A 72,089-nucleotide genomic window follows, 5' to 3' on the forward strand; every position below is an offset into this window, starting at 1 on the left:
CGAACTTGATAAGAATACTTGCATTAAGTGCTATAGCAACCGGGTTTTAAGTGCTCGATAGATTGTGCGTGCTTTTTGTGATATTTGCATATTGTATAAATTTAGAGAGTTATGTTTGGTATATCCACGCCTCGTCAACAATCATAATTATAAAAGAACTATCATACTCCACCGTAAGAGTATAACCACTTAGAAGATCCTATTCTAAGAATTTCACCTCGGCACATGTTGAATAACCAGTTGAACATTTACGGTGCAACTTCCCCGTTTGGCTTTCCTACACCAATGCCAAACTAGTGCCCATGTGCAATTGTGGAACCACTAATGAACATCCCTTTCTATGGTGGCGCGGACACACCATGAGGATGACGTGACTTCAAAGGAATTCGTCACTCTCCGTAACAACGGAGACAATGTTAGCGTCTTTGGAGCCATTTGCCGGATTAGCTCCACCTAGACAATTAACCCTTACATGTCTAGTCTTCCCGCACTTCCAGCATACCAAATTCTTCCTTCAGCCTATCCGAACATAAGAGTACCGTATTTTATGATGACGAGACCCCGTTACCTTTCGGTCTTTTCTCCTCGGATAGGAGCTTGCTAGTAACGTCTTCAAACTTTAAAGTTTCCTTCCCGTACATCAAAATAGGGTTCATGTGCTCATAGGACGATGACAAAGATAATATCAACCTCAAAGCTTTATCTTCATCTTCCACTTTAACTCCAATAGCTTCAAGTTATGAAACAATACCATTCAGAATACTCATATGATCTGAAATCTTTGAACCCCCATCCATACGCAAAGTATGAAACTATTCCTTAAGACACAACTCGTTTGAGATGCCCTTGCCCTCGTACAACTACTCCAACTTATCCCAAAGTTCCTTAGCCTTTGATAACCCGTGAACATTTGCAAGCACATTCTTTACAAGACACAAACGAATCGCACTTGCCGCCCTCAAATCCATATCATCCCATTCTTCTTCATCGACTTATTGTTAGAATCACTACCGGAAACAAATGTGGGTTTTATCTATCAATGCCTCGTGTAAACCGGATTGAATCAACACATCCTTGACTTGAACTTGCCACAAGCCAAAATTGATCCTCCCATCAAATTTCTCTACATCAAACCTCATTGGACAGAACTTCGACATCGTATCCGTATCCTATAAACAACACTTTCTCTCATTTTGCCCACATTTTGACTAGCCGATAGATGTAGTGGAGTGGCGCACATGATCCGTTAAATTGGAAAATCCAACACCCGGTCCACTACAAATTCTTGACACCACTTACTCCGAATCAAAAAAAATATTATATAACGAGATACCCTATACGATCAATAGAACTAGTTTCTCATGTGGACGATCCACTCCCGTGGCAACCACGAAGAGTATACTCCGACTCTTATAACCGAGACCCCCCGTCAAACCTGACGCTCTCATACTAGTTGTAGGGAAATTATGGTCTCACTAATTCCCAACAAACGCCCAATGAAAAACACTAAAGAAATTAGAACAATCCACAATACAAGAATTTAACGTGGAAACTCCAAAAGAGAAGAAAAAATCACGGGCCTCCAAAGAGAGAAATACACTATATCACAAATTGTTACAATGACATAGAAAACTCTCTTAAGCTAACTACACTATCCAAAGTATTTAACTAATACAACTCTCAAACAAGGGTAAGAAAGAAAGAAATAATTAAATACTTAAAGTGTATTGATTGGTGCAAGTTGGAATGAATCCCATGAGCTCCTTTTATAGCCAAGTTACCCACCTCCAACTTCTTCCTCCCACAAATGTGGGATAACATCCTTCACAAAGTAAACATATCAATTTTTCTATCAAAAAAACAAAACCAATACAGAGCACTAAGGTTCAATCCGACACTCAAAAGAATGAATCAAATGGTACATTCTTTATCAAAATGTCTATAGATGCATACCATAATCATTTGAATCCATAAATTATGATATAGAAAAATGATTTAATGTAAATAAATTTAGAGTTCCCATTTGAATTTTGGGCTCTTGTATATGCAGTTTTCTAGATACACGCGCAAGAGAACTAGAAACCGACGCTTACCCTACTTCACATCAGGGGCGGATCTAGTGTGTGCCGAGTGGTTGCACGGGACACCACTGAAATACGCGATGTAGTGGAATTTTTTTTGGGTTTTTAACTATTGACACCTGTGGATAGTGTAAATTTTTTTGAGTGACACCACTAAAATAAGCCATCTAGTAGAATTTTTTTTAAAGTTTTAACCGGTGACACCAGTGACTACCAATCCTAGATCCGCCACTGCTTCACATCACATGAACTCACCTCCATGGTGAGTTTTTGATCTATCCAAATAATTTTATGCTCTCAAATACAACTTTTTTACTTATTTATTTATTTATTTATACTATGGTTCATGACTAGCTTATGGGACTTTATGGATGTGGATTTGAACTAATATCATGAATATCTAGTTTTGTATGTTTGGGTGGGTAAAACTAACCAATTTTAACGTTTGGGACTCATGTCTATGCGTAAGAATGATTAATTTTTATTTCTATAATAATCATTTGATAATAGGTGGTTGTGTAAGTTAATTTTATTGGGAAACACATCAATATGCGTGTAAATTTCAAGCATTCAAATTAGACGTTATAACGATCAACAATAAAAAAAAAAAAATTCAAAATTTAGAAACACATTTTACCCTATTTGTGAATCCCTCCTTTTGAAATGGACACGACGAATACCAAATGACGTGATGCAATGTTGATCTCTTGGATTTAAAACGTGATTTCATTTAGCTAACGCTCTAGCAAATCTCTTTAGTTTATGAACGTTTTATTTGAATTCACGTGATATAAGTTTTGGATTGTTGTAAGAGACTTGTGTGATTTTGAACCTATTAACTTTGTTCATAACTCTTAGACAACAATACTGCACATAGTTCAATTGATGCACTAGGTATTTGAAACAACCCAACCCGTAATCAACACGACAATTTTTTTTTTTTAAATAATAAACCATTAACGCCCAATTAGAATGGTTACATAAAGTAAATCGTTGCATTCAACTTGTTTAAACATACGACGAGTTTAAAGTTTACAAAAAAAAGCACAAGGCCCTTGATCAAATGTAATACAAGTTCGACCCATTTAAAATGATAGTTTTAATCCAAACTACACCCGAACATGGTTTGGGGCTAAACTACCCAAAACACTAGGTCGACTTCAAAAGCTCGTCAAGCATCCAACATGGGAAAACTAGTGTCCAACAACCCCCTTCCCTTTATCCGCACCTACACCTAAAAAGTAAACAACGAGAGGGGTAAGCTAACGCTTAGTGAATGCAATAATTATACACATACATATATAATCTACTTACTTGCAATCACTTACACATTTACCGCATACATGCTAGCAATATAATTAACATACCATCACAAATATAACGCTAAAACTCCGGTAACACAAGCTAGCATAGCAATAGCATGTAACACTAACAATACAATATGATATCCTACAACACACAACCATGGTTAACCAAAATCCAAAGGGAACGATTCTCGCGAATGAACCGTTAGCCACACAGACGCCACTAGTATGCATCACTAGTCCCTTGAGTGGTATCGACGCTCGAACTTTAAACCCACCCGTCACGTGAAATGTGGTATCGCATACCCGAACTTAAAACCCACACTTCACGCCCACACACACACAATGATATGGTATCGAACGCCCGAACTTTAAACCCATATCACATGTCAACACGATGTGGTATCGCATACCCGAACTTAAAACCCACATCGCATTTCGCACAAGTAAATACATTACATACACACATGTATAATTATTCCACTCACCTTATCGCCTTTGGTGAACTAGGAATCAAGCTCGCAACCTTCAATGTAATGCACCTATCACATTATGCATTTAATTAATCATACAATCTAGTGGACTAACCACCAACACTTTACTCTTAGGCATTTAATGACCCAAATGCATTAAATGACCTACTTACACCGAAACCGTCCATTTATGGCCAAGACTCATCATGAATCACTAAAAGCTAGTGATTAAAGTCTACAAACACCAACTAACACAATTTATGGGTTTTTCATACTCATTTTACCCAACTAGGTCAACCATTACCCATTTGACCCATTTTATCACTTAGACTCACCAATTTTGGTCAAACTTAACCCATTAACAATCTTTCATCATTTCACAAGTGTATAAGTGACTAACAACACAATTAACACTTACAAAAGCCCAATTTACATAACCAAACCCTAGGTTAACACCATTTGGATTTCCTTGCATCAAATTAACCCAAATTCACCCATTAAATCCCCAAATGGGTCTTACAAGTTTCAAATGACCAAACCCTAGCCATAAATTAACTAAAACTCGAAACACGGAGTTAAGACTTACCAACACTATCCACTCGTAGCTAAGAACGAGGAGAACAATTTTACTTCTTGCTCCAAAGATCAAATCTCAAATCTTCACTCTCAAATCTCACTTTGAATCTAAATGGGTTTTGTGTTTTGAGAGGAAATAGAGAAAGAAAATGGAAAAGAAATGAATAAAAATGGATAAGTGGCTGAGATTTAGAGTCCCAATTAGATCCATACGCGAAAAGACGAAATTACCCCTTGATTACCCTTTTTAAAAGCTGAATTCGGAGTTAGATGCCCAGAAAGGTCGCGGCGCGACCCCCTTTCTCGCGGCGCGACAATGCAAGTGATTTTCGATCTGAATAACGGGCCTCCTGAATTTGTTTTGAGTTCAACGTCGCGGCGCGGCAAGAACTTTCACGGCGCGGCAAAGGCCTGCGACTGATCATTTCGATAACTTAACTCAACCATTGATTTATTCGACTAGTACACTTCGTTCCCGCTATACATATTCGCCTAAACTTTACCAAATAGTCTCACAAGACTTACTACACTCCTAAACCGTGTATATACTCACACATATACGTTCTCATGCGTGTGTATATATATATATATATATATATATATATATATATATATATATATATATATATATATATATATCGTACACATCAAATTAACACTTTATTTCATTTAATCACATAAACAACGAAGCATAAACGTACTAATGATTAAATATGTACCTTAATTCACGTATGGGAAAAACGGGATGTTAGAGTATTGATGCACTACCTTTTGACTATCCATACATTATCTTCTTAAATTTGAAACAAAAGAAAACGTTTTACCCGCATTACAAAATAGTAACAATGCCTAACCATTAAAGAATTAATCAAAATAGATTCGCACGATAGATAGTTAATATCAATAGAAATTTTGAATACGATGAACATTGTTATCTAAAGCAAAATATCTACACAAAAAATAATTTATAGTAAGTGGGAGTATTAAGATACATTTAGCTTTGTTCAAGTTAGTTATTTAAAGTGTTCATGTTTGATGACTTTATAGGCAATTTTATCATATTGATTTCTTTTAATTCTTGTTAGTTTTTGATAATTCTTGCATCTATGTGTTACTCGATCAACATGTCATCATAAAATGGAAACGAATTACTTACACAACGACCTCAAATAATTTCTTAAAAAAGCTTGAAAGTGTCATTTACTACTAGAAACCAAACAATTTAACCATGATAGGTTTAAATCGGATTATCTCTTTAATGACTTATCCTTAATGATGATGTAAATATTCATCAAAAAAATTTCTTACAAAATTAAAAAACTCTCATTTAAATTCATCATCTCATCAATATTATGAAGCCGAGGTTCTTGAAAGGCCTTTCTCTGAAAATGAAATACATGATGCCATTAACGACTGTGGGAGTACAAAGGCCCCTGGACCCGACGGTTTCAACATGGGTTTCTTTAAAAAGTTTTGGGATATAATCAAAGTTGATCTCATAGAGGCAATCGCTTGGTTTTGGGAAAGTGGGGAGATTTCAAAAGGTTGCAACGCCTCCTTCGTGACACTCATTCCAAAAAAGGTGGATCCTTTGAAGCTAGGTGACCATCGGCCAATTAGCTTGATTGGTTGCTACTATAAAATAGTGGCTAAAATCCTTTCGAATCGTCTCCGAAAAGTAATTCCTTCTCTAGTGGGTCCGGAACAAAGTGCCTTTCTAAAAGGGCGGTTTATTCTTGATGGTGCCTTAATTGCAAATGAAACCATCGATTTCCTTAAGGCTAATCGTAAAAAAGGAATAATCTTCAAAGTTGATTTCGAAAAGGCCTTTAATAGTCTCAATTGGAAATTCCTTTTAGATGTAATGCGGTGTATGGGGTTCGGACTTAAATGGAGTAATTGGATTTCGAGTTGTTTACATTCGGCCTCTATTTCCATTCTCGTTAATGGTGCTCCTACTAGTGAATTTTCACTTGGTAGGGGAGTAAGGCAAGGCGACCCCCTCTCCCCATTTCTCTACATCCTAGCAGCAGAGGGGTTAAATATCCTTACAAAAGCGGCAACGGATAGAAGACTTTTAAGGGGATTGAAGTCGGGAATGATAAGGTATTAGTATCGCATCTTCAATATGCGGATGATACCATATTCTTCGGCGAATGGAGTAGATCGAATGCTTTTAGTCTTAGAAACCTTTTAAAATGCTTCGAGCTATCGTCGGGTTTAAAAGTTAACTTCCAAAAAAGTTGTGTGTACGACGTAGGGGTTGATCTTGAGGAAGTTAGCTTCGTAGCCAATCTCATGGGATGCCAAGTCGGTAGTTTCCCATTCGTATATCTTGGCTTACCTATTGGGTCGAAAATGAATAAACTTAGAGATTGGAATCCGGCAATAGACAAATTTAACACGAGACTCTCAAGTTGGAAAATGCGTTCGTTGTCAATTGGGGGAAGATTAGTCTTGCTTAAATCGGTTCTTACTAGTCTACCGTTGTATTACTTCTCGTTATTCCGAGCTCCGCCATGTGTGATTAATCATCTTGAGAGTGTGAGGAGATCATTTTTTTGGGGTGGGACGGGTTCGGGTCTCAAAATACCTTGGGTAAAATGGGAAAATGTCATTAATACCTTTGACAATGGGGGGTTAAATATCGGGTCACTAAAGAACAAAAACCTTGATCTTTTGGGGAAAGTGGTGGTGGAGGTTTAAAACCGAAACCGACTCGCTTTGGACCAAAGTTATTCGTAGCTTATACGGGTTGTGTGGTGGCCTTTTGTCGGACAATGGTAATAACCAATCTCCGAGCGTGTGGCGTAATATCATTCTTGCAGGTACATCCATGGAAGATATGAGCATCCCCTTTCGAAATTCATTTATCAAATTAATTGGTGACGGTGGCTCTACATCATTTTGGCATGAACATTGGGTGGGTGATGACAAGCTTTGCACTCTTTTTCCTAGGCTATATAGACTTAAGATCGTATCGTCCGAGAGTCTGGTATTGTGGATATGAAATGTTGCTGGTCTCGAGAGCCTTTTGGTCGAACGTCAGGAGAACTCAACAACCTGCGTCAGCTTCTTTCTACAGTTTCGGTCAACAGCAGGGAGAAGGATTCATGGCGCTGGAGTCTATCCTCGAATGGGCAGCTTACTCTCAAAAAGTTAGCTGCCATTCTTGATGAACAGATGCTTCGACCCTTCACCTCACAGCAATGCACTCTTCGTAATAGCCTTGTTCCAAAAAAAAAAATAGAAATCTTTACTTGGCGAGCGTTAAAAAAAAGATTGCCCGTAAGGATTGAACTCGACAAAAGAGGTATTGATTTGCATACCGTGCGGGTGTCCTTTGTGCGATGAAGAATTAGAGTCGGTGGATCACGCACTCTTCCAATGTAAACTTGCTCGTGATATTTGGGATCGTGTATTTAATTGGTGGGGTTTAGGGAATGTCTCAAACATCTCCTTTTCCGAGCTCCTAAACGACAACGTTAATCACTCCTCTTCGCTCCATGGGAAAAAACTGTGGCAAGCTTTAAAGTGGTCTTGTGCGTACCTAATTTGGAGTAACCGGAACAACTTGGTATTCAAAGGTAAAACTTGGAATGCACCGGTTGCTCTAAATGAGATACAAATAAGGTCGTTCGATTGGATTTCTAATAGAGCAAGAGGGAGAAAACTCGACTGGTGCACGTGGATTTCCAACCCAAATATTTATCTAAACACTCCGTGATTGTCTGGCTTTGTATTCTCTCGTATTGTTAGTGTATGTAATTATTCGAGTCTAGTGTGTAGCTATTTTTGTTTCTGTTAGGCTGCTACCTGCAGCATCTCATGTCTGTATGATATACTCGTGTGGATGATCCATGGCCCAATGGATCACATCAGCCTTGTAATTTTCGTGTTGGGTTTTAATGAATTTTTGCTTTTCAAAAAAAAAAAAATTGTAGCTCAAGTTTTCCTCAAATTAATCGAGCATAGAAACACACCATCCTTTACATCTCATTTTTGCTTCACTTTTTTTTTTTTTTTTTTTTTTTTTTTGTATTCCAAACCGTTGATTAAATTTAATCCAATAGACAGGATTTAAACTGCGTGTATCCTTGTGTACGTGTATCAACCAATCAGATTTCACTATTATAGAAAATTCCCCAATTTATTCGTTTTATTCATCATTATTCTTGCATACCTGCAAATCCAAAACACATTACCGTAATTCAATGGCGTTTATGCCGAACTTCTGTATGAATGATCCTCTTGAGCTCGAGTTCATAAATTCATTTCAACTTATAGATATTTACGAAAATTTACTGGTATCTAGGGGATTGTATCGGGGAAGATATAGATGCCGTGAAGCATCTGTGGGTGTATATCCACTAGAATCGTTTTCCTTGGTGTACAATAACTTTTTGGTGACCAATTCCAAAAACGTTTTACAAATGAGAGGTATTAGGAGGCGTAGGGTTGATTGGGCGGTTGCGTTCGAGCCATTTGTGTATACTGTAAGAGATTACGTACATCAGCACTTCAACCATTTGGTAAACAGACATGATGAAACTAGATTTACTGGGAACTGGATTAAAGATATTAAAGGGGTTCTGAAAGGGGTTAAATATTTGCACGATAAAGGTGTATTTCATAATTCCATCCATTATTGTAGCATTATTTACAAACCATCCGAGAATGAAGGTGTTCTGAAAATAGGGGATCCGGTGAATTGCATTTCCAAGTTAGGAAGAACAAGTGCTGAGGTAGCAGCAGGTAATGTATTTATTTATTTTTATATATATTTATTTTATTCATACTAATATATTTAATTATTAAATTTTGTTAATCTATTTGATTTGATACTTAATATTCAATTCACTATTCCGCTGTTTTTAATCAAATCCAATTAATTCAAAACGGGTATCAAATCAAATACTCCGTATAAATTTAAGGAAAAGGAAAAAGGCTGTGTGTAGAAGATTCTGATCAAATCAACAAAAATGGAAGATTCTGATCTCATTCTCCGCCCTTGCAAACACCACCGCACTACCACCATTACTGCCCCTAACAATTGTATTGTGATTGCGGATTATATTACAAAGGTTTCCTATCATCCAGTAGTTATGTAACTAATGTAGTGTATTATTTACAAGGGATGGGATTTGTTCCCTGTTGATTTACAAATATTCTATCAAATAGTTCGAGTTCCTACTATGTTAGCGTTAATATTGTGTTTTAAGATTAAACCAAACACCACCTCCACCTCCATTACTAAAGGTAAGGGGTCTTAGCCCTCTCCCTCCTTTGAAATAATAGCCATTTTATCTCTCCATTAATCATCTAATCCCTCATTTGATTTGTTATTCAGACCACCCTTTAGTCAAGACTTTACTCATGCACTTACTATAAGTGGAGTGGAGTGGAGTATTAGGGAGATTAGGGTTGCATTAATCTCACCACTGCATCACAAATATGTTTACCAACAATGTCCCAAGCCTTTTTTTTAAAGAATAATGAAGAGTATCCTGTTGTTATCTAATACTTGATTAATTTAATTGCATTGCAGTTTATGATAAAGAGTTGTTCAACGTCGGTCAAGTTCTATGTCACATTTTCACAAATGGGTCATACATTCCCCAAAGTGATTATCCTGATGTCATTGAATACACCACGATTCGAAACATGCTATCATGTATGCATGATTTACTAGAAATGAAAGATTTGATTGAGACTCTTGTGAATTTGGATGATAAGAGGTTAGTTTTTATGTGGTTGTGAGATTAATTATTAATATCATAAATAATAATTAAAAAAAAAAATATATATATATTTATAAACATATTTGAAATTTGAAAATGCAGGCAAGTGTATTTGCAAGGTCATTTGGATTCGGGTACTTTATGGTACTCATGGTCAAAGAAACAGCCTTGGTGCTGGTCAAAAGAAAAAAGAATTGACTTTTTAGTAGCCGTAAGCAACACGATGCGTGAAGACCAAGTTTCAGACACACGTCTAAGTCCTATCATCAATGCGGTTAATGTTAAAGGCAATTGGGGGAGGTTATTTCACACAACTATGATTGACATTCTAGAGGTTACAGAGACAACTGATGCTCAAGGACAAGTAGTACGAACAAGAAAGAATCCTTATAACAAGACGTTACCTGTAAGGTTGCTACGTTTCATACGAAATGCTTTGGAGCATCCAAGTGTTGAACCAAACCAAGTTAATATGGGCGACACAGAGATTACCCCGCAGGAACTTAGCAAAATCAGTATTGACAACCGTTTGAGACGTGTCTACCCAAGTTTTTTATTTGAGATATACAAGGACTTGGAGGATGAGGTACGTGGGGGTATGATTTCAAACAAGTTCATGTTAAGAGATTTTTATTATATTCCATAGATTAAATAGATAGATGTGACGTTTGATGTTGGTTGCTTCTTTGAACTTTGTAATGGTTTTTTGCAAGTTTATGCTTTTTGGCTATCTTATTGTAATGGTTTTTTTTTTTTTTTTTTGGGGACATGGTAGTGTGGTATATCTTTCTGTAATGGGTTTAAGTCAAAAACCAAACCCACGGTTATGGTTGTTTTGTTTTAAGTCAATTAGACCGTTAGTTATTCTTTATTTGATATGGTGGTAGTTTGACAATCCCTCCCTTCTTAAAAATATTCTTCACCACAAGAATGTCAAGTGGAAAGTGGAACTCAATTAAAACAGAACCATAGCTTAGGAATTGAAGCAAATGGAAACTGCTACACTTCCATAGTGACAACTTCGTTTGCTTAGTACCTCTCAGAGAGTAACTTGTGGGTGGGGTTGGAGTTTGACATAAACCCAATCACCAACCACAAAAACCTCTGTCAGAACGTTTAAGGGTCTGCACTGCAAAATTCTTCATACCAGCTTGGGCAAACTTCAAAACAGAAATGGCTTAATGACCTGTGTCAACTAGACACGACTGACTGCAGGAGGTGTTTGACCATAAAACTACTTCCAATGGGGTGGGGTGGGGTGGTGGTGGTGGTGTTAGTGTTAATAGATGTATGGTAATTGGTATGGTACCAATACTCGGCCAACGAAAGCCATTTTGTCCATTCTTTACCGCAAATAGCATTCCCAAAGTACTTGTTGACCACCTGCAGGATGATGATTATAAGCCGTCATTTTGTCCATTCTTTAGGCTTTTCTCCAGTCGTGACCACCTCAGTTTACTTAACCCATCTACCACTACAAATATTGCACTTTTACCGCTGGAAAGTGGTAAGCCATCCATAAAGTCCATTGTAAATTGTAATGTCTGACCAAATTCGAGTACTTGCAGTGTAGGCAAATCTCAACATTTCCTCCAGTAAAAACATGATTTTAGCTTGTGTATAGTGGATGATTCTCCTGAATGCCCACCATTAGGGTGGGTCATTATGAAAGTGTTTTATGAGATCAAATGGTATTTGTGTGTTAGCTCCCACCACAATTTTGGACTTCCTTTCCAATCTACCACTCTTCAATTTATAATGTTTTGACACACATCTGCATTTAGCTAACCTACCAGTTTAAATGTCGACATCTACACTTTGTTGGTCAATAGGGATGGTGGAAACACATATTTGTATATAATTTCATAATCAAAACCCATTAATTTGGGCAGCCATTTCATTTGGGTCGTTGGGGTCAAGCAGGTACTTCAAACTTAAGTGATCCGTTTTGATTTTAAAGTGTCCATCCAAAAGGTACCCCCTCCATTTCTCCAAAGCTTTAATAACCGCCATGAATTCAAGTAGACAAAGTTTGAAGTTTGATGTCGTTGGGATAAAGATTTGCTCAAGTAAGCCACCGGGTGTGCCCCTATTGTTGTAAAATGGCCCCACCGGGTGTGCCCCTATTGTTGTAAAACGGACCCGATGATGCCAATACCGCCATGAATTCTTATTAACCCTAAGAATCCTCTCAATTGTTTCAAACTTGTTGGTGTTGGCCAATTTCTCATAGCTTTTATCTTACTTGGATCACTCACTAGCAACACCTTTAGATGAAATTACATGCCCCACGTACTCCACACATACACACTTGGATAACTTTGCAAATACTTCGTTGACCCTCATAACTTCCACTGATGAGCTGTAAATCAGTATATATCGTCAAAGAAAACAAGTGTAAACTTGCGTAAAAAGGGCTTGAAAACGTGGTTCATTAAAGCTTGAAAGGTGGAAGGTGCGTTAGTGTCCCTCATTTGAAATGTCATCATAATTTGATGGTATCCGGACCTTAAATCCAATTTTGTGAACACACTCGAACCCCTTAATTCATCATTAATGGGTATAGGAAACTTGTCTTTTTTTTTTTTTTAGTATAGTATGCTTGTTCAATTTGCATATGTTTCTGTTTCTAGTGGGATCTGATGGTCAAAAACACGTGGAGGTGGCAACTCTTTGGGTCAAAACAGTGTCAATAAGGCTGAGGTAATGTAGTACCTTTGTTCCATATGCCTGATATAAAGGTAGAAGGGTAAATGCACAATTGCATTCTGCTTCCACCATTTTGTTTATTTTCTTGCCATTTGCCCATGTTTTAGTCGCCATTGAATTCAACTCCATTGTATTCCAAGCACCATTTCACATCCTCCAAGTGCTGCTACCACTACCGTGCCACTTTGGAATATAAGTCAACTTTTCACAATGACTTGTGCATTAGCAACAAGATTATTACAATGCAGATTAAAAAAGGGATTGGATTTGAATTGTTAGTCGTATTGAAGATAATATCATGATAACTCATGAATTGCTTAAAGGGTATAATAGGAAAAATGGGCCCCATAGATTTGCCATGAAGATTGACATCCAAAAAGCTTATGATACAGTGACTTGGAGTTTTTTTAGGAAAGCATTTTGGTGGGGTATGGTTTGTATTAATGCTGGTATACATGGGTAGGAAGAGGGTTAAGGCAAGTGGACATACTTGTTTACAATAGTAATGGAGGTGCTTCATCTGAAGCAGATTGGTAAAAAAATCCTGCCTTTAAATATCATCATGGGTGTAAGAAACTAAAATTGACCCATGTGAGTTTTGCTGATGACTTGTTACTCCTTTTTCATGGTGATGAAGAATCTGTGAAGGTGATTAAACACAGGCTCTAGAGAAATTTAGTCATGTTTCAGGTTTATATCTATCCCAAAGTTCAATCTATTTTGGGAGTGTTCCTTTTGTCATAAAACAAAAAAATATTAAGTATTTTGCCATTTCCTGTTGGTTGGTAGGTAAATTGCCTGTGAGATATTTAGGGATTCCTTTGTTGGCCAAAAGACCTAGTGTTGCTGATTGTAAGAGCTTGATAGATAAAGTGAAGAGTAAGGTGAACAATTGGAGGAAATAGAAAGTTATCTTATGCTGGAAGGTTATTACTCATTAACTCTGTTTTAACCTCCACTGTGTTCATGCTTCCCAATACTATTTTAAATGAGATTGAAAAAGTGTTGAAGAATTTCCTGTGACTGTTAGAGGTAAAGCAAGAATTGCCTGGTAAAAAGTATGTATGTATGCCTAAGGATCAAGGTGGCCTTGGGATTAAGCCATTAAAAGAATGGAATGAGATTCTTTTAATGAAACAACTTTGGAAAATTGTGATAAAAAAAGATTCATTATGGTACAAGTGGGTCAATATTGTGAAACTTGAAAATAGGAGTATTTGGGAAGTGCAGGGAGGGTGATATTAATGATACCTGGAATTGGAAACAAGTTTTGGGGTTGAGAGATATGATTAAAAAGCATGTATATTATGAGATTGGGAATGGTCAAAATACTTCTGTTTGGTATGTGTGGAGCAGATTGTATCCAGAACAAAAAAGGTATAATTTCAGGGTTTAAAGATGATATGGTTATAGATCAATATAGGGATGATCATGGTGAGAGTTGGCCAGATGAGTGGATTGTTAAATTTCCTATCGTGGAAAAAATTAAAATACCTAGATGGTCTGATAAGCAAGATGAAGTTGTTTGGATCACCAAAGACAATAAAAAAGTCCCTTATTCTACAAAGCAGGCTTGGTTAGACCTAAGGGTTGAGGGTCTAGTTAAAGAGTGAGGTCACATTGTGTGGTTTCCTCAAATTGTTCCTAATCATGCTTTTATTCTGTGGCTAGCTGTATGGGATAGAGTAGGCAAGAATGTTGAAATGGATGGTTAATTTCAAGAACTTATTCTTTAGTTGCAAGTATTCTGGAAAAGTTTGGTTAAGCATGAAGAAAATGTTATTATCCAAGGGCCTGCCTAATAAGCTTAGTGATATTGTTATGCAAATGTCCAAATATCCTTTTAGTAATCATATTTGGAAAATTATCACAAGATTGGTGTTGGCTGCTTTTGGAGTATGGAGAAATTTAAACAAAGTAGGAAAAAGCGCCACAAAAGGTGAGTTAAGGTGTTGCACGAATTTTGCAGATTTCGGTAAGCGTGAAACAGTGAAATGCGGCGCATCACTCTAAGGATGCGGCGCATCCATGCAGCAAAATAGTCCGAAGATTTTAGATGCGGAGCATTGAGCTGAAATGGCGCATCAAAGGGGTTAGATGCGGTGCATCCAGATCCAGATGCGGCGCATCTGGAGCCGGTACTTGAATCTGAAACGTGGAAAACTATAGGGATGCGGCGCATCTCTTTCAGATGCGGCGCATCGCCTCTCTGTCAGCAATTTGGCAAGTTGCAACCTTTACATCCGAGCATGCTTTGGCCTCCTTTTACTTTAGGTGCAAAGTTGATCACTTTACACCTAAAATTAGGGCTGTGATCATGCCAATACAAGGTGGAAAGCATGGCTAGTTGGTTTATCTTTCATGATTGCTAGCACACTTGAAGATCAAGTTGAAGTTTCATGGTGTTCTTGTTTTCTCTATATATAGAACTCATTGTATGCAATTGTATCACACCACTCTCAAATATTCAGTAAATAAACGATCTCTAGTTGGCCCGTGGACTAAAGCAATCACAACGATTGCATATAACCACGTTATATCTTGTGTCGTTCTTACATTTCTTGCATTTTAATCTTTCGTTCATTAAGTGGGTTGAGTGATCTTGATAGTATCACTACTCGGCTAGTAGTCTTGTAGAATTACTAGCGTTGTTTGGGTCCTAATATCCTAACAGCTGCATCTGTGTATCATGATCATGTGTGGATGGAAAGAAATCTGACGAGAGATGAAGCTGAGTTGGCCGAATGCATAAAGGAATTTATTCGGATGAAAGTTGTTGACCTTGAAGGTTAAAAGTTCAAAAGACGTGCAAAAGGTAGAGTTGGTGTGGAATATTAAGTGGAAATGTAATTTGTAAGGGTTGAGTGATTGTTTGTGGTATTGTTTATGTATTGGGTTGTGTTTTGTTGGGGTGGTTGTGTATGTTTGTACTTTGATTATTAATATAATTCTCCCTTTTTTGCAAAAAAAAAAAAATATTCTGTTTCCATGTTTCCACCAGGTACCATCATCACTGACATTGTTGGCATCCCAATTTCTTTCTTGGCCGTTTCTAAATCCAAGAAATTATGTGTACTACCTGAATCAAAATGAGTATGTGATCCTTTTGTTTTACCCTCATTGTTTGGTGGTGAGTAATCTTCGTTCACATTACAATATCACTTCTAGTGAAACCACTACATTTATTTATGACGTGGAGTGGAGTGTGTGTAGCGTTGGTCACAATAAAAACAATTGATTTTTTAGCTCGTTTTTCTTCCATTTGTTGGGCGTGCAAACCTATCCCACATAGGAGGGAGACAAAAACAAATGTATGTATATAAGTTTAAGGGGAAGTCCCTCTAATACCAATTGGTTTTAGAAAAGGATGGACTCTTGGGCTTATATTGCAGGACATTGTGTTTGGGCTATGCGATCTTACAAATGGTATCAGAGCTAGGCTATAGCCCGATGTGGTGAACGACGCAGTGGTGGCGCACCCCTAAGCGCACGGTGCGACATGGCACACCCCTCAGTTTGCCAACGATAATGGAGCCATGGTGCCTTATATCGAAAGTCTTCCTTCCCAAGGCGTGGAAGTGCGGCGTGTCCCGATGGTGAAAGAAAAGTGAAAGAAAGAGATCGGCGGTATAAGAGGCGTGTCTCGGTAGTGAAAGAAAAGTGAAAGAAAAAAGACCGGTGATATAAGATGGCGGGAGTATCGTTGAAGGGGAGGCTCGGTGATGTGGTCTTCGGTTTGAGGGGAGGATTGTTGGGCGTGCAAACCTATCCCACATAGGAGGGAGACAAAAACAAATGTATGTATATAAGTCTAAGGGGAAGTCCCTCTAATACCAATTGGTTTTAGAAAAGAATGGACTCTTGGGCTTATATTGCAGGACATTGTGTTTGGGCTATGCGATCTTACACCATTGTGTTAACCTTTTTCTATTTGGATTTTCACTACTCTTTTGATTATTATTGTTGCAAGGGACTATTGGTAAAGCCAATTGAGTGTTATTATTGGTAAGGAATAGTGATAGCGGAATGTATCAAACCCATCTTCCAACGAAATAATTCAATATCTTTTTGCAATCCCTCCGAGAAATAGGCTAATTGCGTGCGCTAATATCCTATCCACCTTGTTAAGTAATTGTTCAAATTCATCGTGGTGACGTAATTAGCAATGTGTGATGTGTTAGTAGCCCCCCAAAAATTGTTTTTAGACATTCAAGCATCGTGGTAAAAAAACATTAATAATGGTTAATATGGATAACAAACCCTGTGATATTTGATGTTAAACCTACACCAAAAGGAGGAGTCGGAGGTTTTTTTTTCACTCTTCTCCTTGAAGAACACCTTGGATTGAGATAAAATGAGGAGTTTCTGAAAATAAGGGTGTTTTTCCTTGCTCGAGAAATAAATGCTGACTTCTTATAGCTTACTTATGTCATGGGTGTTGCTTTGTTTACTTATGTATTCTTTATTCTTTGATCTTTCAAAAAAAAAAAAAAAAAGACAGAGAGAGAGAAAAGTTTATGGAAGCAAAACGTTTATCTAAGTTTTAAGTTTTAAGTTTTAAGTTCAAAGATGTGTTTCTCAAGTTTGTACAAGAACCTAATTCTTTGTTCTCACGAAGTATATACACTATGCAAAACGCATCACAATTCTTAAACCTTCCAAGGTGATAGATAATAATCATAATAAAACGAGTCCTGAATTATTATTCTCTTCTTAATTTTGCAAAGTTCATGATTATGAACATTAAACCTGGAACTATACGGGTCATGAAGAGATTGCAAATTGTATCAAACCCTATTTTCTTGGTTTTTTAAAACGGTTTTATGGAACCCTTAGCGATACATAAATTGTATCACCAACATCTAAGCATGGGATTATATTAATCGTCTGTTTGTAGGGTAAGAAACGTTTATCTGAAAGATGGGCGGTGACGTCGTCATCAAATAAGAATGTTCTATAACATAGAGAAATAGAGAAATTCAAAGAAGTTTGAGTACATTAGGTCTTGCGATGTGAACAAAACAGAACATTAGCGATGTAAATCCTATTAGATCAACCTTGATAAACAAAATAGAGGAAACTAACCGCGAGTTTTTTTAGGGACTTTTTTTAATTTTAAGTGGAAAGGAATGAGAATGAATGAATAATGATAGAAAGGAATGTAATATAAAATATGTTATGTGTATTCTCGGGAACTAAAACATAGAAAATGAAACTAATGTTAACCTAAAATTTCAAAATATAATCCTAGAAAACAACTTTTATATATTATAGTTTGTAAGCTTAAACACAAAACTTGGTTACAAAACTTGGTTCCTAGAACCCGATTAAGTTCCTGGAACCTAGTGGAAAAAACACACAAAAACAAAAAAAATGTTAACCTAAAATTTCAAAATATAATCCTTGAAAACAACTTTAAAACCATACTTATGTTTTTAATTAATTTCAATATATAAAATCCCCTGAGTGTGTGTCTTAGCAACTTAAACTTTATATGTGTTAATAACATGTAGATTATGAAAATCCCCTAACTTAATACATTTTATATTTTATATATTATAGTTTGTAAGCTTAAACACAAAACTTGGTTCCTAAAACCCAAAAACACACAAAACAAATACAAATGTTAACCTAAAATTTCAAAATATAATCCTTGAAAACAACTTTAAAACCATACTTACCTTTTTAATTAATTTCAATATCTAAAATCCCCTGAGTGTTTCTCAGCAAACTTAATACATTTTATATTATTAATTTCAATATCTATTATTAACTTGTGTTAATAATATAAAAATCCCCTAACTTAATACATTTTATATTTTATATATTATAGTTTGTAAGCTTAAGCTCAAAACTTCTTCCTGGAACCCGATTCAAGTTGAAACCTAGTAGAAAAAACACACAAAAACAAATGTTAACCTAAAATTTCAAAATATAATCCTTTAAAACAACTTTAAAACCATACTTATGTTTTTAATTAATTTCAATATACAAAATCCCCTGAGTGTGTCTTACCACCTTAAACTAAACTTGTGTTAATAACATGTAGATTATGAAAATCCCCTAACTTAATACATTTTATATCTTATATATTATAGTTTGTAAGCTTAAACACAAAACTTGGTTCCTAAGTTGAAGTTCTTGGAATCTAGTGGAAAAATCACACAAAACAAATACAAATGTTAACCTAAAATTTCAATTGAAAACAACTTTAAAAACATACTTACCTTTTTAATTAATTTCTTTCAATATGAGTGTCATATTGTCTTAGCACCTTAAACTAAACTTGTGTTAATAACATGTAGATTATGAAAATCCCTAACTTAATACATTTTATATTTTATATATTATAGTTTGTAAGCTTAAACACAAAACTTGGTTCCTGGAACCCATTGAAGTTAAAGTTCCTGGAACCTAGTGGAAAAAACACACAAAACAAATCCAAATGTTAACCTAAAATTTCAAAATATAATCCTTGAAAACAACTTTAAACCATACTTACGTTTTTAATTAATTTCAATATCTAAAATCCCCTGAGTTGAAAATCCCCTAACTTAATACATTTTATATTTTATATATTATAGTTTGTAAGCTTAACCTCAAAACTTGGTTCCTGGAACCATTCAAGTTGAAGTTTAATTCATGGTGGAAAAAACACACAAAAACAAATGTTAACCTAAAATTTCAAAATATAATCCTTGAAAACAACTTTAAAACCATACTTATGTTTTTAATTAATTTCAATATATAAAATCCCCTACACCACCTTAACATGTAGATTATGAAAATCCCATTTTATATTTTATATATTATAGTTTGTAAGCTTAAACACAAAACTTGGTTCCTAGAACCCGATTAAGTTCAACCTAGTGGAAAAAAACACACAAAAATAAAAACAAATGTTAACCTAAAATTTCAAAATATAATCCTTGAAAACAACTTTAAAACCATACTTATGTTTTTAATTAATTTCAATATATAAAATCCCGTGAGTGTGTGTCTTAGCACCTTAAACTTGTGTTAATAACATGTAGATTATGAAAATCCCCTAACTTAATACATTTTATATTTTATATATTATAGTTTGTAAGCTTAAACACAAAAATTTGTTCCTAGAACCCAAAAACACACAAAACAAATACAAATGTTAACCTAAAATTTCAAAATATAATCCTTAAAAACAACTTTAAAACCATACTTACCTTTATAATTAATTTCAATATCTAAAATCCCGTGAGTGCTTCTCAACAAACTTAATACATTTTATATTATTAATTTCAATATCTATTATTAACTTGTGTTAATAATATAAAAATCCCCTAACTTAATACATTTTATATTTTATATATTATAGTTTGTAAGCTTAAACACAAAACTTGGTTCCTAAGTTGAAGTTCTTGGAACCTAGTGGAAAAAACACACAAAATAAATACAAATGTTGACCTAAAATTTCAATTGAAAACAACTTTAAAACCATACTTACCTTTTTAATTAATTTCAATATGAGTGTGTCTTAGCACCTTAAACTAAACTTGTTATGATTATGAAAATCCCCTAACTTAATACATTTTATATTTTATATATTATAGGTTGTAAGCTTTGGTTCCTGGAACCCGATTGAAGAAGTTGAGTTCCTGGAACCTAGTGGAAAAAACACACAAAACAAACAAATACAAATGTTAACCTAAAATTTCAAAATATAATCCTTGAAAACAACTTTAAAACCATACTTACCTTTTTAATTAATTTCAATATCTAAAATCCCCTTCAGTGTTTAGTGTTTCTCAGCAAACTTGTGTTAATAATATGAAAATCCCCTAACTTAATACATTTTATATTTTATATATTATAGTTTGTAAGCTTAAACACAAAACTTGGTTCCTGAAACCGATTGAAGTTGAAGTTCCTGGAACCTAATGGAAAAAACACCTAAAACAAAATGTTAACCTAAAATTTCAAAATATAATCCTTACAAGCAACTTTAAAAACTTTAAAACCATATTTACGTTTTTAATTAATTTCAATATCTAAAATCCCATAACAAATAAATCAATCCTCAGTGTGTCTCAGCACCTTAAACATGTGTTAATAACATGTTGAAAATCCCCTAACTTAATACATTTTATATTTTATATATTATAGTTTGCAAGCTTAAACAATTAATAACATTTATGACTCACTCGTTTTTATAATAAAATCAACACAAAACTTGGTTTGTGTGATTGAAGTTGAAGTTCCTGGAACCGGGTGGAAAAAACACACAAAACAAATGTTAACCTAAAATTTTAAAATAAAATATAATCCTTGAAAATAATTTTTAAACCATAGTTATGTTTTTAATTAATTTCAATATCTAAAATCCCATAACAAATCAATCAATCTATACATGAATCTATACATGAGTGTAACACGTAGATTATGAAGCACCTTAAACTTGTCTTAAACTCGTGTTATTAACATGTAGATTATGAAAATCCCCTAACTTAATACATTTTATATTTTATATATTATAGTTTGTAGGCTTAAACACTAAATAACATTTATGACTCACCGATTGAAGAAGTTTGAAGAAGTTCGTGGAACCGGGTGGAAAAAACTCACAAAACAAATACAAATGTTAACCTAAAATTTCAAAATATAATCCTTGAAAACAACTTTAAAACCATAGTTATGTTTTAATTAATTTCAATATCTAAAATCCCGTAACAAAACCGTACCTCAGCATTAAAACTTGTGTCAAGTACCTCAGCACCTTAAACTTAAACTTGTGTTAATAACATGTAGATTATGAAAAATAACATTTATGGCAGGTTTGTATCACGTGTTTTTATAATAAAATCAACACAATAGTAATAAAACTAAAACAAAACACCACATTCGTCACGTGGGGGACCCACCGCGTGCCAGACCCTTGTCATTAGGACTGGACGAGACCGGGGCAGGCGTTAGGTGAGTGAGCAATATAATGTATGACGTGCATCCCAAAAACCTTTGCGATCTTTTGCGTCATCATCCACAAAATTTGGAGATGATTACATATATTTGCTATCCACCAAATGCGACCCTCACCTTGTGTGTTGGGGTAGGGGTTAGGTCATGGATATCCATATCCAGATTGACCCCGGGGGGTTTTCTCCCGGTGTGTTGGGGTGGGGGTTAGGTCATGGATATCCAGATTGACCCAGGGGTGTTGGGGTTTGGATCCATTCAGGATTCCAGTAATGTGATTCGGGTTTCCTCCCGAACGCGTGTGTGAACGCGTGTGTGTGTGCAAATGATAAGTGTCGTTGAAAAAATAAATGATACGCTGATGCAGTTCAAAAAAAAAAACATGACCAGAAAAGGTTGGTGGTGAGTGTGAGAGCAAGGGTGGAAAAAACACACAAGTGTAAATACAATCACGTATAAATGTTAACCTAAAACCATAGTTGCGTTTTAATTAATTTCAGTATCTAAAATCCCCTAACAAATCAATCAATATGAAATGATGGCATTAAATATAACACTTGAGCATTTTATGACCCGATGGCATTAAATGACTCATTTACACCAAAACCGCCCATAAATGGCCAAGACCCATCATAAATCACCAAAAGCTAGTGATTATAGTCCAATATCAACGACTAACACCATTTAGGATATTTTCGTACCCATCTTGCCCAAACTAGGTCGACATTACCCATTTGACCCATTTTAACTCTTAGCCTTACCAATTTGGTCAAACTTAACCCATTTACAAAGCTTTCATCATTTAACAAGTGTATTAGTGCCTAACAACACAATTAACACTTAAAATTCACAATTCACATGACCAAACCCTAGATTATAGCTATTAGGGTTTCATTACAACAACATAACCCAAATTCACCCATATTACCCCCAAATAGGTCTTACAAGTTCCAAATGAACCAAACCCTAGCATAAACCAATTAAAACTCAAAACATGGAGTTAGGACTTACCAACACTATCAAGTCGTAGCTAAGAACGAGGAGAACAATATTACTTCTTGCTCCTAAGATCGAATCTCAATTCTTCACCTTCAAATCTCAAGTTTAATCTAAGTGGGTTTTGTGTTTTGAGAGGATAATGGAGAAGAAAATGGAAAAGAAAATGAATAAAATGGATAAGTGGTTAAGACTTAAAGTCTCCATCAGATTTGTACGCGAAAAGACGATTATACCCCTCAATCACATTATTTTAAAAACAAAACCCGGAACCAGTTCACCCAGCGGGTCGCGGCGCGGCCCCAATTGTCGCGGCGCGGCATTTAACTGATTTCCCCGGAATGGTTAACAAGCCTCCTGGAATTTGTTCACGTTGTATGTCGCGGCGCGACCACTTTTGTCGCGGCGCGGCATTTAACTAATTTTTCTGGTTGCCTTAATACCCTTCCTGAAATTGGTTTGCTTTGTTTGTCGCGGCGCGGCCAAGACCCTCGCGGCGCGGCAATGGCCTGCAACTGGCCACCTTGACAACTTAACACAACTATCGATTTATTCGACTTGTTCACCTCGTTCACGCTTCCTATATACGTTTAAACTTCGTCTTTAAGTCTCATGAGACTTAACGCTATCAAGACCCATGTAAAAACTTATATGTGCATGCGTTCTCAAATATATATATATATATATATTTACACATAACTAACACCTTAACTCTTTTAATCACATAAACGAACGAGTTATAAGCGTAACAATGATTAAGTTTGTACCTTTAAATGTGTAGGGGAAAAACGGGATGTTACATTTCTTAATTACTTGCTACTTGTTTCTAGATAAGTTTGAGTATGTTTATTGCAAAATTTAGTTGTTAGTTGAAATCTCTCGCAACCCCCCCCCCCCCCCCCCCTCCCCCCCCAATCAAACAAAACCCCTAGGATAACTATTAGTTTCAAATACACAATTTACACCGCTCTCACGGGACGAACTTGATAAGAATACTTGCATTAAGTGCTATAGCAACCGGGTTTTAAGTGCTCGATAGATTGTGCGTGCTTTTTGTGATATTTGCATATTGTATAAATTTAGAGAGTTATGTTTGGTATATCCACGCCTCGTCAACAATCATAATTATAAAAGAACTATCATACTCCACCGTAAGAGTATAACCACTTAGAAGATCCTATTCTAAGAATTTCACCTCGGCACATGTTGAATAACCAGTTGAACATTTACGGTGCAACTTCCCCGTTTGGCTTTCCTACACCAATGCCAAACTAGTGCCCATGTGCAATTGTGGAACCACTAATGAACATCCCTTTCTATGGTGGCGCGGACACACCATGAGGATGACGTGACTTCAAAGGAATTCGTCACTCTCCGTAACAACGGAGACAATGTTAGCGTCTTTGGAGCCATTTGCCGGATTAGCTCCACCTAGACAATTAACCCTTACATGTCTAGTCTTCCCGCACTTCCAGCATACCAAATTCTTCCTTCAGCCTATCCGAACATAAGAGTACCGTATTTTATGATGACGAGACCCCGTTACCTTTCGGTCTTTTCTCCTCGGATAGGAGCTTGCTAGTAACGTCTTCAAACTTTAAAGTTTCCTTCCCGTACATCAAAATAGGGTTCATGTGCTCATAGGACGATGACAAAGATAATATCAACCTCAAAGCTTTATCTTCATCTTCCACTTTAACTCCAATAGCTTCAAGTTATGAAACAATACCATTCAGAATACTCATATGATCTGAAATCTTTGAACCCCCATCCATACGCAAAGTATGAAACTATTCCTTAAGACACAACTCGTTTGAGATGCCCTTGCCCTCGTACAACTACTCCAACTTATCCCAAAGTTCCTTAGCCTTTGATAACCCGTGAACATTTGCAAGCACATTCTTTACAAGACACAAACGAATCGCACTTGCCGCCCTCAAATCCATATCATCCCATTCTTCTTCATCGACTTATTGTTAGAATCACTACCGGAAACAAATGTGGGTTTTATCTATCAATGCCTCGTGTAAACCGGATTGAATCAACACATCCTTGACTTGAACTTGCCACAAGCCAAAATTGATCCTCCCATCAAATTTCTCTACATCAAACCTCATTGGACAGAACTTCGACATCGTATCCGTATCCTATAAACAACACTTTCTCTCATTTTGCCCACATTTTGACTAGCCGATAGATGTAGTGGAGTGGCGCACATGATCCGTTAAATTGGAAAATCCAACACCCGGTCCACTACAAATTCTTGACACCACTTACTCCGAATCAAAAAAAATATTATATAACGAGATACCCTATACGATCAATAGAACTAGTTTCTCATGTGGACGATCCACTCCCGTGGCAACCACGAAGAGTATACTCCGACTCTTATAACCGAGACCCCCCGTCAAACCTGACGCTCTCATACTAGTTGTAGGGAAATTATGGTCTCACTAATTCTCAACAAACGCCCAATGAAAAACACTAAAGAAATTAGAACAATCCACAATACAAGAATTTAACGTGGAAACTCCAAAAGAGAAGAAAAAATCACGGGCCTCCAAAGAGAGAAATACACTATATCACAAATTGTTACAATGACATAGAAAACTCTCTTAAGCTAACTACACTATCCAAAGTATTTAACTAATACAACTCTCAAACAAGGGTAAGAAAGAAAGAAATAATTAAATACTTAAAGTGTATTGATTGGTGCAAGTTGGAATGAATCCCATGAGCTCCTTTTATAGCCAAGTTACCCACCTCCAACTTCTTCCTCCCACAAATGTGGGATAACATCCTTCACAAAGTAAACATATCAATTTTTCTATCAAAAAAACAAAACCAATACAGAGCACTAAGGTTCAATCCGACACTCAAAAGAATGAATCAAATGGTACATTCTTTATCAAAATGTCTATAGATGCATACCATAATCATTTGAATCCATAAATTATGATATAGAAAAATGATTTAATGTAAATAAATTTAGAGTTCCCATTTGAATTTTGGGCTCTTGTATATGCAGTTTTCTAGATACACGCGCAAGAGAACTAGAAACCGACGCTTACCCTACTTCACATCAGGGGCGGATCTAGTGTGTGCCGAGTGGTTGCACGGGACACCACTGAAATACGCGATGTAGTGGAATTTTTTTTGGGTTTTTAACTATTGACACCTGTGGATAGTGTAAATTTTTTTGAGTGACACCACTAAAATAAGCCATCTAGTAGAATTTTTTTTAAAGTTTTAACCGGTGACACCAGTGACTACCAATCCTAGATCCGCCACTGCTTCACATCACATGAACTCACCTCCATGGTGAGTTTTTGATCTATCCAAATAATTTTATGCTCTCAAATACAACTTTTTTACTTATTTATTTATTTATTTATACTATGGTTCATGACTAGCTTATGGGACTTTATGGATGTGGATTTGAACTAATATCATGAATATCTAGTTTTGTATGTTTGGGTGGGTAAAACTAACCAATTTTAACGTTTGGGACTCATGTCTATGCGTAAGAATGATTAATTTTTATTTCTATAATAATCATTTGATAATAGGTGGTTGTGTAAGTTAATTTTATTGGGAAACACATCAATATGCGTGTAAATTTCAAGCATTCTAATTAGACGTTATAACGATCAACAATAAAAAAAAAAAAATTCAAAATTTAGAAACACATTTTACCCTATTTGTGAATCCCTCCTTTTGAAATGGACACGACGAATACCAAATGACGTGATGCAATGTTGATCTCTTGGATTTAAAACGTGATTTCATTTAGCTAACGCTCTAGCAAATCTCTTTAGTTTATGAACGTTTTATTTGAATTCACGTGATATAAGTTTTGGATTGTTGTAAGAGACTTGTGTGATTTTGAACCTATTAACTTTGTTCATAACTCTTAGACAACAATACTGCACATAGTTCAATTGATGCACTAGGTATTTGAAACAACCCAACCCGTAATCAACACGACAATTTTTTTTTTTTAAATAATAAACCATTAACGCCCAATTAGAATGGTTACATAAAGTAAATCGTTGCATTCAACTTGTTTAAACATACGACGAGTTTAAAGTTTACAAAAAAAAGCACAAGGCCCTTGATCAAATGTAATACAAGTTCGACCCATTTAAAATGATAGTTTTAATCCAAACTACACCCGAACATGGTTTGGGGCTAAACTACCCAAAACACTAGGTCGACTTCAAAAGCTCGTCAAGCATCCAACATGGGAAAACTAGTGTCCAACAACCCCCTTCCCTTTATCCGCACCTACACCTAAAAAGTAAACAACGAGAGGGGTAAGCTAACGCTTAGTGAATGCAATAATTATACACATACATATATAATCTACTTACTTGCAATCACTTACACATTTACCGCATACATGCTAGCAATATAATTAACATACCATCACAAATATAACGCTAAAACTCCGGTAACACAAGCTAGCATAGCAATAGCATGTAACACTAACAATACAATATGATATCCTACAACACACAACCATGGTTAACCAAAATCCAAAGGGAACGATTCTCGCGAATGAACCGTTAGCCACACAGACGCCACTAGTATGCATCACTAGTCCCTTGAGTGGTATCGACGCTCGAACTTTAAACCCACCCGTCACGTGAAATGTGGTATCGCATACCCGAACTTAAAACCCACACTTCACGCCCACACACACACAATGATATGGTATCGAACGCCCGAACTTTAAACCCATATCACATGTCAACACGATGTGGTATCGCATACCCGAACTTAAAACCCACATCGCATTTCGCACAAGTAAATACATTACATACACACATGTATAATTATTCCACTCACCTTATCGCCTTTGGTGAACTAGGAATCAAGCTCGCAACCTTCAATGTAATGCACCTATCACATTATGCATTTAATTAATCATACAATCTAGTGGACTAACCACCAACACTTTACTCTTAGGCATTTAATGACCCAAATGCATTAAATGACCTACTTACACCGAAACCGTCCATTTATGGCCAAGACTCATCATGAATCACTAAAAGCTAGTGATTAAAGTCTACAAACACCAACTAACACAATTTATGGGTTTTTCATACTCATTTTACCCAACTAGGTCAACCATTACCCATTTGACCCATTTTATCACTTAGACTCACCAATTTTGGTCAAACTTAACCCATTAACAATCTTTCATCATTTCACAAGTGTATAAGTGACTAACAACACAATTAACACTTACAAAAGCCCAATTTACATAACCAAACCCTAGGTTAACACCATTTGGATTTCCTTGCATCAAATTAACCCAAATTCACCCATTAAATCCCCAAATGGGTCTTACAAGTTTCAAATGACCAAACCCTAGCCATAAATTAACTAAAACTCGAAACACGGAGTTAAGACTTACCAACACTATCCACTCGTAGCTAAGAACGAGGAGAACAATTTTACTTCTTGCTCCAAAGATCAAATCTCAAATCTTCACTCTCAAATCTCACTTTGAATCTAAATGGGTTTTGTGTTTTGAGAGGAAATAGAGAAAGAAAATGGAAAAGAAATGAATAAAAATGGATAAGTGGCTGAGATTTAGAGTCCCAATTAGATCCATACGCGAAAAGACGAAATTACCCCTTGATTACCCTTTTTAAAAGCTGAATTCGGAGTTAGATGCCCAGAAAGGTCGCGGCGCGACCCCCTTTCTCGCGGCGCGACAATGCAAGTGATTTTCGATCTGAATAACGGGCCTCCTGAATTTGTTTTGAGTTCAACGTCGCGGCGCGGCAAGAACTTTCACGGCGCGGCAAAGGCCTGCGACTGATCATTTCGATAACTTAACTCAACCATTGATTTATTCGACTAGTACACTTCGTTCCCGCTATACATATTCGCCTAAACTTTACCAAATAGTCTCACAAGACTTACTACACTCCTAAACCGTGTATATACTCACACATATACGTTCTCATGCGTGTGTGTATATATATATATATATATATATATATATATATATATATATATATATATATATATATATATATATATCGTACACATCAAATTAACACTTTATTTCATTTAATCACATAAACAACGAAGCATAAACGTACTAATGATTAAATATGTACCTTAATTCACGTATGGGAAAAACGGGATGTTAGAGTATTGATGCACTACCTTTTGACTATCCATACATTATCTTCTTAAATTTGAAACAAAAGAAAACGTTTTACCCGCATTACAAAATAGTAACAATGCCTAACCATTAAAGAATTAATCAAAATAGATTCGCACGATAGATAGTTAATATCAATAGAAATTTTGAATACGATGAACATTGTTATCTAAAGCAAAATATCTACACAAAAAATAATTTATAGTAAGTGGGAGTATTAAGATACATTTAGCTTTGTTCAAGTTAGTTATTTAAAGTGTTCATGTTTGATGACTTTATAGGCAATTTTATCATATTGATTTCTTTTAATTCTTGTTAGTTTTTGATAATTCTTGCATCTATGTGTTACTCGATCAACATGTCATCATAAAATGGAAACGAATTACTTACACAACGACCTCAAATAATTTCTTAAAAAAGCTTGAAAGTGTCATTTACTACTAGAAACCAAACAATTTAACCATGATAGGTTTAAATCGGATTATCTCTTTAATGACTTATCCTTAATGATGATGTAAATATTCATCAAAAAAATTTCTTACAAAATTAAAAAACTCTCATTTAAATTCATCATCTCATCAATATTATGAAGCCGAGGTTCTTGAAAGGCCTTTCTCTGAAAATGAAATACATGATGCCATTAACGACTGTGGGAGTACAAAGGCCCCTGGACCCGACGGTTTCAACATGGGTTTCTTTAAAAAGTTTTGGGATATAATCAAAGTTGATCTCATAGAGGCAATCGCTTGGTTTTGGGAAAGTGGGGAGATTTCAAAAGGTTGCAACGCCTCCTTCGTGACACTCATTCCAAAAAAGGTGGATCCTTTGAAGCTAGGTGACCATCGGCCAATTAGCTTGATTGGTTGCTACTATAAAATAGTGGCTAAAATCCTTTCGAATCGTCTCCGAAAAGTAATTCCTTCTCTAGTGGGTCCGGAACAAAGTGCCTTTCTAAAAGGGCGGTTTATTCTTGATGGTGCCTTAATTGCAAATGAAACCATCGATTTCCTTAAGGCTAATCGTAAAAAAGGAATAATCTTCAAAGTTGATTTCGAAAAGGCCTTTAATAGTCTCAATTGGAAATTCCTTTTAGATGTAATGCGGTGTATGGGGTTCGGACTTAAATGGAGTAATTGGATTTCGAGTTGTTTACATTCGGCCTCTATTTCCATTCTCGTTAATGGTGCTCCTACTAGTGAATTTTCACTTGGTAGGGGAGTAAGGCAAGGCGACCCCCTCTCCCCATTTCTCTACATCCTAGCAGCAGAGGGGTTAAATATCCTTACAAAAGCGGCAACGGATAGAAGACTTTTAAGGGGATTGAAGTCGGGAATGATAAGGTATTAGTATCGCATCTTCAATATGCGGATGATACCATATTCTTCGGCGAATGGAGTAGATCGAATGCTTTTAGTCTTAGAAACCTTTTAAAATGCTTCGAGCTATCGTCGGGTTTAAAAGTTAACTTCCAAAAAAGTTGTGTGTACGACGTAGGGGTTGATCTTGAGGAAGTTAGCTTCGTAGCCAATCTCATGGGATGCCAAGTCGGTAGTTTCCCATTCGTATATCTTGGCTTACCTATTGGGTCGAAAATGAATAAACTTAGAGATTGGAATCCGGCAATAGACAAATTTAACACGAGACTCTCAAGTTGGAAAATGCGTTCGTTGTCAATTGGGGGAAGATTAGTCTTGCTTAAATCGGTTCTTACTAGTCTACCGTTGTATTACTTCTCGTTATTCCGAGCTCCGCCATGTGTGATTAATCATCTTGAGAGTGTGAGGAGATCATTTTTTTGGGGTGGGACGGGTTCGGGTCTCAAAATACCTTGGGTAAAATGGGAAAATGTCATTAATACCTTTGACAATGGGGGGTTAAATATCGGGTCACTAAAGAACAAAAACCTTGCTCTTTTGGGGAAAGTGGTGGTGGAGGTTTAAAACCGAAACCGACTCGCTTTGGACCAAAGTTATTCGTAGCTTATACGGGTTGTGTGGTGGCCTTTTGTCGGACAATGGTAATAACCAATCTCCGAGCGTGTGGCGTAATATCATTCTTGCAGGTACATCCATGGAAGATATGAGCATCCCCTTTCGAAATTCATTTATCAAATTAATTGGTGACGGTGGCTCTACATCATTTTGGCATGAACATTGGGTGGGTGATGACAAGCTTTGCACTCTTTTTCCTAGGCTATATAGACTTAAGATCGTATCGTCCGAGAGTCTGGTATTGTGGATATGAAATGTTGCTGGTCTCGAGAGCCTTTTGGTCGAACGTCAGGAGAACTCAACAACCTGCGTCAGCTTCTTTCTACAGTTTCGGTCAACAGCAGGGAGAAGGATTCATGGCGCTGGAGTCTATCCTCGAATGGGCAGCTTACTCTCAAAAAGTTAGCTGCCATTCTTGATGAACAGATGCTTCGACCCTTCACCTCACAGCAATGCACTCTTCGTAATAGCCTTGTTCCAAAAAAAAAAATAGAAATCTTTACTTGGCGAGCGTTAAAAAAAAGATTGCCCGTAAGGATTGAACTCGACAAAAGAGGTATTGATTTGCATACCGTGCGGGTGTCCTTTGTGCGATGAAGAATTAGAGTCGGTGGATCACGCACTCTTCCAATGTAAACTTGCTCGTGATATTTGGGATCGTGTATTTAATTGGTGGGGTTTAGGGAATGTCTCAAACATCTCCTTTTCCGAGCTCCTAAACGACAACGTTAATCACTCCTCTTCGCTCCATGGGAAAAAACTGTGGCAAGCTTTAAAGTGGTCTTGTGCGTACCTAATTTGGAGTAACCGGAACAACTTGGTATTCAAAGGTAAAACTTGGAATGCACCGGTTGCTCTAAATGAGATACAAATAAGGTCGTTCGATTGGATTTCTAATAGAGCAAGAGGGAGAAAACTCGACTGGTGCACGTGGATTTCCAACCCAAATATTTATCTAAACACTCCGTGATTGTCTGGCTTTGTATTCTCTCGTATTGTTAGTGTATGTAATTATTCGAGTCTAGTGTGTAGCTATTTTTGTTTCTGTTAGGCTGCTACCTGCAGCATCTCATGTCTGTATGATATACTCGTGTGGATGATCCATGGCCCAATGGATCACATCAGCCTTGTAATTTTCGTGTTGGGTTTTAATGAATTTTTGCTTTTCAAAAAAAAAAAAATTGTAGCTCAAGTTTTCCTCAAATTAATCGAGCATAGAAACACACCATCCTTTACATCTCATTTTTGCTTCACTTTTTTTTTTTTTTTTTTTTTTTTTTTTGTATTCCAAACCGTTGATTAAATTTAATCCAATAGACAGGATTTAAACTGCGTGTATCCTTGTGTACGTGTATCAACCAATCAGATTTCACTATTATAGAAAATTCCCCAATTTATTCGTTTTATTCATCATTATTCTTGCATACCTGCAAATCCAAAACACATTACCGTAATTCAATGGCGTTTATGCCGAACTTCTGTATGAATGATCCTCTTGAGCTCGAGTTCATAAATTCATTTCAACTTATAGATATTTACGAAAATTTACTGGTATCTAGGGGATTGTATCGGGGAAGATATAGATGCCGTGAAGCATCTGTGGGTGTATATCCACTAGAATCGTTTTCCTTGGTGTACAATAACTTTTTGGTGACCAATTCCAAAAACGTTTTACAAATGAGAGGTATTAGGAGGCGTAGGGTTGATTGGGCGGTTGCGTTCGAGCCATTTGTGTATACTGTAAGAGATTACGTACATCAGCACTTCAACCATTTGGTAAACAGACATGATGAAACTAGATTTACTGGGAACTGGATTAAAGATATTAAAGGGGTTCTGAAAGGGGTTAAATATTTGCACGATAAAGGTGTATTTCATAATTCCATCCATTATTGTAGCATTATTTACAAACCATCCGAGAATGAAGGTGTTCTGAAAATAGGGGATCCGGTGAATTGCATTTCCAAGTTAGGAAGAACAAGTGCTGAGGTAGCAGCAGGTAATGTATTTATTTATTTTTATATATATTTATTTTATTCATACTAATATATTTAATTATTAAATTTTGTTAATCTATTTGATTTGATACTTAATATTCAATTCACTATTCCGCTGTTTTTAATCAAATCCAATTAATTCAAAACGGGTATCAAATCAAATACTCCGTATAAATTTAAGGAAAAGGAAAAAGGCTGTGTGTAGAAGATTCTGATCAAATCAACAAAAATGGAAGATTCTGATCTCATTCTCCGCCCTTGCAAACACCACCGCACTACCACCATTACTGCCCCTAACAATTGTATTGTGATTGCGGATTATATTACAAAGGTTTCCTATCATCCAGTAGTTATGTAACTAATGTAGTGTATTATTTACAAGGGATGGGATTTGTTCCCTGTTGATTTACAAATATTCTATCAAATAGTTCGAGTTCCTACTATGTTAGCGTTAATATTGTGTTTTAAGATTAAACCAAACACCACCTCCACCTCCATTACTAAAGGTAAGGGGTCTTAGCCCTCTCCCTCCTTTGAAATAATAGCCATTTTATCTCTCCATTAATCATCTAATCCCTCATTTGATTTGTTATTCAGACCACCCTTTAGTCAAGACTTTACTCATGCACTTACTATAAGTGGAGTGGAGTGGAGTATTAGGGAGATTAGGGTTGCATTAATCTCACCACTGCATCACAAATATGTTTACCAACAATGTCCCAAGCCTTTTTTTTAAAGAATAATGAAGAGTATCCTGTTGTTATCTAATACTTGATTAATTTAATTGCATTGCAGTTTATGATAAAGAGTTGTTCAACGTCGGTCAAGTTCTATGTCACATTTTCACAAATGGGTCATACATTCCCCAAAGTGATTATCCTGATGTCATTGAATACACCACGATTCGAAACATGCTATCATGTATGCATGATTTACTAGAAATGAAAGATTTGATTGAGACTCTTGTGAATTTGGATGATAAGAGGTTAGTTTTTATGTGGTTGTGAGATTAATTATTAATATCATAAATAATAATTAAAAAAAAAAATATATATATATTTATAAACATATTTGAAATTTGAAAATGCAGGCAAGTGTATTTGCAAGGTCATTTGGATTCGGGTACTTTATGGTACTCATGGTCAAAGAAACAGCCTTGGTGCTGGTCAAAAGAAAAAAGAATTGACTTTTTAGTAGCCGTAAGCAACACGATGCGTGAAGACCAAGTTTCAGACACACGTCTAAGTCCTATCATCAATGCGGTTAATGTTAAAGGCAATTGGGGGAGGTTATTTCACACAACTATGATTGACATTCTAGAGGTTACAGAGACAACTGATGCTCAAGGACAAGTAGTACGAACAAGAAAGAATCCTTATAACAAGACGTTACCTGTAAGGTTGCTACGTTTCATACGAAATGCTTTGGAGCATCCAAGTGTTGAACCAAACCAAGTTAATATGGGCGACACAGAGATTACCCCGCAGGAACTTAGCAAAATCAGTATTGACAACCGTTTGAGACGTGTCTACCCAAGTTTTTTATTTGAGATATACAAGGACTTGGAGGATGAGGTACGTGGGGGTATGATTTCAAACAAGTTCATGTTAAGAGATTTTTATTATATTCCATAGATTAAATAGATAGATGTGACGTTTGATGTTGGTTGCTTCTTTGAACTTTGTAATGGTTTTTTGCAAGTTTATGCTTTTTGGCTATCTTATTGTAATGGTTTTTTTTTTTTTTTTTTGGGGACATGGTAGTGTGGTATATCTTTCTGTAATGGGTTTAAGTCAAAAACCAAACCCACGGTTATGGTTGTTTTGTTTTAAGTCAATTAGACCGTTAGTTATTCTTTATTTGATATGGTGGTAGTTTGACAATCCCTCCCTTCTTAAAAATATTCTTCACCACAAGAATGTCAAGTGGAAAGTGGAACTCAATTAAAACAGAACCATAGCTTAGGAATTGAAGCAAATGGAAACTGCTACACTTCCATAGTGACAACTTCGTTTGCTTAGTACCTCTCAGAGAGTAACTTGTGGGTGGGGTTGGAGTTTGACATAAACCCAATCACCAACCACAAAAACCTCTGTCAGAACGTTTAAGGGTCTGCACTGCAAAATTCTTCATACCAGCTTGGGCAAACTTCAAAACAGAAATGGCTTAATGACCTGTGTCAACTAGACACGACTGACTGCAGGAGGTGTTTGACCATAAAACTACTTCCAATGGGGTGGGGTGGGGTGGTGGTGGTGGTGTTAGTGTTAATAGATGTATGGTAATTGGTATGGTACCAATACTCGGCCAACGAAAGCCATTTTGTCCATTCTTTACCGCAAATAGCATTCCCAAAGTACTTGTTGACCACCTGCAGGATGATGATTATAAGCCGTCATTTTGTCCATTCTTTAGGCTTTTCTCCAGTCGTGACCACCTCAGTTTACTTAACCCATCTACCACTACAAATATTGCACTTTTACCGCTGGAAAGTGGTAAGCCATCCATAAAGTCCATTGTAAATTGTAATGTCTGACCAAATTCGAGTACTTGCAGTGTAGGCAAATCTCAACATTTCCTCCAGTAAAAACATGATTTTAGCTTGTGTATAGTGGATGATTCTCCTGAATGCCCACCATTAGGGTGGGTCATTATGAAAGTGTTTTATGAGATCAAATGGTATTTGTGTGTTAGCTCCCACCACAATTTTGGACTTCCTTTCCAATCTACCACTCTTCAATTTATAATGTTTTGACACACATCTGCATTTAGCTAACCTACCAGTTTAAATGTCGACATCTACACTTTGTTGGTCAATAGGGATGGTGGAAACACATATTTGTATATAATTTCATAATCAAAACCCATTAATTTGGGCAGCCATTTCATTTGGGTCGTTGGGGTCAAGCAGGTACTTCAAACTTAAGTGATCCGTTTTGATTTTAAAGTGTCCATCCAAAAGGTACCCCCTCCATTTCTCCAAAGCTTTAATAACCGCCATGAATTCAAGTAGACAAAGTTTGAAGTTTGATGTCGTTGGGATAAAGATTTGCTCAAGTAAGCCACCGGGTGTGCCCCTATTGTTGTAAAATGGCCCCACCGGGTGTGCCCCTATTGTTGTAAAACGGACCCGATGATGCCAATACCGCCATGAATTCTTATTAACCCTAAGAATCCTCTCAATTGTTTCAAACTTGTTGGTGTTGGCCAATTTCTCATAGCTTTTATCTTACTTGGATCACTCACTAGCAACACCTTTAGATGAAATTACATGCCCCACGTACTCCACACATACACACTTGGATAACTTTGCAAATACTTCGTTGACCCTCATAACTTCCACTGATGAGCTGTAAATCAGTATATATCGTCAAAGAAAACAAGTGTAAACTTGCGTAAAAAGGGCTTGAAAACGTGGTTCATTAAAGCTTGAAAGGTGGAAGGTGCGTTAGTGTCCCTCATTTGAAATGTCATCATAATTTGATGGTATCCGGACCTTAAATCCAATTTTGTGAACACACTCGAACCCCTTAATTCATCATTAATGGGTATAGGAAACTTGTCTTTTTTTTTTTTTTTTAGTATAGTATGCTTGTTCAATTTGCATATGTTTCTGTTTCTAGTGGGATCTGATGGTCAAAAACACGTGGAGGTGGCAACTCTTTGGGTCAAAACAGTGTCAATAAGGCTGAGGTAATGTAGTACCTTTGTTCCATATGCCTGATATAAAGGTAGAAGGGTAAATGCACAATTGCATTCTGCTTCCACCATTTTGTTTATTTTCTTGCCATTTGCCCATGTTTTAGTCGCCATTGAATTCAACTCCATTGTATTCCAAGCACCATTTCACATCCTCCAAGTGCTGCTACCACTACCGTGCCACTTTGGAATATAAGTCAACTTTTCACAATGACTTGTGCATTAGCAACAAGATTATTACAATGCAGATTAAAAAAGGGATTGGATTTGAATTGTTAGTCGTATTGAAGATAATATCATGATAACTCATGAATTGCTTAAAGGGTATAATAGGAAAAATGGGCCCCATAGATTTGCCATGAAGATTGACATCCAAAAAGCTTATGATACAGTGACTTGGAGTTTTTTTAGGAAAGCATTTTGGTGGGGTATGGTTTGTATTAATGCTGGTATACATGGGTAGGAAGAGGGTTAAGGCAAGTGGACATACTTGTTTACAATAGTAATGGAGGTGCTTCATCTGAAGCAGATTGGTAAAAAAATCCTGCCTTTAAATATCATCATGGGTGTAAGAAACTAAAATTGACCCATGTGAGTTTTGCTGATGACTTGTTACTCCTTTTTCATGGTGATGAAGAATCTGTGAAGGTGATTAAACACAGGCTCTAGAGAAATTTAGTCATGTTTCAGGTTTATATCTATCCCAAAGTTCAATCTATTTTGGGAGTGTTCCTTTTGTCATAAAACAAAAAAATATTAAGTATTTTGCCATTTCCTGTTGGTTGGTAGGTAAATTGCCTGTGAGATATTTAGGGATTCCTTTGTTGGCCAAAAGACCTAGTGTTGCTGATTGTAAGAGCTTGATAGATAAAGTGAAGAGTAAGGTGAACAATTGGAGGAAATAGAAAGTTATCTTATGCTGGAAGGTTATTACTCATTAACTCTGTTTTAACCTCCACTGTGTTCATGCTTCCCAATACTATTTTAAATGAGATTGAAAAAGTGTTGAAGAATTTCCTGTGACTGTTAGAGGTAAAGCAAGAATTGCCTGGTAAAAAGTATGTATGTATGCCTAAGGATCAAGGTGGCCTTGGATTAAGCCATTAAAAGAATGGAATGAGATTCTTTTAATGAAACAACTTTGGAAAATTGTGATAAAAAAAGATTCATTATGGTACAAGTGGGTCAATATTGTGAAACTTGAAAATAGGAGTATTTGGGAAGTGCAGGGAGGGTGATATTAATGATACCTGGAATTGGAAACAAGTTTTGGGGTTGAGAGATATGATTAAAAAGCATGTATATTATGAGATTGGGAATGGTCAAAATACTTCTGTTTGGTATGTGTGGAGCAGATTGTATCCAGAACAAAAAAGGTATAATTTCAGGGTTTAAAGATGATATGGTTATAGATCAATATAGGGATGATCATGGTGAGAGTTGGCCAGATGAGTGGATTGTTAAATTTCCTATCGTGGAAAAAATTAAAATACCTAGATGGTCTGATAAGCAAGATGAAGTTGTTTGGATCACCAAAGACAATAAAAAAGTCCCTTATTCTACAAAGCAGGCTTGGTTAGACCTAAGGGTTGAGGGTCTAGTTAAAGAGTGAGGTCACATTGTGTGGTTTCCTCAAATTGTTCCTAAGCATGCTTTTATTCTGTGGCTAGCTGTATGGGATAGAGTAGGCAAGAATGTTGAAATGGATGGTTAATTTCAAGAACTTATTCTTTAGTTGCAAGTATTCTGGAAAAGTTTGGTTAAGCATGAAGAAAATGTTATTATCCAAGGGCCTGCCTAATAAGCTTAGTGATATTGTTATGCAAATGTCCAAATATCCTTTTAGTAATCATATTTGGAAAATTATCACAAGATTGGTGTTGGCTGCTTTTGGAGTATGGATAAATTTAAACAAAGTAGGAAAAAGCGCCACAAAAGGTGAGTTAAGGTGTTGCACGAATTTTGCAGATTTCGGTAAGCGTGAAACAGTGAAATGCGGCGCATCACTCTAAGGATGCGGCGCATCCATGCAGCAAAATAGTCCGAAGGTTTTAGATGCGGAGCATTGAGCTGAAATGGCGCATCAAAGGGGTTAGATGCGGTGCATCCAGATCCAGATGCGGCGCATCTGGAGCCGGTACTTGAATCTGAAACGTGGAAAACTATAGGGATGCGGCGCATCTCTTTCAGATGCGGCGCATCGCCTCTCTGTCAGCAATTTGGCAAGTTGCAACCTTTACATCCGAGCATGCTTTGGCCTCCTTTTACTTTAGGTGCAAAGTTGATCACTTTACACCTAAAATTAGGGCTGTGATCATGCCAATACAAGGTGGAAAGCATGGCTAGTTGGTTTATCTTTCATGATTGCTAGCACACTTGAAGATCAAGTTGAAGTTTCATGGTGTTCTTGTTTTCTCTATATATAGAACTCATTGTATGCAATTGTATCACACCACTCTCAAATATTCAGTAAATAAACGATCTCTAGTTGGCCCGTGGACTAAAGCAATCACAACGATTGCATATAACCACATTATATCTTGTGTCGTTCTTACATTTCTTGCATTTTAATCTTTCGTTCATTAAGTGGGTTGAGTGATCTTGATAGTATCACTACTCGGCTAGTAGTCTTGTAGAATTACTAGCGTTGTTTGGGTCCTAATATCCTAACAGCTGCATCTGTGTATCATGATCATGTGTGGATGGAAAGAAATCTGACGAGAGATGAAGCTGAGTTGGCCGAATGCATAAAGGAATTTATTCGGGTGAAAGTTGTTGACCTTGAAGGTTAAAAGTTCAAAAGACGTGCAAAAGGTAGAGTTGGTGTGGAATATTAAGTGGAAATGTAATTTGTGAGGGTTGAGTGATTGTTTGTGGTATTGTTTATGTATTGGGTTGTGTTTTGTTGGGGTGGTTGTGTATGTTTGTACTTTGATTATTAATATAATTCTCCCTTTTTTGCAAAAAAAAAAAAATATTCTGTTTCCATGTTTCCACCAGGTACCATCATCACTGACATTGTTGGCATCCCAATTTCTTTCTTGGCCGTTTCTAAATCCAAGAAATTATGTGTACTACCTGAATCAAAATGAGTATGTGATCCTTTTGTTTTACCCTCATTGTTTGGTGGTGAGTAATCTTCGTTCACATTACAATATCACTTCTAGTGAAACCACTACATTTATTTATGACGTGGAGTGGAGTGTGTGTAGCGTTGGTCACAATAAAAACAATTGATTTTTTAGCTCGTTTTTCTTCCATTTGTTGGGCGTGCAAACCTATCCCACATAGGAGGGAGACAAAAACAAATGTATGTATATAAGTTTAAGGGGAAGTCCCTCTAATACCAATTGGTTTTAGAAAAGGATGGACTCTTGGGCTTATATTGCAGGACATTGTGTTTGGGCTATGCGATCTTACAAATGGTATCAGAGCTAGGCTATAGCCCGATGTGGTGAACGACGCAGTGGTGGCGCACCCCTAAGCGCACGGTGCGACATGGCACACCCCTCAGTTTGCCAACGATAATGGAGCCATGGTGCCTTATATCGAAAGTCTTCCTTCCCAAGGCGTGGAAGTGCGGCGTGTCCCGATGGTGAAAGAAAAGTGAAAGAAAGAGATCGGCGGTATAAGAGGCGTGTCTCGGTAGTGAAAGAAAAGTGAAAGAAAAAAGACCGGTGATATAAGATGGCGGGAGTATCGTTGAAGGGGAGGCTCGGTGATGTGGTCTTCGGTTTGAGGGGAGGATTGTTGGGCGTGCAAACCTATCCCACATAGGAGGGAGACAAAAACAAATGTATGTATATAAGTCTAAGGGGAAGTCCCTCTAATACCAATTGGTTTTAGAAAAGAATGGACTCTTGGGCTTATATTGCAGGACATTGTGTTTGGGCTATGCGATCTTACACCATTGTGTTAACCTTTTTCTATTTGGATTTTCACTACTCTTTTGATTATTATTGTTGCAAGGGACTATTGGTAAAGCCAATTGAGTGTTATTATTGGTAAGGAATAGTGATAGCGGAATGTATCAAACCCATCTTCCAACGAAATAATTCAATATCTTTTTGCAATCCCTCCGAGAAATAGGCTAATTGCGTGCGCTAATATCCTATCCACCTTGTTAAGTAATTGTTCAAATTCATCGTGGTGACGTAATTAGCAATGTGTGATGTGTTAGTAGCCCCCCAAAAATTGTTTTTAGACATTCAAGCATCGTGGTAAAAAAACATTAATAATGGTTAATATGGATAACAAACCCTGTGATATTTGATGTTAAACCTACACCAAAAGGAGGAGTCGGAGGTTTTTTTTTCACTCTTCTCCTTGAAGAACACCTTGGATTGAGATAAAATGAGGAGTTTCTGAAAATAAGGGTGTTTTTCCTTGCTCGAGAAATAAATGCTGACTTCTTATAGCTTACTTATGTCATGGGTGTTGCTTTGTTTACTTATGTATTCTTTATTCTTTGATCTTTCAAAAAAAAAAAAAAAAGACAGAGAGAGAGAAAAGTTTATGGAAGCAAAACGTTTATCTAAGTTTTAAGTTTTAAGTTTTAAGTTCAAAGATGTGTTTCTCAAGTTTGTACAAGAACCTAATTCTTTGTTCTCACGAAGTATATACACTATGCAAAACGCATCACAATTCTTAAACCTTCCAAGGTGATAGATAATAATCATAATAAAACGAGTCCTGAATTATTATTCTCTTCTTAATTTTGCAAAGTTCATGATTATGAACATTAAACCTGGAACTATACGGGTCATGAAGAGATTGCAAATTGTATCAAACCCTATTTTCTTGGTTTTTTAAAACGGTTTTATGGAACCCTTAGCGATACATAAATTGTATCACCAACATCTAAGCATGGGATTATATTAATCGTCTGTTTGTAGGGTAAGAAACGTTTATCTGAAAGATGGGCGGTGACGTCGTCATCAAATAAGAATGTTCTATAACATAGAGAAATAGAGAAATTCAAAGAAGTTTGAGTACATTAGGTCTTGCGATGTGAACAAAACAGAACATTAGCGATGTAAATCCTATTAGATCAACCTTGATAAACAAAATAGAGGAAACTAACCGCGAGTTTTTTTAGGGACTTTTTTTAATTTTAAGTGGAAAGGAATGAGAATGAATGAATAATGATAGAAAGGAATGTAATATAAAATATGTTATGTGTATTCTCGGGAACTAAAACATAGAAAATGAAACTAATGTTAACCTAAAATTTCAAAATATAATCCTAGAAAACAACTTTTATATATTATAGTTTGTAAGCTTAAACACAAAACTTGGTTACAAAACTTGGTTCCTAGAACCCGATTAAGTTCCTGGAACCTAGTGGAAAAAACACACAAAAACAAAAAAAATGTTAACCTAAAATTTCAAAATATAATCCTTGAAAACAACTTTAAAACCATACTTATGTTTTTAATTAATTTCAATATATAAAATCCCCTGAGTGTGTGTCTTAGCAACTTAAACTTTATATATGTTAATAACATGTAGATTATGAAAATCCCCTAACTTAATACATTTTATATTTTATATATTATAGTTTGTAAGCTTAAACACAAAACTTGGTTCCTAAAACCCAAAAACACACAAAACAAATACAAATGTTAACCTAAAATTTCAAAATATAATCCTTGAAAACAACTTTAAAACCATACTTACCTTTTTAATTAATTTCAATATCTAAAATCCCCTGAGTGTTTCTCAGCAAACTTAATACATTTTATATTATTAATTTCAATATCTATTATTAACTTGTGTTAATAATATAAAAATCCCCTAACTTAATACATTTTATATTTTATATATTATAGTTTGTAAGCTTAAGCTCAAAACTTCTTCCTGGAACCCGATTCAAGTTGAAACCTAGTAGAAAAAACACACAAAAACAAATGTTAACCTAAAATTTCAAAATATAATCCTTTAAAACAACTTTAAAACCATACTTATGTTTTTAATTAATTTCAATATACAAAATCCCCTGAGTGTGTCTTACCACCTTAAACTAAACTTGTGTTAATAACATGTAGATTATGAAAATCCCCTAACTTAATACATTTTATATCTTATATATTATAGTTTGTAAGCTTAAACACAAAACTTGGTTCCTAAGTTGAAGTTCTTGGAATCTAGTGGAAAAATCACACAAAACAAATACAAATGTTAACCTAAAATTTCAATTGAAAACAACTTTAAAAACATACTTACCTTTTTAATTAATTTCTTTCAATATGAGTGTCATATTGTCTTAGCACCTTAAACTAAACTTGTGTTAATAACATGTAGATTATGAAAATCCCTAACTTAATACATTATATATTTTATATATTATAGTTTGTAAGCTTAAACACAAAACTTGGTTCCTGGAACCCATTGAAGTTAAAGTTCCTGGAACCTAGTGGAAAAAACACACAAAACAAATCCAAATGTTAACCTAAAATTTCAAAATATAATCCTTGAAAACAACTTTAAACCATACTTACGTTTTTAATTAATTTCAATATCTAAAATCCCCTGAGTTGAAAATCCCCTAACTTAATACATTTTATATTTTATATATTATAGTTTGTAAGCTTAACCTCAAAACTTGGTTCCTGGAACCATTCAAGTTGAAGTTTAATTCATGGTGGAAAAAACACACAAAAACAAATGTTAACCTAAAATTTCAAAATATAATCCTTGAAAACAACTTTAAAACCATACTTATGTTTTTAATTAATTTCAATATATAAAATCCCCTACACCACCTTAACATGTAGATTATGAAAATCCCATTTTATATTTTATAGTTTGTAAGCTTAAACACAAAACTTGGTTCCTAGAACCCGATTAAGTTCAACCTAGTGGAAAAAACACACAAAAATAAAAACAAATGTTAACCTAAAATTTCAAAATATAATCCTTGAAAACAACTTTAAAACCATACTTATGTTTTTAATTAATTTCAATATATAAAATCCCGTGAGTGTGTGTCTTAGCACCTTAAACTTGTGTTAATAACATGTAGATTATGAAAATCCCCTAACTTAATACATTTTATATTTTATATATTATAGTTTGTAAGCTTAAACACAAAACTTTGTTCCTAGAACCCAAAAACACACAAAACAAATACAAATGTTAACCATAAATTTCAAAATATAATCCTTAAAAACAACTTTAAAACCATACTTACCTTTATAATTAATTTCAATATCTAAAATCCCGTGAGTGCTTCTCAACAAACTTAATACATTTTATATTATTAATTTCAATATCTATTATTAACTTGTGTTAATAATATAAAAATCCCCTAACTTAATACATTTTATATTTTATATATTATAGTTTGTAAGCTTAAACACAAAACTTGGTTCCTAAGTTGAAGTTCTTGGAACCTAGTGGAAAAAACACACAAAATAAATACAATGTTAACCTAAAATTTCAATTGAAAACAACTTTAAAACCATACTTACCTTTTTAATTAATTTCAATATGAGTGTGTCTTAGCACCTTAAACTAAACTTGTTATGATTATGAAAATCCCCTAACTTAATACATTTTATATTTTATATATTATAGGTTGTAAGCTTTGGTTCCTGGAACCCGATTGAAGAAGTTGAGTTCCTGGAACCTAGTGGAAAAAACACACAAAACAAACAAATACAAATGTTAACCTAAAATTTCAAAATATAATCCTTGAAAACAACTTTAAAACCATACTTACCTTTTTAATTAATTTCAATATCTAAAATCCCCTTCAGTGTTTAGTGTTTCTCAGCAAACTTGTGTTAATAATATGAAAATCCCCTAACTTAATACATTTTATATTTTATATATTATAGTTTGTAAGCTTAAACACAAAACTTGGTTCCTGAAACCGATTGAAGTTGAAGTTCCTGGAACCTAATGGAAAAAACACCTAAAACAAAATGTTAACCTAAAATTTCAAAATATAATCCTTACAAGCAACTTTAAAAACTTTAAAACCATATTTACATTTTTAATTAATTTCAATATCTAAAATCCCATAACAAATAAATCAATCCTCAGTGTGTCTCAGCACCTTAAACATGTGTTAATAACATGTTGAAAATCCCCTAACTTAATACATTTTATATTTTATATATTATAGTTTGCAAGCTTAAACAATTAATAACATTTATGACTCACTCGTTTTTATAATAAAATCAACACAAAACTTGGTTTGTGTGATTGAAGTTGAAGTTCCTGGAACCGGGTGGAAAAAACACACAAAACAAATGTTAACCTAAAATTTCAAAATAAAATATAATCCTTGAAAATAATTTTTAAACCATAGTTATGTTTTTAATTAATTTCAATATCTAAAATCCCATAACAAATCAATCAATCAATCTAATCCTTGAATGCTTCCACCTATAATGAAAACAACTCAAGCCCCAAAAACAAACCCATATTGAAAGATAAAAAAAAGAATAAAGGCAAAGAGAGATGAACATAATCGAACTCGGGACGCATTAGTAAATGGCAAACAACAAAACCATCCAAGCTAAGCACACTTTAATCCAATACATTATATATTGTATCTAATAAAGGTGTTTAAAATCAATTGCAATTTTATTGTTCATCAACTTCTAATTGAATATATATACAATGTGTTTATTTCATAACACTTTCTTACAAAATAACATCATTCAAAACTCACACTTACACATTATTTGTAACTATTTACACACTAGATCTACAAGTAGTCCAGAAAATGATGAACTTGTCAATTTATCGGCAAACACCGGTTACACTTCGTCCAAAAAAATGATCAAACAAGAACGTGAAAAAAGCCCTCTATTAGTTAGATCATCATCAATCAAGGCAAAGAAGTCTCTTCTACTTGAGTAGAAGCTTAGTGATCGTCGTTTTTGTTATTTTATTTTCTTTTATCAAAGTTTTTGGATTGCTTTGTTTTTGGAATTTATGGCATTGTGTTTTGTTTTTCATATAAACAATCATTATCACTTAGTATCTTTATTTCAATGATCATTTTATTGGATGTTTATTTGAATTATAACTTTGGATGTTTTATTTGATAATTTTCTATGAGAAGCATAACTTTACCATTGTTTTGAACTTATATTAGTACATGCTAACCTATGTTACATATAATTTGTGCTATCTACTTTCTTCTAATAATCAAATCCATAGTTATTACTTTAGTTATATTCAAAAGTTCTAATGAACATAAACATATACGTAGCATTTTTCATTTATGTAATAAGTTACAAATATTACTCATTTGAGTAATTTTAAATAAATATTGGTTTTTTTTTTCATAATTTTTAACCCGTCATTCAAATACAAATTGAGGCCAATATCGTTTTTGATTAATACAAGTTTCCTAGGCCCAACTTAGGTAATTTATTTATTTTTATAATTGTTACACTATTACCAAGGTTTAGTGTGTTAAACACGCTATTAGAAATTATAGAAGTAAAAATCTAATCTTCTTCAACCTTTCATCTTTTGCTATCCAAAACATCTACCTACCGTAATGTAAGTATCCTTTCTTCTATACTCTTTTAATTTTTGTTTGTGTAAACTTAAATCTTATACATGATGTCATCTTTAAATAAAGTTTGATTGTAACCTATAATCGCTTATACGTTGTTGGTACGATTTTCCGTGTAGCGACTCTAAGGTCCGAGTACAAGACAATAGCTAGTTAGCGTGGAGCGTATGATGCCGACTCATGTTTGCCCTCGAGAAATAATCTCTGCAGACCCGGAACACGGATAAGGGATCTGTGGGGTGGCCTCAATCAGTCTGAGGATCAATTTGTAATTGATCCGTCTAGCGTATTGTTTCTAAGCGGCTAATGTGCGTTTAGAGTGAGAAATAACTGTGTGAGAGAGAAAGTGTACTTCTCTCTGACTGAAGTTCAGATGTGAAATGTGGTGACCCAGGGGGTCTATTTAAAGGCGTAGAATGTCCGAAATTCTCGGGATACACGTGTCAATCGCTGAGTAGTTCTGTTACGTGAAGTATCCGGAAGGTCGGTGGCGTGTGCTGACGTGGCTGCATGTCACTCACGCACTTAGTAAAAGGGCTTAAGCATAGAAGCTGTCTGCAGGGCTTACGCATGATGCTCGGCGGCCTGCTGTACGCTGTGCGGCAAATACTGAAAATCGCCAGATTTTGTTATCTTTTGTGCTCTTTGATCCATTTTTCTGTATAAAAATGGTGTTTTTATGCGTGTATCCCCTAGGATACACCATTAAGTCCCCCAATTTAATGTCTTTATTTTTGCAAAAAATAAAGTCATTAAACTAAAAAATAAATGATGACTTTTTCCTCGCTACTTTTTGATCATTGTCTGCAAAAAGTACCCTTTTCGAATTTTGAAATTTACTTTTCAGTTGAATTTATTTTTCCCGCATATTTACTCATCTAACACGTGGCATCATATCATTCATACGATTAACCGCCAACTGTTCATCTTCCACTCGCTATTTAAGATTCAGATTTTTCTATTTTGCATTTACTTCTTCCCGAATTAACTTCTCTTCATCTACCTTAAATCCTTTATTAAGAATTCCTTTCTTAAATACCCAATCAATGGCTATCTATAACGTTAAAGATATTCCGAGCAGAATTTCATCAATCTATCTCGATCGTGTCAGAATCGCATTTCCTAAATTTTTTGGTGCCGACGCTGTTCTTCCAGGCCCTCATGATCGTGCATCTCATCCCCCTTCTGGGAAAGTGGCTATTTATGGTTGTGCTTTATATTTTTCTCATCTTCGTGTTCCTTTTACAAAATTTTACTTAGACGTTTGTTGTTTCTATGGCGTTAGTGTTGGGCAATTTGAGCCTATGTCTATTCGCAAAATTATCCTTTATGAGATGTACTGCCACACTTGAGCTATTACTCCTTCTCTACGCCTATTTTGTCAAATTGCGACAATAAAGTCGTATGATAAAGGATGGTTCTGCATTACTCTGGATGGATTTCTGCTTAACTCTGGTGATTCACTAGAGGATTGGCATAGTACCTTTTTCTTTATTAATAGTGACATTATCCCTAAGGATTGTTTGAAAGCCCGTTACTGGCGTACATCACTTGATCCTCCTAAGATTACACATCCAAGGATTAATGGTGATGAACGAAAGATAGTAAACATGATGAAAAAGGAAAGAATTCCAAACCGTCGATATCCAGAGCATATGCTTTCTTTATGTTCCCTTAACGTTGAATGGGATGAAGCAACTCGTGGTTATGTTATGGTCATGATAAAGAACAAAGGTATATTCTGATGATAAATTATAGCTTGCTCTCTAAGTTGTATTTTGTGTTTAATAACTATTATTTTTTTTTTGTTCTTTCAGCAATTACTCCGCTCACCGCCTTGTGTCATATAAAGTTTGATGATCTACAATTTGTTTCTGAAAAAATGGTTGATGAGGTTCTTGAAAAAATATTATGTGAAAACGAGCTTGTCGATGATGCTGCTTTAACCCGATCAAATTCGAGAAAACGTCGTGCTACTGGTAATCTTTCTTTTGAATCAATAGCAGAAGAAAATCTTTTTTGCTTTTTCCATATGCCTAGCAATGGTGGCTATTATAATGTTGACCGTGATAAATATCCAATATTGAATTGTGATTCATCCTATTTGGATTGGAAAAACTTTTTGAATAACAACTGTTATTTTAATTCAGCCATGGCATCTGAAGAAGAAGCGTAGAGAAGGCTTGCTCTTCCGCCCCCCGCTGAGCGTAGCACGATAGAGGAAAGTAGTTCACAAATTAGCCTCCCTAATTTGGATATAACTGGTGTGTCTGCTATACTTGCTCGTCCCCCAAACGATTATACTAATTTCATGAAATACCTTGAAGCAATAGTGTCTCCATCCCTTGTTAAATATTTTGAAATTTTTTCTGATGGTGATGCTCGTAAATCTAAAGCTCAAGGCATAATCTGGAATATTGCTTCAGAATTTGACAATTTGAAACGTTTGGATGGTGTTGTTGCTACTAAGAATGTTGTTGAAGCTCGCTATGTTGAAATGGCAACAAAGGAAAAATGGTATCTTCATAAGATTGAAACATTGACTCAATGTGAAACAGTATTAAAGGAACAACTGGAGGTAAGTAAGGGTGAAACCAGGCGACTTATTGCACGCGTGCCAAAGATTGTAAAAAATGCTTTTGTGTAACAACCCTGCTTTTTCCGTCACTTCTGTTAACTGTCCGTTAGTTGATTTAACGGTGATTATTTGACTTTTTATGTGTTTAAGTGTATTAAATGCATACGTGATCCTTGGAAGGCTATTTGAATTAATATGGGTTAATATTAATCGATAAATAAATTTCGGATAAAGAAATACGATGGAAACGTTACGGTTTGAATAACTGCAAAAACTGCTTTTCGAGCAACGAAACGCTCGGGTTTATTTTAATAATTATTTTAATAATTATTAACTTTTTAGAAAATATTTAATTTATTGGGTTTTAATAAATTAAACGTTTGGTTGCGTTTTAACGATCGGTTTAGCGTTCCGGGCCTTCGGTACGTTTTAAACGACACTTGAAACGAACCACACTTTGTGAACAAGCAAGTCGAAACATAATATAAATCACTTTTAATAATTATTTGATGTAATTATTATGTTTTAAAAATACTTTCAATTTATTAGAATTTTTATAGATTAAAAACACGAGAAATTAACGTTTAGCATTCGGTTTGCGTTTCGGTTGACGACACCTATCGGGCTGCACATAGAATGAACCAAATAGTTAATTTAGCCCATGGGACACCCCTAAAGGGTCATATGGCCGAAAATTAACCTCACCCCACCAAATTGGATTAGTTGGCCCTTTTATTATGTTGGTTAGTAGTGTTTGGCCTTAGCTATTTAAGGAAAACTTATAACATTGCATATTATTCTTCCCCAACCCTATTAGGTCGACTAAAAACTCCCTCCCTAGCCTCTTTTGATCATCGACTTCAACACAACACAACACCATCAAAAATTGATCATTAGATAAAACCTCGATCACGAAAGTTGCAATTCACATCGATAGCTACGCGTTGGTATAAACGATTTGTTGATCAAAGGTATATTCACATGAACCCTAATTTCTAAAAATATGATTTTTATGTAGTTTGATAGTGTAAGTTGTCAGTTGCTCAAGTCTATACGCGTTATTGTTGATTGGTGTCGTTAATTTGATCGTTTGATGCATTTAGGGTTAAAACAGAATTTGATCCTTGTGTGTACAGAAAATTGACTTTGCTAAATGTTAATTATTATGATGTAATTAGAATCCTCATGAAAAACTATTGATTTTAGGCTTTGGAATCGCTTGATTTCGTTTCCGTATGATCAAGTTATGTCCATTTGGATTAACGTTGTGCTTTTGTTGCTTGATCAGAAATCTGGTATTGATAGGTCACGAATTGGATTGTGAATTTATTATCATTGGATAGATAATTCAAAAATACTCAGTTTACACTAGGATATCATGGCATTTGCTTGAGTATAACTTGTGATATGCTTAATTGATTGAAAACGTTGATTTTTCCAGCACATGCATGAAAACAGGCTTATATGCTAAAATGTGTTGATTTCTGTGATGAGAGTTTTGCATATCTGAAATGTACACAAAAAGTAATTCACTTTTCATGCAGATATCATGGTCTAATTGTATCTAGATCTTCGGTTAATTGCATGCGAAAGTGACTAGCTAAACTAGGATCGTAACAGCAACTTGCTCTCTGTTTTGTACTCTGTGGATTATTTTTTGTGAATTAGCATGAATGATTCTGGAATATGAATCTTTGCATGATATGTGATATATTTTTAGTTTGTTGCAACCTGTGAAACCTTATTCATTGTGCACACTAGGGGCATAGTTTTGGTGATTTCTGAAATGAGTTGAAAACTGAACATCCAACTTGATCGAATAAACTGTATAAATTGGCTAAACCAAAGTTGCTCGTTTTTGGATATATGATAGTGTGACTTATCCTTGAACCATGGCCACTAACCTAGGTTGATTTTTATGTTCCTAGCTCCGGTTATAGCCAATACGAAATCAGTGCGCGGTCAGAAATTGGTTTGGCAAACCATAAATGTACCCCTTCTGATTCCTGACCTATAGACATCGTATGAGGCCCTGGCCGGACTTTTTAGAATCTATTTTGAGTCTAATTAAGATCTGGAGTTTTCCATGTTATCATGAATTTTGTGCTATGTGGTATTAAGCATTGTTTGTAGCATGTACATGAATGTTATGCATAACGATAATCTATGATCGCATAATTGACCATTTATGATCTAAAATGTGATGTTTGACTTAGGTTTGACATGTTGACCAACTTTTGACATGAACCTACTGATGTTGACTTTAGTTGACTACTTTGACCAAGTTTGACTTTTGGTTTGACTTTGGTTGACTCTGTTTGACTTTCATGAACTAGTTGAGTGTATGTTGACTTTTACTTTGAAACGCGTTGAGTCGAGCAATAAGACAACTTATCCTATGAAACCACACTTTTTTAAAACATATATGTTGACCAACCTAAATACGTATACTTAGGTTGCACTTCTCGGTACTAGACCGCACAAGTTAATTATCTACTTTTTCACTCAAGAGGTATCCTAAGGTGAGTCTACAGTCCCACTTTTTACATGTTTTCAGGGATGAGAATACACGCTGTTGTACTTACATTTTCAAATGCTTTTATGTTGACAGGAGTACTTATTATACATATTGAGTTTTGTTCACAAAGCCCCTAGCTTGAATACTTTTAATACCTTCTGGTAAGCACAATTTAGATGGACGGATCCGTTAGGTTAGACAAACTTTGCCCAAACAATATTAACCGTGGCGCATTTACTTTGAACATTAGATACGCTCTAACAAGTGTATAACATTTTTATGGGGTAAAGGGAGTGTAGTGGATTCTATACTCTGGTAATTGCTAGTATTCAGGTGCTCATAGATTATGTAAACGTTTCGCAACTTGGAGTTGTACTTGTAAAATCTCGTGGTCAATGAACTTAAACCATTTTCTGAATACTGTTTTTTTCAGATACTATACTACATTATTTAAAACTGTGGTATAAACAAGAGAGATAAAACTTGACATGGTATTGTCTATGAACATTTAAAACTTGACATGGTATTGTCTATGAATATCTGAACTTAACATAATAGTGTCTACAAACATTTGAAACAGGACACAGTATTCTCTATAAACTTTAAACATGAAACCATTGTGGTCTCATACGTTGTATTTGGTCACTTAAACTTGTGTTTTGCAAACTAGAGAAACAAAACATTTTTGAATGTCATATACAACTAAACCTGATGTTGATGTACACAAACAGACTAAAACCTTAAAACCTGACATACGTTGTCTGCAACTTTTAATATTGAACTTTGATAGTCTTTCATTAATAAACGTTTTCTGAAAAATCGTTTCTTAAACACGCTGTATTGTTTAACTAAAACCTGTAGATTCACTCAACATTATTGTTGATCCGTTTTGCATGTTTTATTCTCAGGTATTAAATGCTTCCGCTGTAAATTATTGATTTTACGTAGAAGTCAAGCCAAGCAATGGGACCAGAGTTAACATGCTGTTAATGGGTTTTGACGGGGTGTTATATTTTGTATCTGAAAAAATTAACTAAGCCTTTTGATGAGTTCATAACCGTTGCGCTGGACGCTGAACGGATAAGATTTCTAGAGTCACTTCAGAAGAGTATTCCTGATTTCCCTAAATCTTTGCCTGAAACCCTCACATCAGAATTGAAGTCGGATGCAGAAGATAGGCTTAAAGTGATAGGTGGGCAGATAGAACATCTATCATTTCCTGAATTAGAAAAGTTGTGTAATAATGCTGCTACATCAATATATGATGTTTTAAATTTGAAATTGTAATGTGAACTGCTTGTAGTATCTGTCGGCGATAAATGTATGTTATATACGCAATTACTTTGTGTTAATTTTGTCAAAGCTTTATATGTTTGATTTGAATCAATCAAAAATGATGGCTAGCCATTTATTCCTTGTATTATTTTACATCATGACGGTCGTAGATACATTTTATTGCGTGGATGTTCAGCGGATTTCTATGTTATCCGCTGCCATTTCAATCTTTTGTTTATGATTGAACCTCTGCCACCAAGGAAAAACTTCTCTTTTGTGGGCAGGGATGACACACAGCTTTGTGACATCTCATAAAAATCCTTGGCCGGATAAAAATTATGAACAGTATGTTATAAGAATAATTGTCTGAATTCTTATTAGCTAAAGAATATTTTTACATTTATGATTGCATCTCATATTCTTAATAGTTGATCACACTATTTGAATATGCAATACTACGCATAAAATTTCTTTAAACTCATTGCATTCCATGTTCTTTGAATTTCCTCACCGGAGGGCGCTGCAGGGGTATATGATCCATTAGGATGTGCCCTTACAATTTTATATGGACCTTCCCAGCGTGGCCCTAATTTCCCTTATTTTTCCCGTCTACTAGCTTCATTGTCTCTCAACACCAAATCTCGTTCCTTGAATAACACATATCTAACTCGCTTGTTGTAATAATTTTGCCATTCGCTGTTTAGCATCCGCTTGACGGATGGCGGCCATGATTCGACTCTCTTCTAATATATTCAAGTTTTCACGTAAGATAGATGAATTATTCTCTGTATCAAATGCCAAAACTCTTTGTGTCGGAACACGGATTTCAGTTGGTATTGCTGCCTCAGTGCCATATACCAAGGTGAACGGTGTTTCACCCGTGCTCCATTTTGGCGTTGTACGGTGAGCCCACAAAACATATGGTACTTCATCTACCGATTTAGTTTGACTTAAACCCAATATATCCTTTATGCTGGCTACAAATTTCTTATTTGTTACCTCAACTTGACCGTTGGCTTGTGGGTGAGCAAGTGAGATAAATGCTTCTTTAATGTTTAATTCCTCACACCAACTTCTGAATGGATTATTTGTAAACTGCTTACCATTGTCGCTTACAATTTCATTACGTAAACCATATCTACAGATGATATCATTCCACACAAACTTTTTAATATTTTCACCCGTTATCCGTTCTAACACCTTTGCTTCAACCCACTTACTGAAGAAATCAATTGCAACCACCAAGAACTTCACATTTCCTACACTTCTTGGAAATGACCCTACTATATCAATTGATCACTTACAGAATGGCCATGTAGATGATACTGAGATTAAATCATATTTGGGTAAACGTTGGACGGTTCCGTGCCGCTGACAGGCATCACATGTTTTGATTACGTTTGCTGTATCTCTATAAATTGTTTGCCAATAATATCCTTATCGCATTATCCGTCCAACCAGAGTTCTATAACCAGAATGGTGTGCACACAAACCTTCATGCATCTCTTTTACCACATCTATTGCTTGTTGTGGTGTTAAACATCTTAAATTTGGACCACTGAAGGATTTTCTATAAAGCACCCCATTTTCCAAGACGTAAAGCGGAGCACTTACCTTTATTCGTCTTGCTTTCGTGACATCAGCTCGTAGTGTTCCGTCCTGCAAATATTTCACATAGGGAGTCATCCAACATGGTTCCCCCTCTTCCACTATTGCCACTACCACTTTTTCATCAATTGATTTATCCTTCAAAACTTCCACCAAAACTTTCTTGTGCAAGTGATCAAATGTTAGCGTTTCTATCTTGCTTAAAACATCTGCCTTTTTATTTTTATTTCTTGATATTTGCACAACTTCTAAAGTTTCAAAATTTTTTGAAATTTTCTCAACCAACTGCAAATATCGTTTCATAGAGATATCCTTTGCTTCAAATGCTCTATTAACCTGTTGTGTTACAATTTGAGAGTCTACATATGCACGTAGATGTTTTATTCCCATTTGAGATGCTATGCGGAGGCCGGAAAGCAATGCCTCATATTCTGCTTCGTTATTGGATGCATAAAAAAAAACTTTAGTGCACATGTATGTTCTTCCCCTTCTGGGCTGGTAAGCACTAATCCTGCACCAACACTTTCCTCACTTGATGCACCATCAGTGTGCAATTCCCACACGTAATTACTACTTTTAAAATCTTGCAAATAATCCATCTTTTCTGTTGTTTCTAATAGAAAATTTGCCAAAATTTGACCTTTAACTCCATGTCATGGTGAGAAATTTATTTCATAATCTCCCAATTCAATTGCCCATTTTGCTAGACGTCGTGACGACTCTAGATTCTTCAAAATTTACTTTATTGCCTGATCTATCAGAACAAGAATTGAATGTGCTTGAAAATAACGTCTGAGCCGTCTAGCGGTGTGTGTTAAAGCATATACCAATTTTTCAATTGGTGGATAGTTAACTTCACTTTGTTGCAATATCTTACTAACAAAATATATTGGCATTTGTACCCCATTCCGTTCTGCGATTAAAACTGAGCTAATAGCCTCTGCTGATGCTGCTAGATACAAAATTAGCATTTCTTCTGCTATCGGTGCGGTTAAAGTAGGCAATTCTTTTAATAGCTGCTTAATATCCTGAAAAGCTGTTTCAGCCTCTTCCGTCCACATAAAATCTTTTTTTTTCAGACAACTTTTTAAAACCTTCATAAATGGTAGTGATCGATGTGTTGCTCTTGATAAAAACCTTGTTAAGGCTGCCAATCTTCCATTCAAGCTTTGCACTTCTTTCTTTGTTTTTGGAAATACTATACCTTCAATTGCTTGAATCTTCTTTGGATTAGCCTTAATTCCTCTCTGTGTAACAATATGACCTAAAAATTTGCCTTCCTCTACACCAAAAGTGCACTTCTTGGGATTCAACTTCATATTAACTCTTCGTAGTGATTCAAATATTTCAAGAGTATCTCTGAGCATACTTTCTTCTGTATGACTCTTGATAACAATATCATCAACATAGGCTTCCACATTCCTGCCTATTTAATCTTTAAATGCTTTATCAATCACACGCTGATAAGTTGCTCCTGCATTCTTTAAACCAAAAGGCATCATAATGTAGCAAAAATTTTTATCTGGTGTGTGAAATGCTGTTTTATCTTGATCCCATATTGCCATGGGGATTTGATGGTATCCCTTGAATGCATCCAAAAAAGATTTAAATTGATATCCGCTAACGGACTCCACTTTCCAATCGATTTTTGGTAAAGGGTAGTTGTCCTTTGACATGCTTTATTTATGTCTATAAAATCCACACACATCCTTCATGAGTTATCTCGCTTTCTAACCATCACTGGATTTGCTACCCATGTCTCGTATTTCACTTCCCTCAATATCCCAGCATCCACTAATTTTTTAACTTCTTCCCTGAGAAATTTGGTTCGATCTGGAGCCATGCCTCTTTTCTTTTGACATACTAGTGGGATATTAGGATTCACACCGAGCTTATGTTCAGCTATATGACGTGGTACTCCAGTCATATCAGAATCTTGCCACGCAAAAACATCTAAATTGGTTGCTAAAATTTTGTAAATTTTTTCTTTTGTTTCTTTTGCTATTGTGTTTCCAATGATGATTTTCTCATCTGGAAATTCTGGATTTGGTGACACTGACCCATCTTCATGAACAATTGGATTGACAGCTGTTCTGTTTATTTGCACACATTCTATTGCTCTTTTCCGTTCAGCGTATAGCGTGGCGATGCCAGCCGGTGTGGGAAATTTCATCATTTCGTGCACTATTGACGTCACAGCTCCAAATGTCATCATAGCTGATCGTGACATTATACTGTGAATTTGCTTTAACAACTAAAAACTCGATATGACCTGTTTGTTTGAATGGTGTTTTTCCCAATACTACTTCTAAATCTATGCTTCCTCCTGACCATGACGGATCATTAGCAAAACTTGCTAAGGGAACAAACGTGTCTTTCAACTTCTCCTTAACTCTTTCTGGTAAATTGTACAAAACAATGCTCATACATGATATCTGCTCCTACTCCTGTATCAGTATATATTCCTCCAACAACGCAATTTGCTATTCGGGCTTCAATCACTACAAGAGCATCAATTGGATTGGTATTAAACATGGAAGGAAAAGCAATCACTTCTTGTTTCCAATCTTCTAATGCTTCTGCTTTCCTCCGTTGTCTGGCTTGCCATGAGTGTATCATGTTTGCTTCAATAGGTGTTATCTTACGATTACGCCTTTTGGTGCTCTTGAGAGTTAAGTGATCCTTTAGAACGGATGGTGCCATTTGTTGGTACGATTTTCCGTGTAGCGGCTGTAAGGTACCAGTACAAGACAATAGCTACTTAGCGTGGAGCGTGTGATGCCGACTGATGTTTTCCCTCGAGAAATAATCTCTGCAGACCCGGAACACGGATAAGGGATCCGTGGGGTGGCCTCAATTAGTCTGAGGATCAATCTATAATTGATCCGTCTAGCGTATTGCTGCTAAGCGGCTAATGTGCGTTTAGAGTGAGAAAGAACTGTGTGAGAGAGAAAGTGTACTTCTCTCTTACTGAAGTTCAGATGTGAAATGTGGTGACCGAGGGGGTCTATTTATAGGCGTAGAATGTCCGAAATTCTCGGGATACACGTGTCAATCGCTGAGTAGTTGTGTTACACGAAGTATCCGGAAGGTCGGTGGCGTGTGCTGACGTGGCTACATGCCACTCACGCGCTTAGTAAAAGGGCTTAAGCATAGAAGCTACCTCCAGGGCTTACGCATGACGCTGGGCGGCCTGCTGTACGCTGGGCGGCAAATACTGAAAATCGCTAGATTTTGTTATCTTTTGTGCTCTTTGATCTATTTTTCTGTATAAAAATGGTGTTTTTATGCGTGTATCCTCTAGGATACACCATTATACGTCGTCTTATGAGCCCTATAATTAGGTTTTGTTATTTTTAATATTAAACTTATTCCTATAAGTGAATAATGTATTATTTACCAACTCTTAGAATATACTCATTCTTAACCCTTGCATGTATTCTTAATCCTTGCATATTTTTAGTAACATCACAACAACTATTTTCAATAGGAGTTCAAAATCGACGCTATCTTCATTTGGTCGTTTACCTTCTTGTGTTGTCGAAATTGAATCTAAAGATGCCTATTATGAGGTTTAATTTTATTATATTTTTCATGTTACCATACCAATGTAATTTTATTTTGATTACATACATTAGTTAAATTTTGTATATTGTACATAACCTTTTTATTTTCTGAATCAAGGCCCTACTGGAACACTTTGTAAAAACACAATAGAGTAAATTTATGCCTTTAGGGACTATCTTCATTCGCAGCACAAATGGTTATCAAGGTGAGGTATGAATGTGTTGGGATGCTGTAGTTTGCATCCGGATGGTCCAAAATTTTCAAAGACTTGAAATTGGAGCCTAAGGATATTCTTTGTTTTACTATCATCGATCCTATAACTTTTAAAGTCACCATTTTTGGCTATAATGAGTGTCAAAAACACGTGCCACCATGTGAAGACCCAATGTGGATTGCATGTTTAGATGATGAAGATTGTAAAGAGCTCGTAGTTGTTCCTTTATGCTAAATTAATAAATGTTCATATACTTAACTATATGCTTTTTGAGCAACTTTTAACATTCAATATTTTATTGTTATCGTAATTACTAACATCGCTTATATTTAGGTCTTTCCACAAAATGGCTTTCAACCCAATTATCCAAATATCACACACCACACGATATGTGAATCAATAGAGTTCATGGTTTTCGTCAACGTGTTCTAATTTCTACAACTCGAAAACACGTGTCATTATCTTTCGGCTCGTGCAATATTGTTCATAAACTCGAAATTCGTCCGCTTGATCTACTGATTTTCGAACATGTTTGATATCGGTTAAAAAGTCATGTTTTTACCCCCGATATTGAGTCCCAAAAGCTAAAAGTTCAAACCTTTGTCGGAAAAATAATCGCGTTTCTGGTTAAATTTGTAGACAAATTATTACGAAGATGATGCAAAAAGAATCAAGAGAAACGGAGCTAAAACGAAGATTCTAGAGCGAAAACGGTGAAAGACAAGAAATCAAGTTATGATCCAGGAAAATCAGCTGACCAGGCAAGCCAAACGGCCTGCCAAACGGGTTACGTGGTTCACAAACGGCCTGACGATCCAAACTTTCACTTAAACAAATTTATCAGTCCGGTTGACTCTTTTAAGAAGGAAGAAAATGAGAAAAACATTTTAAAACTTCATATTTTCCAATATTCACTTTCTACACACCCTTTGGCATGGTTTGACGAACTTAACCCGAATTCAATACATTCATGGGAGGAATTAGCCACCAAATTTATAAACAAATTTTATCCACCCTCCCTACAAACCTGTTTAAGAAATGACATCACAAACTTTTTTCAAAAAGAAAACGAGTCATTGTGTCTAGCATGGAATGCTTAAAAGATGTCCGAATCATTCGTTAAGTCGGGTAGACATAATCTGTACGCTTTACAATGATTTGACCAAGGATGATAAGTCTCTCCTAGACATGGCCTCACAAGGCAATTTCATGTCCCGAATAGCAAACGAAGCATGGAATCTTTTGGATACAATAGCTGCACAACAGGAAGATTGGAGCAATGAAGCTGCTCAGAAGGATGACGTCTTCGCTCATACGGTAAAAATGCTGGAAACCAGGTTACAAGATCTCACCCTCACTCTTCAAAGTTTACCAATTCCTAAAAACTCCGATGCTGCTAGAACCAATCTAAGGTACTCTTACCCTAGATGGGCACATAAACAGCAAAATAGCTCGGATCATAATATAATATTCCCGTTACACAAACCTACTTTCCACTCTAAGGAAATTTTAGTTGAATTTATGAAAAAGCAATACATGATAAACCTTCAAGTCATATAATGTCAAAATAAGTTCGACACTTTGATAAAGACTTTTGAAGAATTAATCACCAATTTTCAGCTTACGCTTAAACGCTTAACCACTAAAGTTGATATAGAGTGTAGTGAGTTTGATGCCCTAGTAATCACTAGAGGAGGGAAAGAAACAACTATCAATATACCCATACAAAAATTTTTCGATAAGGAACCTGTGTCAATTGACCAAGTTGTCAATCCACCAGAACCTATCTCTCCTAAGACCCCGGAAGTTATTCCGCGCGCCCGCATACCTTTTCCAGGTAGGCTTAGGAAGGAAAAACAAGAAGCGCAATTCACTAAGTATTGGGATATTATCAAGAATTTGCATTTGAATGTACGACTAGTAGATGCTTTAGTAGAAATGCCAAACTGCGCTAAATTTTTCAAAGAAATGCTTTCAAACAAAGAGAGATTAAGAGAGATAGTTAGCTTGCCCTTAAGTGAAGAATGCTCATTAGTGTTACAACACGGTATTCCCCCTAAGTTAGGAGATACACGAAGATTTACGGTACCTTGCTATCTGCAAGATGTCCAAATTAGCAATGCATTAGCAGACTTAGGAGCCAGTGTAAACCTAATGCCCTATTTGTTATTCAAAAAGCTAGGATTAAATAACTTAAGGCCTACCAGAATGACTATCTAACTCGCGGACAGATTAGATAAGATTCCTCGAGGAATAGCTGAAGATGTCCTAGTCAGAGTGGATAAGTTCGCATTTCCCGTTGATTTCGTCATTATGGATATTGAGGAAGACACGAAGGTCCCACTCATTCTTGGCAGACCATTCCTGAACACTGCCAAGGCCGTAATTGATGTGCACGAGAAATCATTGAAATTAAGGGTTGGAGGAGAAGAAATCACATCCAATGTTGACCGTCTCATGAACCATCCTCGCGAAGAAGATGTGAATCTCTCTGATTCTTTTCAAGAACTCGTCAACAAATACCTAGAAGAAACCATGGCTATATGTAGTCAAGATCAAATTTCTAAGGATGTGTTCTTTACACCTCCTGAAGGAAATCTCGACATTCATTCAGCCATAAACCTTAGTCAACACAAATCTCCCCCCTCTACAAGTAATTTTCTTGGCAAGACTATCCGAATAGCACCACTAGGACAAGGCATTCCCCTACCTCTACTAAGGAGAAGACCGAATGAAGAAACATATTTCATTCCGGTATATCAGGAACCCCAGTCAAAAGAGGACTGTGTGGAAATTCCTGAACCTACCTTCGAAACTAAGGAAGACACATCTGAAGAGGAAGCATTAAGAAGGACAATTTCCAAAAATGAAGAACAGATAGCATCAGTGACCGCTACTAAAGAATCAGAATTCCAGGAGAAGTATGACTCGTTAGACCGAAAGGAGATAGCTAGGATGAAGCCATGTATCGAGGAACCTCCGGAATTGGAATTAAAGAAGTTACCCAAAAATCTGGAGTATGCATTATTAGAAGGAGAATCGCAACTCCCCGTAATCATCTCGAAAGACCTCACCCCACAAGAGAAGGCGAAATTGATTCAAGTTTTGAAATCACATAAGAATGCAATTGCTTGGAAGATCTCCGATATAAAAGGAATCAGCCCCAACTATTAAACCCACAAGATCTTCATGGAAGATGATTTCAAACCATCAGTTCAGAGGTAAAGAAGGGTCAACCCTATGATTCAAGAAGTCGTCAAGAAAGAAGTAGTCAAACTTTTGGATGCCAGTCTGATCTATCCCATTTTTGATTCACCATGGGTTAGTCGTGTTCAAGTGGTACCCAAAAAGGGAGGGACAACCGTAATTCAAAATGAGAATAATGAGCTTATTCCAACACGGGAGGTCACCGGTTGGAGGGTTTGCATAGATTATCGTAAACTAAACGATGCAACCCGAAAAGATCATTTTCTATTACCTTTCATCGATCAAATGTTGGAACGTCTATCAGGAAATGAATACTATTGTTTCTTTAACAGTTTTTCTGGCTACTTTCAAATTCCCCTCGATCCAAAGGACCAAGAAAAGACAACCTTTACCTGTCCTTATGGAACATTTGCCTATCGACGCATGCCCTTTGGGTTATGCAATGCACCAGCTACATTCCAGCGATGCATGGTGGCAATATTCCACGACATGATTGAACGTTGTATGGAAGTCTTCATGGACGACTTTTCAGTCTTTGGTAGTACCTTTGATTCGTGCCTTTCTAACCTTGACAAGATGCTCACCTCGTGTGAAGATTTAAATTTAGTTCTGAATTGGGAAAAATGTCAATTCATGGTTAAAGAAGGGATAGTTTTAGGACATAAGATTTCAAAAGCAGAAATAGAAGTTGACAAGGCTAAGATTGAGACCATTACTAAACTCAAGAACCTACCACAGTAAAAGCGGTAAGGAGTTTCCTTGGACACGCCGGTTTTTACTAACGCTTCATTAAAGATTTCTCAAAGGTCACACGACCTCTCACTCATCTCTTAGGAAAGGAAGTTCCGTTTGTCTTCGATGAAGAATGTATTAAAGCATTCAACTATCTGAAGGAACAGCTAATACATGCGCCCATCATGATAGCTCCTGATTGGAGTTTACCATTCGAAATCATGTGTGATGCGAGTGACTTCGCAGTTGGGTCTGTACTCGGACAACGGACAGATAAGCACTTTCATCTAATCTATTACGCCAGCAAAACCCTAACCGGAGCTCAAGAGAATTACACTACCACGGAAAAGGAGCTGATAGCTGTAGTATTCACCTTCGACAAATTCCGTTCCGATCTCTTCACGTCCAAAACTACGATTTATACACATCATTCAGCCCTTAAATATCTATTCACTAAGCAAGACGCTAAACCAAGACTCCTACGATGGATCTTACTCCTTCAGGAATTTGATATTGAAATTAAAGATAAGAACGGAGAAGAGAACATCGCAGCAGATCATCTTAGTCGTTTGGAGAACCCAGCGATGGAACAACTTAATGAACAAGATATCAGAGATAAATTTCCAGAAGAACAGCTTATGAGTTTATGACTAGCTCACATAGGATCACAATTCACTGATACTCCTTGGTATGCCGACATGGCCAACTACCTAGTTGCCTGAGTAGTACAGAAGGGAATGAGCACATCCCGAAGAAGGAAGTTCTTCACGGATGCCAAGTACTACTACTGGGAAGACCCTTACCTGTTTAGAATTTGCCCTGATCAGATAATCAGGAGGTACGTAGATGAAAAACAAGCAGCAGGGATTCTTCACCAATGTCACCACGGACCAACTGGAGGTCATCATGGAGCAAACTTAACTCCAAGAAAAGTCTACGAATCAGGATTTTATTGGCCGTCTATATTCCGAGATGCGCAAGAGCTTGTAAAGCGTTGCGACGCATGCCAAAGGCAAGGTATTATCTCTATGAAGAATGAGATGCCTCGGACTAATATCCAAGCTTGCGATATCTTCGATATATGGGGATTAGACTTCATGGGGCCATTCCCAAAGTCTAATGGGAAAGAATATGTCCTCGTAGCAGTAGATTACATCTCCAGATGGGTCGAAGCCCAAGCATTTCCAACCAATGATGCCAAGGTCGTCACCAACTTCCTGAAGAGACTCTTCTGCCGATTTGGAGCTCCCCACGCTATAATAAGTGATAGAGGCACACACTTCTGCAATACTCAATTTATGAAGGTGATGCAACAATACGGAGTTACCCACAAAATGTCCATTGCCTATCATCCGCAGACTAACGGACAAGCAGAGGTCACTAACAGAGCACTCAAAAGAATTCTAGAATGCACCGTCGGCTATCATGGAAATAAATGGGCCGAGAAACTAGACGATGCTCTGTGGGCATTCCGGACTACTTACAAGAATCCTCTAGGGACTACACCCTACCGCATGATCTATGGAAAAGCCTGTCACCTTCCACTGGAACTCGAATATAAAGCTCTCTGGGCGCTGAAGACCTGCAACCTCGATCCCTCAGTTAGCGCTAAGCATCAGAAGATGTAGATGAATGAACTCGATGAATTAAGAGACCAAGCATACGAAACGTCATACATCTACAAGGAACAAACGAAGCTGACACATGATGCAAAATTGATTCCTACAAAGTTCGCTCCTGGAGATAAAGTTATGCTCTTTAATTCTCGATTCAAGAAGTTCGCTGGAAAATTTAGATCAAGATGGAGTGGGCCATACAAAGTTGTACATGCTTTTCCACACAGAGCCGTGGAATTAGAAGGACCTACTTGCAACTTCAAAGTTAACGGCCACCGGCTAAAAGCTTATCTAGAAGACCACGATAAGGACGAGCACCTCTTCTCCTTTGATCCATTCTAAAGATCTGGCAAAGAAAAGTCGAGCTGTAACGACTTGATAAACAAAGCATTCTTGGGAGGCACCCCTTGCTTATCCTTTTTATTTTCTTTATTTTTATTTCAATTATTTTCAGTCTCCAAAAATAATATCTCTGTGTACTAACAACTAAGCGCCATACTTGCGCTTAGTACTTACAAGTTTGTTGAATGTGTTCAGGCAAAAATGCTAAGTTCAGGAGCTTTAGTTTACATTCTAGTTCGTAGGAGGAGGACTCCTAGAGTTTACTCATCAGGAAGCAAATGGTGATCAGAACAGGCCATCAACAGGGCAATTAGGCCCAAGGCGATTGATATTGGAAAGTGTTGAAGAGGATATTGGCACAACACTGCCACCTCCTCGTGTTCGACGATCTAGACGTTTAGCTAGGAGACCTGCTGTAACGACCCGACTTTTTCGACTTATAATTTTACTTATTACTTTCACGAAACTGGGTATTTGTGCGTACTGATTATTTTCTGGGATCATTAATGATGCTAATTACTTTCATTACTATCTACAACGTGTTTTTAAGTACTTGGTTACTTAACATGATCCTTGAGTGCTTTTACGACCGTTAGTGTCACTTATCGTTTTAAACGAGATACGTACTTGGTACACGTTAAACTTTCGTCATAATTGGAATATTATGACTACGTAAATGTAATTGTTATTTATTAATGACAATCACTTGGTTTTATGGTTCCTTAATTATGCTTAGTGTTTACTAATGCTTACTAGTTACCTTAATGGACTATACCTTAGTGGACTTCCAAGGCCCAACCTACTTAACTTAATGGACTCACTAAATGGACTAGTTAATGTACTAAATTAGCCCATGAAGCATAAGACAAAATCCATTAGTAAATAAGACAAGTATTAAGCATGCTAGTGTACCATTACTTACATGTTTTAACATCTTATACCATGCCACCCAACATGTACATCCACCACCATGTACTACCATCCAATAGCAAGCAAATGGTCCCCCCATGCCACCCTTGAAACCGTCGGCCTAAAGAGGCTCCAACACCACCACCATTTCATTTTAACACTCACATTTTCATTTCAAAACACACACACACACACACTCTTTTTCTCTCAAGTTTCTCTCTAGCTTTTCTTGAAGAACTTGAAGGTTTAAACTCTTTTTCTTTCCTTTTTCTTCTTTCAAAACCGTAATCATCATCATCTTGTTATTATTATTGGATTTTGGTTCTTGTAACTTAAATCCTTATGTTATCTTGCATTCTTTAATTACTTGTATGATAAAGAAGCAAGAACAAGGATCAAAGCTTTGTAGCTTTTGGTTCTACATGAAACTTGTAATAAATCTAAGGATCAATTACTTTAAGATCCTCTTTATGTTCAAGTATTGGAACTTTAAAGTTCATTTCATGAAGATTCAAGCTTGTAACTTGATATCTCTTTATATAAAGGATCCAAACTTGAACTTGTTTATTTTTAACTTTAAATCTATCATTTATGTTTAAGGATTTCGATTTATATAAGTTACTTGGTCAAAGATTACTTGTTAACTTTGATCTCATAAATCTTGTAACCAAAGTCTAACTTTGAAAGTTCAAGAACAAGAAAGTTTAAGCTTACTAGTTTATAACTTTCACTCATCTAAGATTGATCTAAGTTATATAACTTATGGTCATCTAACTTGTTAAAACAAGAGTTCATTAATTTGTGTTCACTTTACTTTACAAAATCTAAGTTTCATAATTTATGGTTGTGTAAACTTGAAAGTCTAAGTGTTTTGACTTAGGATTTCACCAAGAACATGAGATCTAGACTTTTTAGTCTAAGATCTTTAATATCTAGTTAAGATCTAAGTTCTCTAGCTTAAGGTCTTGCTTATTTAGTTTTATTCAAAGTTTATAGCTTAATAAGACTTGTATTTGTGTTGAAACTAAGAAAATTGATGTAACTTTGGTTCATCACCTTGCTCAAACTCTCACATGAGTTGTGTTTTAATTCTTAGTCTTGACTCTTGTGTGTTGATGGTAAAACCTTGATCAAAGTGATGCTAATACATCAACGAGTTGTACACTTGAAGCTACAAGCATCAAGGATGAGAACCGTGATGAGCATCAAGCACCAAGAATTCCACCGGAGCACTTTATTACTGTTTTCAGGGTCTTATCAGGCCCCTGGACTTCTGGAAAAGTTGATTTCCAGATAGTTCGGTTCGAGTAGATGACTTTTCGTTTAAGACTCGTCTTAATCCGATATACGGTTTAGGATTTATAGCCTTCCGAAAGTCACTATGCCTTTGTAACGTTGTGCTGAAATTTCTGAAAACGAAGACGATTGAGGTTCTGAAAATTGGTCAGCGATTAGAGGACTCACATACGGAGCCATGTCCACTGACTACACGTCTTTTCGATTAGTATAGAGGTCGTAACAGCTGAACGAAGTCAGCCTTTGTTTCGATCTCTATTCTTGATTGAAACTTACCTTACTTTTTACGTACGATGATTATGATGATGATACTTAAGACCTAATTTACGTACTTTCAAACCTTTGGGAACGATTTACTAACTTAGTAACTTTTGACTTAGGTTGAGGACCTTTCGGACCAACTTACTTGCTTACTTATCTCGTATCCACTTTTACTGCTTATTCACTATGAGTTATAGCATACCTTTTTACTTCAACTATTTTTGGGACTGAGAATACATGCGCTTTTTATGTTTTACTTACTAGGCACGAGTACTTAAACTTTACATATGTGTGGGTTATATAACGGCATAAACTTTCCCCTTAGCTCGGTAACGTTTAGTCATTGGTTTTTGAACCGGTGAACGCGAATCTTAGATATGGATCCATAGGGTTTTACATCCTCACTTGGGCTAGTCGCGCTAGCATTTAACGGGTGTTTAATACTTCGCAAACTTACGCACTCGCCAAGTGTACTTTTAGGGGGTGATATTACGTTAAGTTAGTTACCAAGTGCCCACGGTTAAGCATATACTTTTCATACTATTTTGAAATACGAAATCTCGTGGCCTACCTTACATTACTGTTACTATTAAACTATAGCTCACCAACATTCATGTTGACCTTGTTAAGCATGTTATTTCTCAGGTGGTTAGACGTTTGATGCTTCCGCTGTATTAGTCTCGCTGTTAGACTTGCTGTGTAGACTCCCGCTGCTTTGTTAGAGATGTCTCTGCATGAAACTTTTACCTTGCATTCATAACCTATGTTACATTTTGAACAATGAATTTGTAATGACCTTTGTGTCACATACTATGTTAATGCTTTCTATTCGTAGAAGCACACTACCGTTTGTAAAACATTTAACGTCGGTAAAGACGTTACCCTTTTCATGAATGCAAACTTATTTTAAAACAACATATAGTGTTTGACCTTGTATTGATCCTGTTGTTGATGATCCATACACGTTAATTTTGTACGGGGCGTCACATTTGGTATCAGAGCATTGGTTGTAGGGAATTAGGTTGCATTAGTGAGTCTAGACCAGACCGAGTAGGATTCACTAATAGGACTAATCTACAACTTGCTTGTTTACTTGTTTCTGCGGAACTTACTGCATGCTACTGCTTACTTTTACTACTATATGCCGTATGCTACTACTTGTTCTCGCTACTGCATGCTACTATCTGCTTTCGATTGCATGATACTTCTGTAGGATTTTGTTATTTTGCCATGCTATGTAATGCCGTAGACGATCTAGGCTGCCGTAGTTAATTTGCCTGATTACGTGCTTGCTATATGTCTTACTGACATGGAAAAAGTTATTTTTCCTTGTTTAGATGTCGGACATACCACCCATTATCATTGATTTGGAGAGTGACTCACATTCATCTGCCACCGCGCCCACTATTGTTGCTGACTCACAAATCCCGTCATCGTTACCCTTCGGCGATTATGGCGATTCGTCCTCTGAGGACAGTAGCCACGCACCTGACCTGACGATCATCTCAGATGGAGACGAGGATCCAGAGGAGATTCCAGCTCCACCCAGCCCAGGACTCCCGGAGCCACATCACCATTCCGGTGGTACTGTGATTTCTGTGGGAAATGGGGACGGTCCTTTCCGTAATGAGCGTGGACATTGGGTTAGATGCCTTGTTGATGGACGTGTCGTGCCGATTCCACCTGGCCGATATCGACTTATGTCCACCGGCCAGGCACATCCACCCGAAGACGATGATCCTGCCTTACCTTCCGACGATTCAGACAGTTCATCATCCGATGACTCCAACGAGGAGGATCCCGAGGAGGATTCTGAGGAGGAGCCCGTGCAGCCACCCTCTACCCCGCCGAAGAAGCGGTATCATTTCGATGGTACTGTTATTCCAGGGGTTAACGGAGGAAGACCGTTCGTGGACGCACGTGGACAGTTAGTTAGGGTTACCGCCCGTAAGCGGGTTGTGCCATACCCTGCTGATCCATTCGTACGTAAGGCCGCCCGTTATGCGCGATCTACTTCTGGTGCACCATCTGCCCCACCGGCACCACCTGCACCACCTGCCCCGCCAGCATCTCCCGCCATCGAGGAGTTGACGAGGGAAGTGCATGCCTTACGTGCTCGAGTGACTGAGCTCGAGGACAAGTTGTTCCACATGATGGACATCCTTTACCCACCATCACCATAGGGCTATTGTATTAGATTTCCTTATGTAATCCTGTTAGTAGTTTCATGTTTTACTCATGTATTGTGCGAACCTTATGCGGATGTATGCAACTTTCTTATTAATGAATGGAACTTAATGTTGTTTAATTATTATACGGTGTTCTATTTAAGTTATTACGTGATGGTTTTTATGCTATATGTGACTTGTTTGCCATGCTTAGTTAACGTGGGACGTGATGTTTCCATATTGGTTACCATATACTATAATATTATGGATTATTGAATGCTGGATTTTGACTTAAGTCAAAACTTTTGTTTAGAAGATCAATGGCAAACGGAAGAGTTCCAAGGGAAACGCCTACAGCAGCACAGATTGAGGAAATGATTGCTGCTCGAGTAGCCGCAGCTATGGCAGATGCCAATCCCCAAGCTCCACCGGCTAACCAGAACATCCAGAACCGGTGCACTTATAAGGAATTTCAGAGTTGCAAGCCCCACAATTTCAGTGGTACTGAAGGGCCAGTTGGGCTGACAAGATGGTTTGAGAAGTTGGAATCAGTATTCCGTGTGAGTAACTGCTCAAAAGTGAACAAAACTAAGTACGCCTCCTGCACGCTGTCGGACGGCGCTTTAACCTGGTGGAACACACTCGCCCATGCGCGAGGGATTGATGAAGCTTACACTACACCATGGAAAGAGTTCAAAAGGGATATGATCGAGGAGTACTGCCCGAGAACGGAGATTCAGAAAATGGAAGCGGAGTTCTGAGAACTGAAGGTTGTGGGAACTGACCTTGACGGCTATAACCGGAGGTATTTGGAGTTAGCTTTGATGTGCCCCACGATGGTTACCCCTGAATTTAAGCGAATGGAATGATATTTGTGGGGACTTTCCAAGACCATCCAGGGAAATGTCACCTCTTCGAAACCAGCAGATGTCCCGGAAGCTATGCGCATAGCGCACACCCTGATGAACCAGATCACCCGCAAGGAACCAGAGAAAGCGAAATCAGAATCAGGAGATAGTAATGAGAAACGTAAGTGGGACGAAAACAGGGGAAAAGTCTTTGATCAAAACCCAGCTAAGAGGCATGAGAGTTTCAAGGGAAACAACGACTGGAGGAACCCTAACCCGAACCCTAGCTCGAACCCTAACTACAAGGGTAGTCTACCACAGTGCAAGAGATGCTATAAGCATCATACTGGGTACTGCAACGTGGTATGTGAAAAGTGTAAGAGGACTGGACACGTTGGCAAAGATTGCAAGATCACCACCCCAACTTTGAGGACAAACCCTACTGGACCAAAGAAGTGTTTTGAGTGCGGTCAGCAGGGCCACTTCAAGAATGAATGCCCGAACAAGAAGAAGGATGGCGGGCCAGCACGTGGAAGAGTCTTCAACATGAACGCTAAGGATGCCCGAGAGGATCATGACTTGGTCACAGGTACATTCACTATCAATAACCTATTAGCTTCTGTCTTATTCGATACCGGTGCCGATAGAAGTTATGTATGTATACATTTTTGTTCTAAGATAGACTGGTCGTTAGTACCTTTAGACGAGAGTATTCTTGTTGAAGTAGCCAATGGGAAGCTTGAGAAAGCTGACCAAATTGACTGAGGAGGTATAATAAACCTAGCTGGTGTGGACTTTGAGATCGATTTGATACCCATCAAGTTGGGAAGCTTTGATGTAATTGTCGGTATGGACTGGTTGTCCAAAGTAAGAGCAGAAGTTGTCTGTGGATAAAAGATTATCCGTATACCTCGTGAAGACGGTGTGCCATTGATTATTTACGGGGAGAGATGTAACCCGAAGCTGAACCTCATTAGTTGCATGAAGGCACAGAAAGTCATGAGAAAAGGGCGTTTCGCTATTTTGGCACATGTGAAGAAGTTAGAAACCGAGGAGAAGAGCGTAGATGATGTACAAATTGTGAACGAATTTCCCGATGTCTTTCCAGAAGAATTGCCGGAATTGCCCCCACCGAGAGCAGTAGAGTTTTAGATTGATCTAGTGCCAGGAGCTGCACCGGTAGCTCGCGCACCTTATCGACTCGCACCTTCCGAAATGCAAGAGTTGCAGAGTCAACTACAAGAACTGCTAGACCGTGGATTTATCCAACCAAGCTCTTCGCCTTGGGGCGCTCCTATTTATTTGTGAAGAAGAAGGACGGATCTTTCCGCATGTGTATCGATTATCGTGAACTGAACAAGTTGACGATTAAGAATCGGTATCCCCTTCCCAGAATTGAAGATCTTTTCGATCAGCTGGAAGGATCCAGTGTTTACTCTAAGATCGATTTACGATGAGGTTATCAGCAGTTGAGGGTGAAGGAGAGCGATGTGATGAAGACTGCGTTCAGAACCCGTTATGGTCATTATGAGTTTCTCGTGATGCCATTCGGTTTAACCAACGCACCTTCCGTGTTCATGGATCTCATGAATCGAGTATGCAATCCGTACCTGGACAAGTTCGTTATCGTCTTCATAGATGATATCCTCATCTACTCCAAAAGCGAAGAAGAACATGAGCAACACCTTCGACTAGTGTTGGAACTCTTGAGATAAGAGAAACTTTATGCCAAATTCTCCATAGGGATGGCACCCGCGGGCGACGGGCACGGATCCTTAATACCCGCGACCGCCCGTCAAAATTTTTCTTTACCCGCGGGTACCCGTTTACCCGCCAACGGGTAAATTTTTCTGCCCGTACCCGCGACCCGCGGGTACCCGCAACCCGCGGGTAAACCCGCGGGTTTACATAATGTGCACTTTTAACTAATTTTTAGTCACGGATACCCGCTACCCGCGGGTAAACCCGCAAATAATTATGAAAATATATTAAAAAATTAAATTATATAATATATAATTAAGTATATGTATGCGGGTAAACGGGTATACCCGCGGGTAGCTCAAACGGGCATGACGGATTGACGGGTCAGGTTTTACCCGCGACGGGTATGAAATACCCGCGACCCGCCCGCGACCCGCCAACGGGTAGAAAATTTTACCCGACCCGTGCCCGCGGATACATTTTTTCATAAATACCCGCCCGTAATGGGCACGGGTACCCGCGGGTCACGGGTTTTTTTCCGCCCATTGCCATCCCTAATTCTCCAAGTGTGAGTTTTGGTTGAAGGAAGTCCAATTTCTTGGTCATATTGTGAGCGATCAGGGTATCAAAGTTGATCCCGCAAAGATCGAAGCCATCAGCAAGTGGGAAACCCCCACTACTCCTACTCATATCCGCCAATTCTTAGGTCTCGCCGGTTACTACCGAAGGTTCATTGAAGGTTTATCGTTGATTGCGCGTCCTTCGACTGCGTTAACTCATAAGGGGAAGAAGTTTGTTTGGAAGCCCGAGCAAGAGTCGGCATTCCAAACACTGAAGAAAAATTTAACCTCCGCACCTATCCTATCACTTCCCGAAGGCAGTAATGATTTTGTTGCATATTGCGATGCCTCGAAAAATGGTTTCGGGTGTGTACTAATGCAACGAACGAAAGTTATTGCTTACGCCTCTCGACAACTAAAGATTCACGAGCGAAACTACACAACGCAC

At 36.7% G+C, this 72,089-nt stretch overlaps 4 protein-coding genes across 4 annotated transcripts; all 4 read left to right on the plus strand.

Annotated features, from left to right (window-relative positions):
• The first annotated feature begins 7,440 nt into the window (after window positions 1-7,440).
• On the plus strand, window positions 7,441-8,161 carry LOC139902362 (uncharacterized). The gene is made up of 2 exons (XM_071884998.1): window positions 7,441-7,747; window positions 7,791-8,161. Exons 1-2 carry the CDS (start codon window positions 7,441-7,443, stop codon window positions 8,159-8,161), a joined length of 678 nt encoding a protein of 225 aa, XP_071741099.1.
• Window positions 8,162-8,773: 612 nt separating this feature from the next.
• Window positions 8,774-10,851, plus strand: LOC139899051 (uncharacterized). Its single transcript, XM_071881864.1, has 3 exons — window positions 8,774-9,189; window positions 9,983-10,172; window positions 10,278-10,851. Exons 1-3 carry the CDS (start codon window positions 8,868-8,870, stop codon window positions 10,819-10,821), a joined length of 1,056 nt encoding a protein of 351 aa, XP_071737965.1. The 5' UTR covers window positions 8,774-8,867; the 3' UTR covers window positions 10,822-10,851.
• Window positions 10,852-31,253: 20,402 nt separating this feature from the next.
• On the plus strand, window positions 31,254-31,974 carry LOC139902363 (uncharacterized). Its single transcript, XM_071884999.1, has 2 exons — window positions 31,254-31,560; window positions 31,604-31,974. The coding sequence occupies exons 1-2, from the start codon at window positions 31,254-31,256 to the stop codon at window positions 31,972-31,974; spliced, it is 678 nt and encodes a 225-aa protein (XP_071741100.1).
• Window positions 31,975-32,587: 613 nt separating this feature from the next.
• On the plus strand, window positions 32,588-34,665 carry LOC139899053 (uncharacterized). Its single transcript, XM_071881865.1, has 3 exons — window positions 32,588-33,003; window positions 33,797-33,986; window positions 34,092-34,665. Exons 1-3 carry the CDS (start codon window positions 32,682-32,684, stop codon window positions 34,633-34,635), a joined length of 1,056 nt encoding a protein of 351 aa, XP_071737966.1. The 5' UTR covers window positions 32,588-32,681; the 3' UTR covers window positions 34,636-34,665.
• Window positions 34,666-72,089: the final 37,424 nt, after the last annotated feature.

The sequence above is a fragment of the Rutidosis leptorrhynchoides genome, chromosome 3 (genome assembly GCF_046630445.1).
Source record: "Rutidosis leptorrhynchoides isolate AG116_Rl617_1_P2 chromosome 3, CSIRO_AGI_Rlap_v1, whole genome shotgun sequence".
NCBI lineage: Eukaryota > Viridiplantae > Streptophyta > Magnoliopsida > Asterales > Asteraceae > Rutidosis > Rutidosis leptorrhynchoides.

What these genes read in the sequence shown, in the direction of transcription:
- LOC139902362 (XM_071884998.1), top strand. Translation starts at nt 7,441, where the DNA reads ATGAAATGTTGCTGGTCTCGAGAGCCTTTTGGTCGAACGTCAGGAGAA. An exon ending in GATTGAACTCGACAAAAGAG is followed by an intron (nt 7,748 to 7,790) that starts GTATTGATTTGC and finishes TGTGCGATGAAG; the next exon opens with AATTAGAGTCGGTGGATCAC.
- LOC139899051 (XM_071881864.1), top strand. Translation starts at nt 8,868, where the DNA reads ATGAGAGGTATTAGGAGGCGTAGGGTTGATTGGGCGGTTGCGTTCGAG. An exon ending in AAGTGCTGAGGTAGCAGCAG is followed by an intron (nt 9,190 to 9,982) that starts GTAATGTATTTA and finishes ATTGCATTGCAG; the next exon opens with TTTATGATAAAGAGTTGTTC. An exon ending in GTGAATTTGGATGATAAGAG is followed by an intron (nt 10,173 to 10,277) that starts GTTAGTTTTTAT and finishes TTGAAAATGCAG; the next exon opens with GCAAGTGTATTTGCAAGGTC.
- LOC139902363 (XM_071884999.1), top strand. Translation starts at nt 31,254, where the DNA reads ATGAAATGTTGCTGGTCTCGAGAGCCTTTTGGTCGAACGTCAGGAGAA. An exon ending in GATTGAACTCGACAAAAGAG is followed by an intron (nt 31,561 to 31,603) that starts GTATTGATTTGC and finishes TGTGCGATGAAG; the next exon opens with AATTAGAGTCGGTGGATCAC.
- LOC139899053 (XM_071881865.1), top strand. Translation starts at nt 32,682, where the DNA reads ATGAGAGGTATTAGGAGGCGTAGGGTTGATTGGGCGGTTGCGTTCGAG. An exon ending in AAGTGCTGAGGTAGCAGCAG is followed by an intron (nt 33,004 to 33,796) that starts GTAATGTATTTA and finishes ATTGCATTGCAG; the next exon opens with TTTATGATAAAGAGTTGTTC. An exon ending in GTGAATTTGGATGATAAGAG is followed by an intron (nt 33,987 to 34,091) that starts GTTAGTTTTTAT and finishes TTGAAAATGCAG; the next exon opens with GCAAGTGTATTTGCAAGGTC.